Source organism: Chiloscyllium punctatum, chromosome 21, assembly GCF_047496795.1.
Source record: "Chiloscyllium punctatum isolate Juve2018m chromosome 21, sChiPun1.3, whole genome shotgun sequence".
Classification (NCBI taxonomy): Eukaryota; Metazoa; Chordata; class Chondrichthyes; order Orectolobiformes; family Hemiscylliidae; genus Chiloscyllium; species Chiloscyllium punctatum.
The window spans coordinates 62597153-62669241 of NC_092759.1; the positions used below are offsets into that span (position 1 = coordinate 62597153).

Below are 72089 nucleotides of genomic sequence, written 5' to 3' on the forward strand. Positions count from 1 at the left end.
CTCATTTCTGTGTCAGACTGAGCGTCCCCATTGGTGTGAGCGCGGAGTCTCCTGCGGGCTCTGCTGGTCACTAAAATGTGTCTGACGGTGAGAACATTGAGCAGCAGAATCAGGAGAAATGGGACACACGGGATGAGAATGTGGTGGAGGAACTCGATTGTGACCCAGACACTGGAGAATAGAACAGCGGCTGTTACATCACAAAACCAGGGCTCGTTCATCAGCCAATACCGAGCCGTGAGAATAAAATACTAGGAAATGTTCTTTAAACAGCTCAGCACAGTCACAGCTCCCAGAACCACAGCCGCCGTTTTCTCACTGCAATATTTACTTTTCAGCTTCTGACAACAAATGGCCACAAACCGATCAAACGTGAAAGTGACGGTGAAACAGACAGAGCAATTGGTGGCTGCATAAAGCAGGATGGCATAGATATTACACACAGGGACGCAGTACACCAGGAAAGAAAACTGGGACTGTGTCTCAGGATCAGGTCGAGGATATTGACCAGGAGATCCACCGCTGCCATGGCCCCCAGGTAACGTCTGACACATGGAGACAATCCACAATCTTTATAAAGCAGGACGTAGATGGTCACTACGCTAGCTGTGAGGAAGGAAAACAAACCCATTATCCATCAGCCTGGAGGCAAAAGGACTCGTTTGATTGGGTTGCAGTGAGATTTTCAAATGTGTCCCTGTATTCAGGGATTTATTAAAATAATTGGAGCTGGAATAACGAATGGGAAGGTCAGAATTGCTGACAAAAATGTGACATAAACCACAAGAAACCCTCCCTCCCCAAACACACAGAGACACATCCAGAAGGACAGATGGTTTCTAGAACATTTTCACACACTTAATCACTCGAGAGCAGACACAGGCCACTCCTTCCCAGTTCCTAATACGGAGGGTGCAAACGTTGCTGTCCTAAAGGATTCTCTCCCAGTTTCCTGAAGACAAACGGAGTTTGGGAATTCCTGAATTTTGGTCTAAATTGTGGTTAATCCTGTGTTGTGAAGAAATGTAAACGCAGGGAAAACTTATTCACCCCTTTAACTGCCTGAGGGGCCTTCAGAACAGTGTCTCCCTCTCCCTGGAACGGGATCTCTTCCTCTGGATCTTATCGTTTGTTCAATTCACTGACGTCTGACCATTCGCAAACAATGTCAGGGACAGAACGTTCCGGGGAATGTCAGTTATAGAATGCCGGGGACAGAACGTTTCGGGGAATGACAGTTATAGAATGTCGGGGACAGAACGTTCCGGGGAATGGCAGTTATAGAATGTCGGGGACAGAACTTTCCGGGGAATGTCACCTTGGAACACTATGTAGGCCCGGCCAGTGTCCTGCTCAGTACAATGCAGCAATCTGTCCAGGTTCATTCATTGCACTGGTCATTACCATACAGCAATCTGGCCAGATTGGAACACTGCGCAGATAAGATCAGGGCATTGATCTATAAACCCAGATTGTATATCTGTCCAGCACGGGGAGCTGTGGAGACCAAAACAGGGCATTGATCTATCAACCCGGATTAGATATCTGTCCAGCACTGGGTGCTGTGGAGACCACAGCAGGGTACTAATGTGTGAACCTGAAACAGATATCCATCCAGGATGCGGAGCTACACAAACTACATCAGTGTATTATCTCTAAACCTCAACCGTACAGTCTGAGCAGCTCAGCGACCTGTGCAGTGATCACCCGTGAATTAATCGGTAAACCAGGAGCAGTTACCCTCCCAGCATGTCGCACTGTGTACCCCACCACAGTGCTTTGAGCAGTAACCAAGGAGCAGTTACCCTCCCAGCATGTAGGACTGTGTACCCCACCCCAGTGCATTGCTCAGTAACATTGTGTTAGATCACTGCCCAGCGCAGGGAAACTTACAGCCCATGCTGGAAGTGACAGGATGTACAGCCCCCATCCATTTACAGCTCCATATCTCCATTGTGCCATGACCAGGGGTGCTGTGGGTGTGAACATTACTGCCAGAGAGAGATGGTGGTGGAATCAGTTTAAATATCACCACATGGGAGGGGTTTTGGAAATAGACAGGGCGGGGGAGACTGACAGACCGTATCATGGAAGGATGTGTTCCCAGGTTGCAGAATGCTGAAATGTCAGCTCTTCGATAGCATCCTGTAACATGAGCCTGTCTTCCCAGGAAAGATGGGAAAAAGCGATATTGGGACGTGGTCAGATGATGGAGAGTTTTGGATGCGCATTTTTTTCTACAGCTTTGTAAATGAACATCCTTCATGGCTGGAGGTACACACCATCACCCAGATGCCCCTGGATATTCCATGATCCCTGACACTGATGTCATCTTTAAAAGCCCAATGGGCACACGATTGAGCTTTCTCAGCTTGGAGCTCCCCTGCACAATTTACACTGTGCATGGCAGATAAGCGACAAATGCACCACAGTTTGTCGACAGGGGCACGGAGGTCCTGGTGGATGGGCTAGTACAGAGGGGGACCATTCTTTCCCAGAGGGGGCATCACCACCAGACTCACCGAGCATGGTCTGAGCTCCCCACCCAGCTCAGTGCAGTATCTGTGGTTTGAAGAAATGTCCAGCAACACAGGACAAGCATCCATAACCTTCCCCACTCTGTCAGGATAAAGGTCACCGTATTCTCTCTGCTCCCTCACACTCACTGTATATCTGTTATAGCACCGACCCCGAACAAGACTCACGGTCCACCAATCTCACTGCTGCATGCTGCACCTTCTCTCTTTGACTCTCTCTCTCTCCCCCTCTCTCGACCCCTCCCACTCCACTTCACCACCCCCCCATACTAATAAAACTGCATGGATACAACACTGTGGACTAACTCCCTCCGGACACCTCACCATGACCCCCTCCCCACCTACACGAACACAAAAAGCAGGACAACCCACTCCCACCCACTCCCTCCCTCCCCTTCTCCAATTCCAGGGGAAATAGCCTGGAATAGGACAGGAAGGGGCTATCCAGGTGATGGAGTGCCCGATATCCGTTCCCTCAATCCCTCCCCCCGTCATGTACGGAGGACCCTGGTACAAGCCGGAGAGGAGCGGGACACCTCGTGTGGAGATTCTGAAACATCCACGTCCCACCGACCGAGTGAGGAGCAATGTTCAGTGAAGGGCAATTCTCACTTTAAACCCACTGGCAGCTCCGTTTCCCCCGGCACAACTTCGAAGCCATGGCCCTGATGCCATTTCCCTTTTGTGTCGAGCTTGTACAAATGCAATCCCCACGGTCTCTGTGGGCAGGAGGGTGGTCTCACTACACATCGTCACAACCACCTCCTAGGAAGGGAGCACGGAGACTCCCTCCTTCTGTAAACAGCTCAGATACTGAAACTAATCTGTGATAGTAACTGCTCGCCTCACTTGTCCTGACATCTTCAACAATCTGTGCTCATATACAAGCAGCGTTCTCTGCTCCTTCACCCCCTTTATAATAGCACAGCCTGTTTTAAACTGTCTTTCATTGTCTTTCCTACCAAAGTGCATCACCTCACACTGCTCTGCACTGATCCCCATCTGCCATAAACCTGAACATACACCAACGTGCGATTGTCCTGTTAGAGTTCCACACTCTCCTCCATAGACTTCAGAGTTCTTCCAGGTTCGGTGCCATCAACAAACATTGAGATTGTTATAGTGTCACAGTCCCCATGAAACAACTGAAATCCTGCTCCAAATACAGGAGTGCGAGCAAGTGAAATACTGATATATTCCTATGGACAAAGTCGAATAATGACTTGCTGTCAATGGAGCAACAAAAGTCCTGACACACACCAGACGGAGCTAATGAAATATTGACAAAACACAGAGCAAGAGATATCCGGATAGGTCCCATTTATTTATATTCATCAGGGTACAATCTGATGAAGTTGAAAGTGTGTACTGTATCTTTAAGAGAGAGGGAATGCTGTTCTGAACTGAGAGCTTACAAGCACCTGTGGTATGAGAGGATGGCAGACCCAGATACAGTATATTGTTATAGAGCTGGAGTCGGGTAATAAGCAGTTAAGAGAAATAGAGTCCCAGAGTTATGAATAGTTGATGTAAAATGTTCACTTTCAGAGTGAAAAAAAATTGATGTTTTTATTTAAACAGTGGAATTTGAGTGTTCTCTGTCGCTCATACTTTAACAGTTTATGAGGCGAATTGAGCATTTCTTTATGTTCAGTTTAAGTTACCAGATGAGCTTCCCGCCGTGTCCTCACAATCCCCGTATGAGTATCTGTGTGTCTTTGTGTGAGGGAGGTCTGGCAGTCTCTGTGGTGCTTAAAGTGATGCAATGCCACCCTCTGCTGGCCTCGCCACGCCACTGCACAGGCATTGACAGAGGGTGAAAACCAACAGGAATTCATTCAGAGAGAGGGAGGGAGAGGGCAGTTGCTCACAGCACCATCCAAACTGATGTCTTATCCATGGACTGATCTAAATGTCCTTTAAACGTTGTAACTGCAAACACTTTCACCACTTCCTCTGGAAGTTCATTCCACATACAAGCCAGATTTTGTCTAAAATAATTACCTTTCATGACTTTCGTAAATCTTTTTTCCTCTCACCTTAAAATATCCCTCAGTTTTGAATCCCCAACTCTAGGGAAAAGGCATCAGCCCTTCAGCTTCTCTGTAACCCTCATTATTTCATAAACCACTGTAAAGTTGCCCCTTAATCTCATATTCTTCAGTGAAAAAAGTCCCAGCCTATCCAGCCTCTCCTTTTCGCTCACTCCCCTCTTTCCCAGCAACATCCAGGTTAATCTCTTCTGAACCCTCTCCAGTTTAATAATATGAACGTCAGTAAAATCAAAGTGAATAGTCAAGGTATTTTCTAAAGGTACGGGGAGACCAAAACTAGAGAACATAGGCTTAAGGTGAGAGGCGAAACATTGAAAAGTGACCTAAGGGGCAGCATTTTCACCCAGAAGGTGTTGTGCCTATGGAATAAGTGGGCAGGGTGACCAGACTGGACACAGTATTCCAGAAGGGGCCTCACAAATGTCCTGTACAACCACAACATGACATCCCCATTCTGATAATCAAAGGTCTGACCAATGAAGACAAGTGTGTTCAACACCTTCTTAACCACACTATCTTTATGAGATGCAAATTTTGAAGAATTAAACCTGATGGCTTAGGTTTCTGTACTACAGCGCTGCCAACGGCTCTATTTTTAATTGTATAGGTCCTGCTGTTGTTTGATTTACCAAACCCAATACCGAGCATTAATCCGAACTAAACTCCATCAGCCACCCCTCAGCCCAGTGTGTAATTTTACTGTCAGCTCACCCTCCCCCTTAAATTTTAAAATGCCCATCCCTCTCCAGGATGCCTACACACTCTGGCCTTGATTTTCACAAAGACCCTGAGCTTGGGTTGCCTTGTATTGTTAGGGGGAGGAGGCACAGATTGCAGACACAGTCAGTGGGAAGGAGAGGCTGGACAGTAATCAGCGGCCTTGTGTCATTTCATGGTTTTAGGAAAAGGGGAGTCGCACGTGAGAGTTGGGTAAGAGTGATCGGTGTTTTGGGGTCAGAAATTAAGCTCTTCCTTCGTCTCTGGTGTTCAGTAATAAATATCTATTTGAGACCCTTCATTAGGCAGAGTGTGTTTGCAGGATGTCTTTCCTTAATATTGCAGACTACAGATAATAACAAGTAAAGATGTTTATAGTTAGATTCGATGGCAAAGCACGTACACTCAATATCCTACAACTGAGACAGATATCTTGCATTTGTTTAATAATACGAAGTGTTGTTTGTAATTCAGTAATGGTAACCTGATTATAATAAATCCACACCGAGCTGAAAGTCGGCATTAAAATATGACTCAAAATCTGGGTAATGTAGTGTGGTGGGTAGTGTCCCTGTCTCTGAGCCAGAACTCTGGATTTGATTCCAATTCCTGAACATGTGTGGTAGTGTTCCTAGCTCTAGACTAGAAGGCCAGGATTTAAGTCCTGCCTGTTGCAGAGGTATGTCCCAGCATGTCAGGACAGTCTGATGGACAAACACACAGGAGAATACTGTTGCAGATTTATGGGTATTGCTGAGTGATGCTTGTATCCCTACCCCCGGGCACAAAGGTCCAGGCGAAAAGCCCACAGAAGTGTCTCAGGATACATCTGAACAAACTGATTAAAATTGAATAAAATCAGAATGGTCATGGATAGGGTGAGTAGTCAGGGTTTTTCCCCAGGTTAGGGGCGTCCACAACTAAAGGGTATTGGTTGAAATTGAGAGGAAAAAGGTTTTGATGAGGCCGAAGGGCATCATTTCACACAGAGGGTGGTGTGTGTATGGAATGAGCTGCCAGAGGAAGTGGTGGAGGCTGGTACAACTACAGAATCTGGGTACTGAGAGACCTGCCGGGTTTTTTCAGCAATTTCTGTATTTCTTTTAAAAATTATTTCAGTTTAACACAGGTATTCTGAATAAATTAAACATTTTCATTTTTAATGACGCAGGGACATATAAACATATCTTCAAATTAACCGAGACCATTTTCTGCTAAGGGTATGGCTCTGTGCATGACAGCAGCAATGATGCACCTACATGGAACAGGGAATGTGATGGAGACATAGTTTGGACAATGTACAAGGAGATCTCACATGGTCCAGTTTGGGAGAGGATGACATTACTGTGTGATTCAACTCAGAGAGGGAGAAAATGTAATCTGCCTGAGAAGGAATGGCCTATTGCACTCTCTCTCCTTCATTGTTCCTCATCATAGCAATGTGTGAGAGCTAAAAAAAACCTCAACAGTCATCGTTAACTGTCTCATTTTTATGGAATCCCTGCAGTGTTGAAACAGGTCCTTCGACCCAATAAGTCCATACCAACCTTCCCAACCCATTTCCCTCTATCTACCCGTGACTAATGCACATAACCTAGAACTCCCTGAACACTTCAGACAATTTAGCATGACCAGTCCACCGAACCTACAAAGTTTGTGGTAGGAAACTGGATCACCCATTAGAAGCTCATACAGTCAAGAGTCGAATGTGCAAATTCCACACAGACAGTCACCCAAGGCCGGAATCGACCCCAAGTACCTGGTGCTGTGAGGCAGCAGTGCTGACCACCGTGCTACACTTTGGATGATCCCTAACCAGAATTCACTGGAATCTACTCACTGCCGAAAGCAAAGGGAATTCAGCCAGATCCAAACTCTCCCAGGATGAAATACCATTGCCAGCAGCTGTGTGAGTACAATATCTTCAGAAGCAGAATAACGTTTTGGACAATCTCACAATGTTTCCTTTGTCATGAGTTCCAAAAATATTTGGACCAAGTTCTTTCAAACTAAAATTGCAGAGATTTTGTGTGTGTCTGTGTGTGTCAGCATTTTTAAAAAGGGAAATATTAATTATATAATTGCAATACCCAAACAGTTTGCCATTCATCTTTCCATCATAGTTTGAGTAACATTGCTCTGGATCATAAACATGTTGTTTTAGCAGGTTAAAGAAACTAGCCTGACTTGTTCCTAAAACTGACCCTGACCCAATCTGAGACCGGTATGATCAGCCATATCACCGACCTGTTTACATTTAACATTTGTTGTAAGCAGGGGAGGAGTGGGACTAGAAAAGGAAACAGTGACCCAAAAAGCCGGTGAACTATAGACGGGTGAGCCTGATGTCAGTGGTGGGTAAGTTGTTGGAGGGGATTCTGAGGGACACGAATTACATCCATTTGGGAAGGCAAGGGCTGATAGGAGTAGATAATGTAGCTTTCTGCATGAGAAATCATGTCTCATTAATTTGGTTGAGTTTTTTGAAGAGTTGACAAAGAAGATTGATGAAGGCAGTTTGGTAGACATTGTCTATATGGACTTCAGCAAGGTGTTCTTTTAAAGAACAAAGACCAAAGAAAATTTACAACCCAGGAACAGGCCCTTCGCCCTCCAAGACTGAGCCGATCCAAATGTACTGTCTAAATCTGTCGGTCAATTCCTAACCATCTGTCTTCCTCTGCTCCCCACCTACTCATGCATCTGTCCAGACGCATCTTAAATGAATTGACCGTGCCTGCCTCTACCACCTCTGCTAGCAACGTGTTCCAAATGCCCACCACCCTCTGTGTGAAGTACTTACCGCGTGTATCCCCCATAAACTTTCTATCTCTCACTTTGAAAGCATGACCTCTCATTATTGAATCCTTCAACCTGGGAGAAAGCTTGTCTCTATCTAACCTGGCTATACCCTTCATGATTTTGCAAACCTTAATCAGGTTCCCCCCTCAATCTCCTTTTATCTAGTGAAAATTAACCTCAACTACTCAGCCTCTCTTCATAGCTAGTATTTCATTCTGATTGGTAGACAGATTATTAAGTTCCAGTCACATAAGATACAGAAGAAACTAGTCACAAATGGCTTGAACGAAGAGGGATATTTTTCAGCCTGGAGGCTTGTGAGCAGCAGTGTGCTGCAAGAATCAGGACTGAGTTCACTGCATTTCATCATTTATGTAAAGGATTTAGATGTGAATATTGGAGCCATAGTTAGTAAGTATACAGATGACATCAGAAAGGTGGTGTAGTAGATTATCTCAGAGTACAACAAGACCACAATTAGATGAGACAAAGAGCCGAGGAGTAACAGGTGAAGTTTAATTTAGATAAATATGAAGCTTTGCATTTTGGGAAGGCAAATCAGGGCCGACATTATATACTTCATGGTCAGGTCCTGGGGAGTGCTGTGAAACAAAGGGACATAGGGCTGCAGGTGCATTGTTCCTTGAAAGTGGAGTCGCAGGTAGAAAGTGTGGTGCAGAACACATTTGGCACATTTGCCTTAATCAGTCAGAGCATTGAATATAGGACTTGTGTTGGTCTGTTGTATTTGTACAGGACGTTGGTGAGGCCACTTTAAGAATACTGCGTACAACTCGGTTTTCTGGAGAAATGACTTACACGGATGTCCCAGGACTGGAGGTTTGAGCTGTCGGGAGTGGTTGATTAGGTTGAGGTGCTTCCCCCTGGAGTGTCAGATGCTGAAGGGTGACATTATAGAGGTATGGAAAATCATCAGGGGCATGGATATTCTGAACAGCCACGTTCTGCTCTCCAGGATAGGGGAGTTCAGAACAAGAGGGCATAGACTGAAGGCGAGGGGGGTTGATTTAGAAGGGACCTGAAGATAAATGTTTCACAGAGAGTGGTGTGTGCACAGAAAGTGCTGTCAGAGGAAGTGGTGAAGGTGGTTACAATCGCATATTTAAAAAGTATCTGAAAGAGGAGGGATATTGGCCAAATGCTGGCAAATGGGACTGGATCAGATTTGATATCTGATCGGAGTGAACAGATTGGACTAACGGGTCTGCTTTCGTTCTTAATGACTCTCTGGTTCTATAAGAGGAATGATGAAAAATTCTTTAAGGTCCTTTCAAGTCGTACTACTCTTCTCTGGAAGTTTATCGTGCCTGTATGTTCACATTGATTGAAAGCTGCTTTAGTTAAATATTTGACAAAGAAGTGAGTCACGGATAATGAGATACAGACAGGAAAGTGGGGCTGAGACCCCAACCTGATCTGCCACAATCTTACTGCCTGGTGGAGAAGGCTCAAAGAATCTAATGACCCACTCCAGCTCCTCAGTCCCATGTTCCTGTGTTTCATTCAGCCCCTCATACCTGCTAGACAGAAACAGTTGGAGGCTGCTTACTCCTATAACCTGGTGCACAGAATCAGAGGAGACCATTCAGTCCCTCAAGTCTGTCACACACGCTTTGAGGTGATTTGTGAAATATAATTGGAAAATCAAGGCACGGGTATGAAAGAGGACCCTCATCTCTCTTAAGAAAGCTTCCCCTATCTGCAGCTTGTGCTCAATTTGTTGATCATGTTGTAGACCCAGATTCAATGTGAATACAGCCTAGAAACCTTACCCAGAGATGACTCACAAAATCATCTGGTCTCCCTGACTGCAATATGCAATACCAGGACATGCATAAAGATAACACCCACTAACTTTCCAATAACAGAATGTGAGAACATCAGAAACAGGGGCATGTCGTTCACTCCCCAAATCTGCCTTGCCCTTCACTAAGATCATGGCTGATCTGCTTCTGGCATCAAATCCTCTTTCATACCCAATTCGTCATTGTCCTCAACTCTCTGACAGGTCAATATCCATCTATTTCCTCTTCAAATACTTTCAGTTAATAAGCTCCCCGAACACTCTTGAGAGGAGGGATCCTGACCTTCAATACCACCTGTCTGAAGAAAACACTTGCTGTTCCTATATCATGGCTTATTGATGTGAACAAAAGAGGTTGAGACAAGGGTTCAGGTAAAAATGACTGGCCTCGATATCAAGGCAATGGTTGCCTTCTGTTGACATAAAGGAGTTGGACTTAATGGGAATCAGAGTAAACTCTCCAGTGTTTGGAGTCAAACATGGAACAAAGGAAGATGCTCATCATCTCAGTCCTGGGTCACCTCTGTGGGAGATCCTCAGGGTAGCTTCCTCTTCACAAACATCTTCAGCTGCTTCATCAATGTCTCCCCGCCCCCACCCTCCTCACCATAAGATCAGAAGTGGGGATGGTCACTGAAGATTCCACAATGTTCAGAACATTTTGTCCCCCGTCCGCTCCTGAACTGGTCTGTGTCCATGTGCAGCAAGACCCAGACTCCATTGAGGCATCTGCTGTTAAAGTGTCCGTCACATTCATGCAACAGCACTGCCTGGCACTGCACATTGCCGCAGTAAAACAAGAGTGCACGCTGGTTTCACTGGAATACGAGGAAGTCATTCAGCTCATTGACACTATTGGGGAAGAACAGGGACAACCCATTCAGTGCCTCCAGCCTATTAGTCAGGAAGGGAAGGAGTCTAGTGTGATGGGCCACACCAGAGCCCCTTGGAAATATTTGACGGCAATAGCCTAGACTCTAATGTACTCTTATTTTAAAGGAAATGCAAAGTGTCTGTTTCAGATGCAATGTGACTGGTCAAACTACTCGGTGTGAAGCAAAACACCATCTACTTAAACACAAAAGAAGAAATAACATCACAGAAAGGAATTTAGAATAATGTAATCCTATTGGACAGCTTAACAGAATAATAGATCGAGGAACTATTATTAATGAACTGTTCCAATATAAGGAAATCCCATAAACACAGCCCTTGGCAAAAAGAAATATTCAGAGACAGAATGTCACAAATATTTCTCCAATCCAGGAATTAAAAACAGCATCAAGAGAAATTTCAGAGAGAGTAGCAGCTAGGAGACATCCACTGAAGCTTCCAACTCTGGAGACGGCAATAATTTCTGATGTTACTGAGAAACCAAAACACAGTGATCCTACTCTGTGAGAGCTGGCCACACCCATTCAGGTTGCATTGCAATTAACCTAAGGCCGCGCTAACTGTTACTCAAGTGGTCTCAACTAGCCAGCTTGGCAACAATCGTTCAATCTCTCTCATAAAAGAAACACGGACAAAATAACCTCTTAAAGCTGCAGCACTATCACACTTATCAGTACATCGAGCTGTCAAACAGGAACCAGGGGTAACCCTTGGCCCTGTCTAATTGGACGAGGAAGAAGCCAGTCAGTCCCTTGAGTCACTTATTCAGGAACAGCAGGAGGCCATTCCCACCTCAATGCACATACACGGGGGCAGAATGAGGTAATTGATGATGATTCCTGATGAATGTCTTATGCCCAAAACGTCGATTCTCCTGCTTCAAGGATGCTGCCTGACCCGCTGTGCTTTTCCAGCAATCGACTCTCTACTCAGATCTCCAGCATCGGCAGTCTTAAGTGTCTCCTAAATGATGCTCTAACATGATGAACAAGTGGAGCAGAAGCTGCACATACAGCCTGTTCCACGTTGTTCCTCGTAGATCTGTTGCTCATGATACACATATGGGACTTTAACGTGGTTTTCTAGTGGTGAGCAGAAAGCCATATGTCTTGTGTGAAGTCTCAAGAGGCACCTTCTATCTCCGAGAAGACAGCCTGGTGTTCTCTATGTAGGGCGGAGTCTGGTGGGAATGGCTACCTGTTTCAGATGGACCGTTTTGTGGCTGCTGTTGGGGATTGTGAAAAACCTGACGTTCAGTAAAGGGTTCAATCTCCGACTGCACAATTACATGGGGACAGTTAATGTAGACATATGAACTATTAGGAAAGTCACGTTAGACTGATAAATGGGCTCACTAAGTTCAAATAATGGTGATCTTGTTCATGTTGATCTTGTCTAGTGCACGTCCTGTTCAGTGTAACCTGTGTGCCTTACTCTCTCCAAGTCTATTTCCACCCTATGATCTGTCTGGCCATGCTTACTATGATCTTCCTCCACTGCTCATAAATAAAGTGTTTTCCTGTACTGAGGTACACGTGACAATAAATCAAACCAATCAATCCTGGGTAAAGTATGGAATTTCTCTCCCTGTCAATGTCTCTTTTGGAAATAAGAGATCGCTGCCACTCCTCGTGTTTCAGCATCACCATTTCTTCGTCTCTCACAGCTCTACAGATTAAACACTCAGCTTATTCACTCTATCGTCATGTTACTATCACCGGTGTCTGTGGTAAGGGAATCATTCCTTACAAAGGAGATTAAATCTGTACAGAGTGCCCCAAATGCTCTCTCAGCAAAGCTCGACAACAGCAGGAAGATGGCTTTACTTATGTACTCGAATCATCTTTCAATGACGGCCAGCATGAAATTGACTGCACCCATTACGTACACAGGGTTTGATTCGGAGCAGTCAACATAGACGTGTGAGTGGGAGGTCATGCTTCCCAAATTTCTTAGAGTCCTGTGGTGAAGTGGCGAAGAATGTTGATGAGGTAATAGCGGTAAACGTATCTCTATGGATTTCAGTAAGGCCTTTGATAAGGTTCCACATGGCAAGCTGCTCTGGAAGGTTCCATCACGTAGAATACTCGGAGAACTGGCCAATTGGATACACAGTTGGCTTGTTGATAAGAAGCACAGGGTTTAGTGGATGGATGCTTCTTCGACTGGAGGTTGGGTCCATAGCATTTTGTTATCTATGATTTGGTTGAGAATGTACAAGGCATGATTAGTTAATTTGCAGCTGACAGTAAAATAAGTGGGAGCATGATCAGTGAGGAAGTTTAGCAGAAATTGCAGCAGGACCTTAATCAGGTGGGCAAGTGAACTGAGAAATGACAAATGGAATTTAATATAGATGTGTGAGGTCTTGCAGTTTGGAATCTCAAATCAAGTTAGGAGTTTCACGGTGAATGGGCGAGCCTTAAGGGGTGTAGTGGGCAGAGAGACCTTGGAATTCAGGTGCACGGTTCCCTGAGAGTGGAGTCACAGGTAGGCAGGGCAACACATTCCACCGTGACGTTAAATTTACCTAGACCATCTCTGACACCTCCCTCCCCTTCCTGGACCTCTCCATCTCCATAAATGACGATCGACTTGACACTGACATTTTTTACAAACCCACCGACTCCCACAGCTACCTGGATTACTCCGCTTCCCACTCTACCTCTTGCATAAATGTAATCCCGTATTCCCAATTCCTCCGCCTCCGCCGGATCTGCTCCCAGGAGGACCAGTTCCACCACAGAACACACCAGATGGCTTCCTTCTTTTGAGACCGCAATTTCCCTTCCCACGTAGTTAAAGATGCCCTCCAATGCATCTCTTCCACATCCCGCACCTCTGCCCTCAGACCCCTCCAACCGTAACAAGGACAGAACGTCCCTGGTGTTCACCTTCCACCTTAACAACCTTCGCATAAACCAAATCATCCGCTGACATTTCCGCCACCTCCAAACAGACCCACTACCAGGGATATATTTCCCTCCCCACCCCTTTCCGCCTTCCGCAAAGACCGTTCCCTCCGTGACTACCTGGTCGGGTCCACGACCCCATACAACCAACCCTCACATCCTGGCGCTTTCCCCTGCCATCGCAGGAACTGTAAAACCTGTCACCACATCTCCTCCCTCACCTCGATACAAAGGCGCTAAAAGAGACTTCCACATCTATCAAAGTTTTACTTGCACATTTACTAATATCATTTATTGTATCCATTGCTCCCGATGCGGTCTACTCTACATTGGGGAGACTGGGTGCCTGCTAGCAAGGCGCTTTAGGGAACATTTCCGGGACACCCGCACCAACCAACCATACCGCCCCGTGGCCCAACATTTCAACTCCCCCTCCCATTCTGCCAAGGACATGAAGGTCCTGGGCCTCCTTCACCGCCGCTCCCTCACCACTAGACGCCTGGAGTAAGAACGCCTCATCTTCCTCCTCGGAACATTTCAACCCCAGGGCATCAATGTGGACTTCAACAGTTTCCTCATTTCCCCTTCCCCCACATCACCCTAGTTCCAAACGTCCAGCTCAGCACTGTCCCCATGACTTGTCCGGACTTGTCGTACCTGCCTATCTCCTGTTCCACCTATCCTCTCCACCCTCTCCTCCCTGACCTATCACCTTATCCCCTCCCCCACTCACCCATTGTACTGTATGCTACTTTCTCTCCACTCCACCCTCCACTAGCTTATCTCTCCACGCTTCAGGCTCACTGCCTTTATTCCTGATGAAGGGCTTTTGCCCGAAACGTCGATTTCGAAGCTCCTCGGATGCTGCCTGAACTGCTGTGCTCTTCCAGCACCACTAATCCAGAAAAGGGCAGTAAAGAAGGTTTTTGGCACACTGGCCTTCGTCAGGCAGGCAATTGAGTATAGAAATTGGGAATTTATGTTGCGGTTCCACTGGACTTTGGTTAGGCCGCACTTGGAGCATTGTGTTCAGTTTTGTCAACTTGTTATTGGGACGATATAATGAAAGTAGAAAGAGTGCAGAAGAAATTTACAAGGACATTGCCAGGACCCAATTGTCTGAGTTATAGGGAGTGGTTGGACAAACTAGGATCTTTTCGTTAGAGTGTAGGAGACTGAGGGGGGACCTTATAGAGCTGTATAAGATCATGGGGGTTATGGATAGGGTGAATGGTCTCAGTCTTTTCCAAAGTTTAGAGAATCGAGGACGAGAGGGGATCAGTTTAAGGTAAAAGGGAAAGGAATAAAAGGGAACCTGAGGGCCCATTTATTTACATAAATGGCTGGTACGTGGATGAGCTGCCAGAAGATGTGGCTGAGGGGAGTGTATTAAGAACATTTCAAAAGCATTTGGATAAATATGTGGATAGGAAAGGACTAGAAGGATATGGACCAAATGCTGGGAATTTGGGTTAGTGTGAATGGACATTTACAAGGTGGAGTTGAACCCCTCTGTTAATTAAAACCAAACACCAAGAAAACCTCGCCTCACCTCGTAATCTCTTAATATATCAATGACACAGATCTCCGACATTCCACTACTTAAACAAAAAAAAACAAGTTTGCTTCTTAACTTTAATAGTGAACACTAAACAAAAACTATTCGCAAATACAAGCCCTCTTTTCTTAGCTACTTTCTATCTGACTCCAACTCTGTAAAAATATGCTTTTCCAACAACCCACATATTAAACGTTACAATCTCAAGACCACACAGTCTCGATCTTCCCCGCTGTGTTCACTCTTTCAGCTGCTGATCTCCCTGGGTCATGTTTTTTATAATGCAAGTATGTTTTACATGAACATGTGTCTTTGATAGAGAGTGTTTTAGATGGCCAGTTAGCACTCCTGCTCTACAGCAGTTACTCTGCTGTTGGATGGCAGCAGCTCTCCCTCCAGTGTTCAAAATGCTGGGTTTATGTACGCCCCATGATATAATAATTCTCATAATTTTATTGCTTTCAGGTGTACAAACAATGATATTCAAATTCCATTGGCTTCCGGTATCCTGAGCGTTATTTAAAGTCTTTGATTGTATTTGAATTGGACTTTCGATTCTGCAAACCCGTCCTATCTTAAAGTGAACAGACATTGATTAGAGTCCAGGCAGTAACACACCCCAGGCTATCTGTTATTCTGTATACTAACATCCTTGAACCCCTCGATGAGATTCCAGGCCGAAACCCACTCTGGGCTATCTGTTATTCTGTATATGACCCATACTGAACACCTTTATTCGATTCCAGTCTGTAACTCACTCCGGGATATCCATCATTCTGTATATCAACAACCCTGAACCCCTCGATTACATTCAAGGCTGTACCTCAGTCCGGAGTATCTGATATTCTGCATATAAACCACCCTGAATCCCTCAATTAGACTCCAGGCTGTAACACACCGCAGAATATCTGTTATTCTGTACATAAACCACACTGAACCCCACGATTAGATGCCAGGCTGTAACTCACTTCGGGCTATATGTTATTCTGTATATAACCCACCCTGAACCCCGCGATTTGATTCCAGGCTGTAACTCAATCTGGGCTATCTGTTATTCTGTATTTAAACCACCCTGAACCCCACGATTAGATTCCAGGCTGTAACATCCTGTCAGGGTTGAAAGAGAAAGCTGGTCGTAATAGGGAATGCTGGCTGACTAAAGAAATTGAGGGTTTGGTTCAGAAAAAGAGGGAAGCATATATCAGGTATAGACAGGATAGATCGAGTGAATCCTTAGAAGAGTATAAAGGAAGTTGGAGTACACTTAAGAGGGAAATCAGCAAGACAAAACGCGGACATGAGATAGCTTTGGAAAATAGAATTAAGGAGAATCCAAAGTGTTTTTAAAAATATATTAAGGACAAAGTGTAACTAGGGAGAGAATAGGGCCCCTCAAAGATCAGCAAGGCGGCCTTTGCGTGGAGTCACAGAAAATGGGGGAGATTTTAAATGAATACTTTGCATCAGTATTTACTGTGGAAAAGGATATCGAAGATATAGACTGTAGGGAAATCGATGTTGACATCTTGTAAAATGTTGCAAATATAGAGAGGAGGAAGTGCTGGATGTTGTGAAATGGTTAAAGGTGGATAAATCCCCAGGACCTGATCAGGTGTACCTGAGAACTCTGTGGGAAACTAGAGAAGTGATTGCTGAGCCTCTTGCTGAGATATTTGTATCATCGATAGTAACAGGTGAGATGCTGGAAGGTTGGAGGTTGGCAAACGTGGTGACAATGTTTAAGAAGGGTGGTAAAAGCAAGCCAGGGAAATACAGACCGGTACGCCTGACGTCGGCGGTGGGCAAGTTGTTGGAGGGAATCCTGAGGGACAGGATGTACAGGAATTTGGACAGGCAAGGACTGATGCGGGATAGTGAACATGGCTTTGTGCGTGGGAAATCATGTCTCACAAACTTGATTGAGTTTTTGAAAGAATTAACAAAGAAGATTGATGAGGGCAGAGCAGTCGATGTGATCCACATGAACTTCGGTAAGCCATTCGACAAGGTTCCCCATGGGAAACTGGTTAGCAAGGTTAGATCTCATGGAATACAGGGAGAAGTAGCCATTTAGATACAGAACTGGCTCAAAGGTAGAAGACAGAGGGTGGTGGTGGAGGGTTGTTTTTCAGACGGGAGGCCTGTGACCAGTGGAGTGCCACAAGGATCAGTGTTGGGCCATCTACATTTTGTCATTTATATAAATGACAAAGAGGTTTAAGAGGTATAGTTAGTAAGTTTGCAGATGGCACCAAAATTGCAGGTGTAGTGGACAGCAAAGAGGGTTTTCTCAGTTTCCAACAGGATCTGGACCAGATGGGCCAATGGGCTGAGTTTTGACAGATGGAGTTTAATTCAGATAAATGCGAGGTGCTGCATTTTGGGAAAGCAAATATTAGCAGGACTTCTACATTTAATGGTAAGGTCTTAGGGTGTGTTGCTGAACAAAGAGACCTTGGAGCGCAGGTTCATAATTCCTTGAAAGTATAGTCGCGGGTCGATAGGATAGTGAAGAAGGCGTTTGGTATGCTTTCCTTTATTGGTCAGAGTATTGAGTGCAGGAGTTGGGAGGTCATGTTGCGGCTCTACAGGACATTGGTTAGGTCACTCTTGGAATATTGCATGCAATTCTGGTCTCCTTCCTATTGGAAAGATGTGAAACTTTAAAGGGTTCAGAAAAGATTTACAAGAATGTTGCCAGGGTTGGAGGATTTGAGCTTCAGGGAGAGGCTGAACAGTCTGGGGCTCTTTTCCCTGGAGTGTCGGAGGTTGAGGGGTGAACTTATCGAGGTTTACCCTGGGGTAAGGGAGTCCCGAACTAGAGGGCATAGATTTAGTTTGAGAGGGGAAAGATATGAAAGAGACCTAAGTAACAACTTGTTCACACAGAAGGTGGTACGTGTATGGAGTGAGCTGCCAGAGGAAGTTATGGAGGCTGGTACAATTGCAACATTTAAGGGGAACTTGGATGAGTATATGAATAGGAAGGGTTTGGAGGGACATGGGCCAGGTACTGGCAGGTGGAACTATATTGGGTTGGGATAACTGGTCGGCATGGACAGCTTGGACCGAAGGGTCTGTTTCCATGCTGTACATCTCTATGATTCTTTGACTCGATAACTCACTCTGGGCTATCTGTTATTCTGTATATAAACCACCCTGAAACCCTCGATTAGATTCCACTCTGTAACTCAATCTGGAGTATCTGTTATTGTATACATAATCATCCCGAACCCCCTTGATAAAATTCCAATCTATAATTGACTTCCAATTTTAAGGGACTCTGAACATTAGCCACTTCAATCCTTTGATTAGATTCCAGTCTGTATCACACTCCTGGGTATCTGTTCGTCTGTATATTAACCATCCAATCCAAACCCTGTTAAAATTGCCCACAGTGTTCAGGGATGTGTCGGTGAGGTACATTAGTCAGGGGTAAATGTGGGGAAATGGCTCTGGATGGGTTATTCTTCTGAGGGTCAGTGTGGTCTTGTTGGGCTGAAGGGCTTGTTTCCTCACTGCCGGGATTTTATGAATCACCCGGAACCTTCTCGTTTAGATTCCAAACTGTAACTCACTTCCATGTATGTGACTGTTTTCAAAAACACCCCAAAACCTTCAATTCTATTCCACTTCGATAAATACGAGGTGTTACATTTTGGGAAAGCAAATTTGAGCAGGATTTATATACTTATTGGTCAGATCCGCGGGAGTGTTGCTGAACAATGAGACTTTGAAATGCAGGTTCGTAGCTCCGTGAGAGTAGAGTGGCAGGTGGATAAGATAATGAAGGCGGCGTTTGGTATGCTTTCCTTTATTGGTCAGAGTTTTGAGTATAGGCTTTGAGAGGTCATGTTGTGGCTGGACTGGACATCGGTTAGGCCACTGTTGGAATATGGCATGCACTTCTGGTCTCCTTCCTATCGGAAGGATGTTGTGAAACTTGGAAGGGTTCAGAAAAGATTTACAAGGAGGATGCCAGGGTTAGAGGATTTGACCTATAGGGAGAGGCTGAATAGGTACGGGCTGTTTTCCCTGGAGCATCAGAGGCTGAGGGGTGACTTTATTGAGGTTTATAAAATCATGACAGGAATGGATCGGATAAATAGACAAAGTCTTTTCCTTGGGGTGGGAGTCCGGAACTAGAGGGCATAGGTTTAGTGTGAGAGGGAAAAGATACGAAAGAGACCTAAGGGGCAACTTGTTCACTCAGAAGGTGGTACATGAATGGAATGAATTGTCAGGGGAAGTGGTGGAGGCTGGTACAATTGCAACATTTAAAATGCAGGTCGATGGGGAAATGAATGGGAATCTTTGGAGGGAGATGGGCCAGGTGCTTGAAAAAGAGACTAGAGTAGGTTAGGATATCTGGTCGGCATGATCGGATTGGACCAAAGGGTCTGTTTCCATGCTGTACATCTCTATAAATGTATGATTCCACGATATTGTGACTCACTCCTTGTTATCTGTTATTCTGTATGTAAACCACCCTGAACCCCTCAATTAGATTCCAGTCTGGAACTCACTCCTGGGGATCTGTTATTGGATCTGTGAAGTGATCCTTGTTGGATGTTAGAATGAAGACAAGATAAACTAAATGGTCAAATGTTACATTGGGAGCAGGAACACAGAAAGCTGCTGGTTCATTTCTGTCCTGTTACATATCTCCAAGTTTAAGATTGGTGTTGAATTTCTGTCACAATGGGGAAAGTCTCAAAAGCCGTTTACTGTCTTGCATGAATGCATCATCATAACATAAATTCCTTTGCAAGAAAGGAAATGGAGACAGCTTCTGGAAGGTGTCTGTATCCCTTTGTGTGTGATTCTGTGTGTCTGTGTCTGTCTGTTTGTGTGTGATTCTGTGTGCGTGTTCAATGTTTCATATATTTTCGAACTGTATTGATGTTGCCAGTCTCTCTTGCTTTTCCTTATTTATAAACTCAATGTCATCGTTTTATTGATATAAAATGGTGGCTGTGGACAAATCTAAAATGTATGCCTGACTGATTTGTGTCAGGAATACTTTCAGCAAGGGAGAGGGGGCAATGTGTCAAAAGCCATTTCCATTCATTGCTGCTAGCAGAGATAGGAAAGGGAAACAGCTCTTTGAAGGTGCTTAAAATGCAAATCCCAGAACCTGTTTACAGTGAATGCGGAGAGACAATGTGACATTCCAGTAAGGTCTGCCTTACTTTCCAAACTCCTAATATATGAGAAACATAACATACAAAACCTGAATGAACTCAGCCACTGAATTGTAGATTTGCAGCGTTGGATCAGAATCCTGCCTGGCTAGGCCCTGTCCCAAATTGAAGGGTTTCTCAAATCCCAAACTGACCTTCTGTGGGTTCAAATTGTGTGTTGTCTACAAATAAAAGAAAATAATGCACCTGTAATTGAACAAAACTCTTTCTGGAACTTTGTGCATCTGTTTGTTTAAGTATCTTTCAACAGGATTGAAGATAAATGAGACAGTGAGAGATAGGTAGCACTCTAACCAGAATGGCAGTGCAGTATAAAAGGTATATTAATACTTCCAGTGAAAGGGGAAAACAGAGGAGGATAGTCCTCAAACTAGGTAAGTTGGGAGTCAGTAAGGTTGTGTAGTTTGTGACTGCATTATGTTTATGTGAGACAAGATTTGAAACCAGTTGGCCAATAGTACACTTTGTGACTCAGTCGCAGTTAAAAGTTATTTCACATAAAAAAGGTTAACATATCCCTCGATTCGATTTCAGGCTGTAACTCACTCCAGGCTATCTGTTATTCTCTATATAAAAGACCCTGAACTCCTCGATTAGATTCCAGTCTGTAACTCACTCCGGGCTATCTGTTATTCTGTATCTAAAACTCCCTGAACCTCTCGATTAGATTCCAGACTGTAACTAACTACACGGAATCTGTTATTCTGTACATAAACCATCCTAAATCCCTCGATTAGCTTCCAATTTGTAACACACTCCAGTCTATCTGTTATTCTGTACATAAACCACCCTGAAACCCTCAATTAGATTCCGGGCTGTAACTCACTCTGGGCTATCTGTTATTCTGTATATAAACCACCCTGAACCCTGCAATTAGATTCCAGGCTGTAGCACACTCTGGGCTATCTGTTATTCTGTATATAAACCACCCTGAACCCTGCAATTAGATTCCAGGCTGTAACTCACTGCGGGCTATCTGTTATTCTACATATAAATCACCCTGAAACCCTTGATTAGGTTCCAGATTGTAACTCACTCCGGGGTATCTGGTATTCTGTATATTAACCACCCGAACCCCTCGATTAGTTTCCAGTCTGTAAATCACTCCGGGCTATCTGTTATTCTGTACATTAACCACCCTGAACCCATTGATTTGATTTCACTTCCTGTCATGTTAAACTCATGTTCCCAACACAATCTAATCTCAATAATGATCAATGTATCAAGGGTTCTCCTATCTGCTGGCACTACCATCATGTTAACTTTCTGATGTTTATGTACATGATTACCTGTAGCTGTGAGTCGCAGGTAGACAGAGTGGTGCTGAACACATTTGGCACATTTGCCTTAATTAGTCAGAGCATTGAGTATAGGAGTTGTGGTGGCATGTTGCATCTGTACAGGATGTTGGTGAGGCCACTTTAAGAATACTGCGTACAACTCGGTTTTCTGCAGAAATGACTTGCACATATGTTCCAGGACTCGAGGCTTGAGCTATTGGGAGAGGCTGAGTACGTTGAGGTGTTTCCCCCGGAGTGTCAGAGGTTGAGAGGCAACATTATAGAGGTTTATGAAACCATCAGGGGCATGGATATTCTGAACAGCCATGTTCTGCTCCCAAGGATAGGGGAGTCCAGAACAAGACAGCATAGGTTGAAGGGGAGAGGGCGAATGATTTAGAAGGGACATGAAGGTAAATATTTCACACAGAGAGTGGTGGGTGTACAGAAAGTGCAGTCAGAGGAAGTGGTCAAGGCGGGAACAATCACAGGAGGAATATTGGCCAAATGCTGGCAAATGGGACTAAATCAGATTTGATATCTGATCGGAGTGAACAGATTGGACTAATGGGTCTGTTTTCATTCTGCATGACTCTCTGATTCTATAAGAGGGATGACGAATAATTCTGAAAGGACCTTTCAAGTCAGAATTCTCTTCAGTGGAAGGTTATCGTGTCTCTATGTTCACATTGATTGAAACCTGCGTTAGTTAAATATTTGACAAAGAAGTGAGTCATGCACAAAGGGATACAGACAGGAGAGTGGAGCTGAGACCACAACCTGATCAGCTACAATTTTAGTGCCTGGTGGAGAAGGCTCAAAGTATCTAATAACCCACTCCTGCTCCTCAGTCCCATGTTCCTGTGTTCCATTCAGCCCCTCAAACCTGCTAGACAGGAGCAGTTGGAGCTTACTCCTATAACCTGTTCCACAGAAACACAGGAGACCATTCAGCCCCTCAGTACTGTCCCACACAGTTTGAAGTGAATTGGGAAATGTAATTGGCAAACCCAGGCTGGGTATGAAAGAGGCCCCTCATCTCTCTTCACAGCTTCCCCTCTCTGCATCTTGTGCTTCATTTTTTGGTCATATTGTACACCCAGATTCAGTGTGAATACAGACCCCATACATCACTCAAGGATGGCTCACAAAATCCTCTGGTCCCCCTGTCTGCAACATTCAATAACAGAATATTCATGAAAATAACACCCACTAACTTTCCAATAACAGGATGTGAGAACATCAGAAACAGGGACATGTTGTTCACCCCCCAAGTCTGCCTTGCCCTTCTTTAAGATCATGACTGATCTGCTCTTTGTCTGAAATTCTCTTTCATATCCAATTCCTCATAGCCCTCAACTCTCTGACAAGTCAATTTCCATCTACCTCCTCTTCAAATACGTTCAGTCATGTAGCTCCCCAAACACCCTTGAGGAGAGAAATCCTGACATTCAATGCCACCTGTTTGAAGAAAACACTTGCTGCTCCTATGTCATGGCCTATTGATGTGAATAAAAGAGGTTGAGACAAGAGTTCAGATAAAAATGACTGGCCCCGATATCAAGGCAGTGGTTGCCTTCTGTTGACATAAAGGAGCTTAACAAAACTGGACTTAATGTGAATCAGAGTAACCTCTCCAGTGTTTGGGGTCAAACGTGGCACAAAGGAAGATGTTCATTATCTCAGTCCTGGGTCACCTCTGTGGGAGATCCTCAGGGTAACTTCCCCTTAACAAACATCTTCAGCTGCTTCATCAATGTCTCCCCGCCCCAACCCTCCCCACCATAACATCAGAAGTGGGGATGGTCACCGAAGATTCCACTATGTTCAGAACATTTTGTCTCCCGTCAGCTACTGAACTGGTCTTTGTCCATGTGTAGCAGTATCCAGACTCCATTGAGACTTGTGCTGTTAAAGTATCCGTAACATTCATGTAACAACACTACCTGACACTGCACATTGCCACAGTAAAACAAGAGTTCATGCAGAACCTCACGCTGGTTTCACAGGAATATGAGGAAGTCATTCAGCCCATTGACAGTATTGTTGAAGAACAGGGACAACCCATTCAGTGCCTCCAGCCTATTACTCAGCAAAAGATGGAGTCTTTGTGATGGGCCACACTGGAGCCCCTCGAAAATACTTGAAGGCGGTAGCGTAGATTCTAATGTTTTCTTATTTTAAAGGAAATGGAAAGTGTCTGTTCCAGATGCAGTTTGACAGGTCAAACTACTTGGTGTGAAGCAAAACACCATCTACTTAAACACGAAAGAGAAAATGAAACCAAAGAAAGAGGAATTTAGAATAACGTAATTCTATTGGACAAATCAACAGAATGTTAGATCTCGGAAGTATTACTAATGAACTGTTCCAATATAAGGAAATCCTATAAACACAGCCCCGGCAAAAAGAAATGTTCAGATACAGAATGTCACAAATATTTCTCCAATCAAGGAATTAAAAACAGCTGCAAGAGAAAATTCAGAGAGAGTAGCAGCCAGGAGACATCCAGTGAAGCTTCCAACTCCGTGGAGACCCCAACAGTTTCCGATGTTACTGAGAAACCAAAACCCAGACATCCTAATCTGTTAGAACTGGCCACACCCATTCAGGCTGCATTGAAATTAACCTAAGGCCTCGATGTTTCTCAAGTGGTCTCAACTAGCCAGCTTGGTAACAATCGTTCAATCTCTCTCATGAAAGAAACACGGACAAAATAACCTCTTAAAGCTGCAGCACCATCACACTTATCAGTACATCGAGCTGTCAAACAGGAACCAGGGGTAACCCAATCAGCCCTTGGCCCTGTCCAATCGGACGAGGTTGAAGCCAGTCAGTCCCTTGAGTCACTTATACAGGAACAGCAGGAGCCCATTCCCACCTCAATGCGCTTACACGGGGGGCAGAATGAGGTAATTGATGCTGATTCCTGATGAATGTCTTATGCCCAAAACGTCGATTCTCCTGCTTCAAGGATGCTGCCTGACCCGCTGTGCTTTTCCAGCAATCGACTCTCTACTCAGATCTCCAGCATCGACAGTCTTAAGTGTCTCCTAATTGATGCTCTAACATGATGAACAAGTGGAGCAGAGGCTGCACAGACAGACTGTTCCACGTTGTTCCTCGTGGCTCTGTTGCTCATGATACACATGTGGGACTTTAACGTGGTTTTCTAGTGGTGAGCAGAAAGCCATATGTCTTGTGTGAAGTCTCAAGAGGCACCTTCTATCTCCGAGAAGACAGCCTGGTGTTCTCTATGTAGGGCGGAGGCTGGTGGGAATGGCTTTCTCGTGGTGAGCAGATCATTCATATGTCTTGTGTGAAGTCTCAAGAAGGCATCTTCCACCTCCAGGAAGACAGCCTGGTGTTTTCTATGTAGGGCGGAAGCTGGTGGGAATGGCTACCTGTTTCAGATGGAAGGTATTGTGGCTGCTGTTGGGGATTGTGAGCAACCTGACTTTGAGTACAGGGTTCACTCGCTGACTGCACAATAACACTGGGAGAGTGAATTTAGGCATATAAACTATTTGGAAGGTCACCTTATACTGATGAATGGACTCTCTAAGTTCAAATAATGGTGATCTTGTTCATGTTGATCTTGTCGAGTGCATGTCCTGTTCAGTGTAACCTGTGTGCCTTACTCTGTCCAAGTCTATTTCCACCCTGTGATCTGTCTGACCATGCTTAATATGATCTGCCTCCACTGCTCATAAACACAGTGTTTCCCTGTACTGAGGTACACGTGTCAATAAATCAAATCAATCAATCCTTGTTAAAGTTTGGAATTTATCTACCTATCAATGTCTCTTTTGGAAATAAGAGTCCGCTGCCACTCCTCGTGTTTCAGCATCACCATTTCTTCGTCTCTCACAGCTCTAAGATTAAACACTCAGCTTATTCACTCTATCGGCATGTTACCATCACCGGTGTCAGTGGTAAGGAAATCATTCCTTACAAAGGACATCAAATCTGTACAGAGTGCCCCAAATGCTCTCTCAGCAAGGCTCCACAGCAGGAAGATGGCTTTACTTATGTACTCGAATCATCTTACAATGAAGCACAGCATACCATTGACTGCACCCATTACTTACACAGGGTTTGATTCGGAGCAGTCAGCATAGACGTGTGAGTGGGAGATCATGCTTCCCAAATTTCTTAGAGTCCTTTGATGAAGTTACCAGGACGTTTGATGAGTGCAGAGTGATAGACGTAGTCTCTATGGATTTCATTAAGGCCTTTGATAAGTCTCCACATAGCAGGCTGCTCAAGAAGGTTACATCTCGTAGACTGCGGGGGAACTGGCCAATTAGATACACAGTTGGCTTAATTGTAGGAAACAGAGGGTTGAGTGGAAGGACGTTTGTCAGACCGGAGGCTTGGACCATTGCTGTCTGTTATCTATGATTTGGTTGAGAATGTACAAGGTATGATTCGTAAGTTTGCAGATGACACTAAAGTAATTGGGAGCATGATCAATGAGGAGGTTTATCAGAAATTGCAGCAGGACCTTAATCAGGTGGGAAATGGGGCGAGAAATGGCAAATGGAATTTAATATAGAAGTGTGAGGTCTTGCATTTTGGAAACTCAAATCAAGGTAGGAGTTTCCTGGTGAATGGGAGGGTCTTAAGGTGGCATTGTTCTGTCCACCATAAGTCTGTGTTCTTCTTTAGTGAATCCATGAGTGGTGCCCATACACTGCTGAAGTTTGCAACAAACTTCCAATAGAATCCACTCAGTTCCGAAAACCGAAGCACCTCTTTCTTCGAGGATGGTCGTGTAAATTCCTCTAAGCCCTTCCTTTTTGTGTTCCATGGGGTCAACCTTCCATGTCCAATGTAATGTCCCAAGAACGTCACCTCTGCCTTCGCAAATTCTGTTTTCTTTAAGTTTATTACCAAGTTTGCTTCTTGTAATCGTTCAACATGCTCAGCCAACTGTAATATGTCAGCTTTCAATCACTTGCTAAAGATCACTACATCATAAAGATAAGCTGCACAATTTTTCATATGACCACAACTCTGTTTCTGAGTCTTAAATGTGGCTGGTGCATTATTCACCCATATGAAATACTCGATAAAGTTTTTTTTCATCTCTGGCATCTTTACTACATAGCTTAACTGACTCCACATTTTTTTTTAAATTTGAAAGGGGCCACTAAACCTGGCTTTGAAGAGATTTCTTACCACCGGTGGCAATACTAATACGTCATCCCAGGGGAAATCGTCAAAGTTTCAGGGTTTTTATCTGCCACCTGCTTCAATCTATGCTGTGCTCTTCTGATACTGTTTAGCAAACTCACCTACTCCGTCTACTCTCTCCTTCACTTCATTCACATAATCCAGGTGTGAGATTTCCGAATCGGTCCTAACAATTTATATTTAATTAATTTCAAAGGACCTCTCACTTCATCTATGAATATTAACTCAAAGGAAGTAAAGTGAGTAGATTTATTTGGAGCATCTCTAATGGCAAACAATTTAATGGGGCACCTTTATCCCAATCATTTGGCCAACCCTGACAGTACGCTCTTAACATGGTTTTCAGCGCCTGATGCTTACTTTACAAGGCTCCCAGGGATTCAGGATGGCGCGCACTTAATTTGAAGTGCTGTATGCCTAAGCCATCCGTGACTTCCTTAAATAGCTGAGCGGTAAAATGAGACCCTTGGTCTGACTGAATCTCTCTGGGCAGTCCACAGCGAATAAAGAAAGCTACCAACTCCTCCTCCTCCCTTTTTGCCTTGACACTCCAATAATGGAATTGCCTCTGGAAATCTGGTCGACACATCCATTATGGTCAGCAAATATTGGTTTCCACTTTTACTTTAGAAACGGGAGCTACACAATTAATCATAACCCACATGTAAGGTTCTTCGAATGCAGGAATTTGCAAGAAAGGTGCTGGTTTTATGACTGCCTGTTACTGAGCTATCATTTGGTATGTATTCCAGGCCAGTGGAAATGCTCCTGTACCTTATCGTGAGTCTTCTGTACACCTAGGTGACCGCCTGCAGTTAGTTTATGAGCTACCCGTAACACTGTACGTTACTGCTAACACAATCTGATGCACGTCGTCCCAATTCCCTTCTACAGTAACCGATCGGGGTCTCCATTTTATTTTTATGATTCTATCTTTAAGTTAATAACACTTAACAATATATTCTGATTCCTGTTCTTTGTGTGTGCATGTGTATGTGTGTGTGAATGTGTGTATATATATCTGTTGTAAGCCCATTAGCCTTTCTGGACGAAACACCCCTGCCTGATCCTCTGCCTGTTCAGGGTTTTCCTGCACCGTTACATCAAACAGGGGGTCAGTTCACCGAGCATCAACCAGTTTGTCTTTTTCGTTCGTTTTTCCTTCCTGCTGTAACTTATGACAGTGGGATCTTGTTACTACACAGTCTGGAAAAATTCCTGGGTAATTTTCTTTTAAATCACCAATTCCCTAGTCTTCCTTTGGCTTCTCCACCACAAGCGGTGCCTATCCCACCTCGCCTCCGGCTAAATCGTTCCCAAGAGCAAACTGTATTCCTGGAACTGACACTCTGTTCCTCACTGTCACTGTTACTTCCCTAATCTTGATTTGGCATTCCATCCTGATGTTACACAAGGGAATGCTTAATTTCTGTCCCCATTCCACAAATTAACACACTCTTGATTAACATGCCAGAAAGAGTGAAAAAGACTTTCATCTCTTACAATTAGAGGGTGAGAGAAAGTGAGGGCTGCAGATGCTGTAGATGAGAGTTGAAAAGTGTGGGGCTGGAAAAGCACAGCACGTCGGCAGCATCCGTGGGGCAGGAGCGTTGACGTTTCAGGCATAAATGTTTCATCAGGAAAGTGGGAGGTCGCGGAGGGGGAAGGAGGTTGAGAAATAGATGGGAGGGTGGGGGTGGAGCTGGGCGGAAGGGAGCTTGGGGTGCAAGATGCAAGTGGGGTGTGATGGTGGTAGGTCGGAGAGGAGGGTGATAGGTCTCCAATCGGTGGTAGGACAGCTGGAACCCTCAAACTGTACAGCATCAATGTTGAGTTCACCAAATTCCAAATCTCACCTCAACCAATTTCTCCCAGATCCAACCGTTCGATCTAGCACTGCCCTTTTAGACTGCCCTAACTCGCCATCTTTCTTTCCACCTATCGACTCCACCCTCCCCTCCGACATATCACTATCACTCCCACTTACATCTTCTCGTTGAACTTCCCAGTGACACTCCCACCAGCTCAGCTACGGCCCTCGTATTTATCTTTCAGTACCCTTGTCCCTCCACCCCTCCTGACGATGGGTTTCTGCCTGATATTCGATTGTCCTGCTTTTTGGATGCTGCCTGATCTGTTGTGCTTTTCCGGCGCCTCACTTCTCAACTATTAGTGATTGATCAGATCCCGTATCTCACAAAATTATAACTTCTTGTCCTTCTCCCCCTGTTCTTTCTGAGTAAACTTTATCAACAGAGGTGAATTCTATAGAGAAATCAGGCACTGCCTCCATACCCAGCCCTTGCATCGACTGTGCAATTTTCTGCAGCTTCTCGGCTCCACTTGGGGTCTCCTTTACCAGTTTCACTAATGCCACTGGGCTTAGCCTCTTCTACCGCATCTTTCCCAAAGTGTCTTCCTTTAACGCCCAGCACGGTGTGCCCTAACTTACTGCAGCGAAAACAACTTTTTCCCTGAGCACTTCATAAACCACCATCACTGTAATTTTATGTGTTCCACTCCCATATTGTGAGAGCACCTGAGGCCTTTTACCACATTTCAACCCCCTTGGGCTTCTTTCTTCACCTGTGGTAAACTATTGTGAGCTACTGTTCGCTTTGTAATGTGTGATCGTCCCTTCTCCCAATTTCTAACCCTCACAGGATGAAATTCCTGCCAGAAGCTAAATTTCATCACATGCATCAATGCATATTTACCTGCCATGTCTGCCGCGCTCCTCTCTTCTTGAACTTTAGATTCATTCACATTAATTCGTACTGTCTCTGGAAGTGAGTCTTTTAACTTCTCCAGCAGATTAATCTCCCTTCAATCCTCACAGGTCTTATCCATTTTTAAGTCCAGCACCCACCTGTCAACATGACTGTGATTAATTCATTCAAACTCAATGTAAGTCTGACCTGGTTCCGTCTCTATGTTTCTGAACTTCTGTCTATATGCTTCTAGTACCAATTCATAACCAATCAAAATAGCCAATTTGACATCTTGATAATCTCTTGATCCCTCATCTGACAGCGCTGCACATACCTCACCAGTTGTGCCCACCAGCTTAGTCTGAACTAGCATTACCCACAAGTTCACTGGACACGTCATCTGCCTAGCCATTTTTTCAAATAAAATAAAAAAGGTTTTGACATTTTTCTTACCGAAATATGGCAAGTTACTAACCGAATTGTATACTTCCTTACGTTCTCCCTTCATCTCCATCCTATTAATTTAACTTTCTTGTCTCATTCCCAACTTCTGAATTTTAAATCCCACCTCTCTTTCTATTTTGTCTCTTTCTCTTTCATCTCTTTCTGTTTCCGTCCCTTTATTTATCTTCTAACTCCAGTTGCCACATTTGCAATTTAAGTTTTTATAACTCTACTGCAGTTCCCTATTTCTCTGATACATCAAAGTGCTTAACCAACTCCATTACAATTTCAACTTCCCATTTCTCCCTGGTTAAACCCAATTCCAACCTTCTTGCTAATTCTAAAAGATGTCCTCCTTCTGTCTTTCTAAACTTCCTTGGAAAATTTGGGAACCTCTTTAGTAATGTTAATAGCCATTTCCCTCACCTTTCATTTAACTAACCACAATTAACAAAATAAAATGAATTTTCCCACTGGTTTTATTTGAAGATCAAAGTCACTAATTGCAATGAGTTGGAATTTGCAGGGACCTGTTGTATCTCAAATCTGTTCAAGTCGGTCCAAGTGCCACACGGCAAGGCCCCAAACCATTATGACATCAATGTCGAACCCCTCTGTAAATTAAAACCACACACCTAGAAAAGGTCACCTCACATCTTAATCTGTCAAAACGTGTGCGACAGAAAACTCCTAAATTCCACTAACAAACAAAAAATAACAATTTATATGTGTGCAAGTTAGCTCGCTGAGCTTGAAGGTATGTTTTCAGAAGTTTCGTCACCATGACGAGGTGACATCATCAGTGAGATTATCTGCTGAAATGTTGGTTGTATGTCCCGCCTCTCTGTTTATAGGTCTTGGTTTCTTAAAGTGGGTGATGTCATTTCCGGTTATTTTGACAAGAGAATGTAGACACGATGTAAATTGATGCGTTTATTGATGGACTTCTGGTTAGAATACCATTCCTCTAAGAAGGTCCTTGCGTGTCTTAGTATGTGTGTGTGCTTTGTCCTCGTCAAAGTGGTGCCCTTCTTCATCTGTATGTATGGAACATAGTGATAGTGCGTCATGTCTTTTGATCGCGAGTTGGTGTTCATGTATCCTCGTAACATGACAACAGGACAGTTACAATGATGGAAAAATGATTTTATATACACTGTTTAATCAATGTGTGTGTGTAGATAAGTCGCATTTTTCATATGTGCACAACACATTGTAAATGAACAACAGAGACGCAGTTAATCAAAAATTATGCATATGATGCATAAAATTGATAAAACATTAAAGCATAATTTGATCCTCTCAACGAACCCTCCTTTTCTGGGTTTCCCAACTCTAATCTCTCATTCTTACCAGGATGTGTGCTCCAAATTCTTGATTCTGGTGTCCCAACTTATTTCAGTTAATCCCCTTTCTACCTGGACTTCAATATGTTGGCCTGCTGGGTTCTTTCCAAAGCTCGTGGCTGTCATTATTGGAGATAAATATTCTGGCATCAGAGCCAGCATTTGAACATATTACTCTGTTGTACATGCACTGTACAAGGGACCACAGCACACAGGCTTTGCCAAAACATTGGGGGATGTTCATCTACTTCTTTCGATAATGTGGTTGCCTCATTTTCCACATCTCCATATCTATATCCCCTCTCTCGTTCTCCCTTTGTATCTAGTTAAGGACTACACCAATCATTCTTCGTGTACCATCTCTCAAAACTCCTTCGTTCAGTTTATATCTAACGCTCTCTTCAAAATGTAATGCGGTTATAATAAAGCAATGTAACTACAAAGCCATGCAGACGTAGCTGTCCAGAGTTAATTGGAAGGGGAGTTGTGCAGGAAAGACCATGGAGCAGCAATGGGAGGAGGTTCTGGGGATAATTCGGAAGATAACACCAGAAATGCAAATCCAAGAAGATGAAACACATTCAGGGGAGGACAAGACAGCCTTGAGTGATAAGGCATCAAACCAAAAGAGAAAACATACAATGTGGTGAAGATGATTGGGAATTCAGAGAATTCATTGGCTCTGCAACTACATAACGCTGGCATCACTGACATCATGGTCAGGGAAAGAAACAGAAGAAAAACATTCACTTCAAACTCAGAAGATTGTTTTTCTCAAGGAAAAAGATTCAAGTGAATAAAACATTTGAATTAAGATCAGTTAAATGCTTTTGTGGAATGGGTCAGATTGGGAGCAAGACCCGGGGAGAGAGAACCTCAGCAGGATAGAGTATGAAAATGGAAGTATTTCCACATCAGAAACCAGGTTAGGTCACTGAGTGCAGGGCTGATGGGTGAATGGGTCTCAGTGAGAATTAGGGAACAGACAGCAGAATTGCATTGCAGATATTGCAGCTCGAAACTGCGTATTTATGTAGTGCTGTAGATAACAGCAGCAGGAGAAGCAGACCTGCATTCAACCACAACCTGTAACTTTTTGCCAGGGTAACACCTCAGTCTGTCATTACCATCAACACCATCTATGGCTCAGTGAAGAGTGTGGGTGAACATATCGAAGTCAGAATCACATGAACTTTAACCGGATGCTAACTCATTAAAGCTACCGGACTTGACCAACAGATCGGATCGAAGCACTGCAGTCCTGTCACATTCAGTCATAAATAGTGATGGACGATTAAACAAATGACTGGAGGAGTGGGCTCCACAAACATCCCCATCCTAAATAATGGAACAGACCTGCACATCAGTGTAAAAGAGAAGGATGTTTTATCTGCACCATCTTCTGCCAGAAGTGTTGAGTCGATGATACACCTCACCCTCATCATGATACTCACAAAATCACAGATGCCAGTCTTCAACCAATTTGATTCGCTGCCCGTGACATGAAGAAACTGGTGAACAACGTAGATACGACACAGACAATAGGTCCTGACTCCATTCCTACAATAGGACTGAAGACTTGTGCTGCACAACAAGCCGTGTCCCTGGGGAAGCTTTTTCATTCCAACTCCAATTCTGACATCTCCCTGGCAATGTGGAAAAATTACTCAGCTAAGTCCCGTACCCTAAAACGGGAATAATTACAATCTGACCAATTACCACCTCCTCAGTCCCATCATGACAGACAAATTGGTGGGAGTTCTTTTTGACAGAACTGTCAAGCAGGACAGAAATAACCTGCTCAGTAAGGTTTTTGACAGGTCCCCATGTGGAGAAGGTGCTGTTGTGGAACTCTTACTGGATTACTAATCCAGACCAGGCTAATGCTCTGGCAGCGGGTGAAAGTTAAAGACAATTAATAAAATATCGAGATCTAAAATCTGGGATCAGTAACAGTGACCTTGAAGTCAATATGGATTGCAAACAGAATTTCATTCTCCAATGTACTTTTAGGAAGTGAATCTCCCATGATTTCCTGGGCTGGCCTAAAAATGACACCAAAGACGCTGACATGTGATAAACATTTCAATGGTCTCTGAAGTTGCCAAGCAAGGGCACTGATTTGTGTCAATCTACTCCGAGGTCTGAAAGGATGAAACCGGACAGAACGTCCGGCCTCAGCATCAGTGTCGGAAAAGGGAATGGGACCACAGTCCTGTCGACCCTGCAGAAACCTCCTTGCTAACATCTGAGAGCTTGTGACAGCATTTGCAGAGCTTTCCCACAGACTGCAGAGAAACATCGGGAATGGAAACAACATTGAGCCTCCCCATTCTAGTTCATGGAAAAAATCTCCTCAATGCACTTACCCCACACGATACACATATCCGTTAATGTGAGTAACCTTGGGAAGCTATAAAATAGGCGGTGTAGTAGTACGTTTGGTCCATCGAGTTTGCTAACAAATTCAATATAATTTTGGTTGGCCCTTCATTTCCGCACCGTACTCCTGCTCTCCCACCATCCCTTTACTGTCTCTAAATCCTTATTTATAATTAGTGTCTCGGTTTCCAGGTTTTAAGAGAATTCCCCAGGTTCCCCAGTCAGTGAGAGCAGACATTTATGATCATCTCAATGCAGAGTGACTGCCTGTACCTAATACTATGGCCCCTTGTTTTAGAAGTCCCAGCCAGGGAATTATCATCCCTGCTTCCAATCTGTCTCACCCTGTCAGAGTTTTGTATATTTCACTGAGATCTCCACTCATTTTCCTAAACCCCATGGAATACTGGCCCAGTCACCACAAACTCTGCTCCCACAACAAGCCCGTCATCACAGAGATCAGTCTGGTCATCCTTCACTGCTCTCCATCAATGTCAGGATTGTCCTTTATTAGGTAAGGAGACCGAAACTGCACAATGTTCAAGATGATATCTCACCAAGGCTCTGTACAGCTGCAGTAAGACGCCTTTTCTCCTGGACTTACATTCCCCTTAAATGAAGGTCAACACACCATTTATCTTCCTCACTGCTTTCTGTTTCTGCAATATTGCTTTCAGCGACTGGCGTACAAGGAGATGCAGATCCTTCACAGTGGTGGGTCTGTGTACACTGGGCAGCGTGCTAATGCCATGCCCACTATTGACTTCTGGTTGCAGAACTCACTGCGCTGCAGGGAGCTCAGAGGTTAATGCAGAAGGAAACAACAAAAAGGAGCATACGTCCCTTTGTAGATCAACATGCAACATGTTTCAACCAATCCCTTTCAAATGGTAGGCTGCCAATTTATCGTTTTTACCAAAGGGCACACCGTCACCTCTATCCACATTGTTCTCCATCTGTCACGTATTTACCCATTCACTCCACTTGTCTTCGTCTTCTCGATGCTTTTTTACATCCTCCTCACGTGAAAAGAAACATCGATTCTTATAACGAAAGGATGATCAGGTTGACCCAGTAGCCATTGTAGTTTACAAAATTTGAAGATGATCTTATTTGAACATAGCTGAGAGAAGGAGCTAACAAGTGAAGTGAATTACACAGATAATGGAGGAATCCATTCCGTTCTCCAGCCTGTTACACAGGAACAACAGGAGGATATTCAGGCCATCGAACTGTTATACCAAAAAAGAACGAGCTATTCAACCCCTATACATTTACAGAAGGAGGCCAGTCAGCCACTCAAGCCTATAACAGTAGGCCATGATGCACCAGTATCCTGTTAAACAGCAACAGGATCAGTCCATTCAGCCTCCTCAAGTCTGTAACATAGGAACTGGAAGAGGTCACACAGTGACTGGAGATTGTTAGACTGGGATGGCAGGACGCCATTCAGACCCATCGAGCCTATTGCAAGGGAATTGGATAAGGATAAAAACTATCTGAGACTTCTTTCATGAGAAAGGAAGAGGTAATTTATACACGTGTCTGTTGTATGGGAACAAGAGAAGACCAATCAATCCCTCGGTCCCATCTCCGGGATGCATGAGGAGACCGTTCAGTATCTCCACCTGTTATGGAGAAGTATGAGAAGTCCCATCAACCCCTCAAAATGTTACACAGCAACAAAAGATTCTATAATCTCCCAATCCTCTAAAGCATCAACAGGAGGAGGTCATTCTGGCCTTGGAGATTGCAACATGGGAACACCAGAAAGAGATCAGCCCATCGATATTGTACACCGGCAGGATGATGAGTCCATTCAGCCACACATGACTCTTACACCGCAACTGGAGCAGATCTCTTAAAAACGTGTGCCCATTAAATAGGAATTCAAAGAAATGTAAAGGCTTTCGAAAGGAAAGAGCTTGTAATAATCGTATACATTAGGGAGTAAAGTGTAACAATAAACTATTGTAATTTAAGGCAAATTGTTCGAGTCCATTGTTCAGGACATTTGCAAACTCAAATCAGAACATGTCAGAGTCAAAATAGTTGTACGAAGGCAAAATCGTGTTTGAATTGTTTGCTTGAGTTATTTGTAGATGTCACAAACAAGGTGGAACGTGGGAATCCTGGAGATTGAACATATCCTGAACGCATCGGATATGTCGCTTCTCCAAAGAGTAAATGGTACGATCAGACAACATGGGTTTAGGAATAATTTATTAACTTGGATGGAGGATTGGTTAACCACCAAAATGGAGTCAAATGGAATAAATGTGTCATTTTCCTTTGGCAAATGCAGTTTGTGCCATTGATTTCAGTACTCATGCTTCAAGCATTTGCAATCGATGGTATTACTGTACTCGGTTGACGGGAGAGAAAATACAATGCCACATTTTCAGATGACACTAACATCGATGGGAAATTACTTCGGAATGATGATGCAAGAGATTTTAAAACTATATCGATGGGTTGGGAGAATGAGCCAATATTTAGCAAGGAAAATTAAAGTGAATAAAAATAGGGCTATTGAAGTTGGCCAGTATAATAGAAAGACAAATTATTATCTAAATGGAGAGAAAGTTCAAAGTGCTTAGGTGCAGAGGGATCTTGGTGTCTGCTTGCATATCACAGAAAACCTGCCTGCGGGTACTGCAAGTAATGAAAAATGCAAGCATAATTTCAGTGTTTATTTATGAAAGGATAGAGTAGAAAGGTAGGGAGTGTTGGTGTAGCTATGCAAGGCATTAGTGAGGCTCCAACTGGAGTACAGTTTGGGTGTCCGGCAGAATGAGATATTTCCATTGGAGGCAATTCAGAAGAGCTTCATTAGATTCCATATTTGATTCCATATTTGAAGTGTTTGTCTTATGAAGAGTAATTGAGCAGTTTAGGCCGAGACTCTCGAGATTATAAGAGTGAAAGGCAATCTCATTGAGGTCTGTAAACTGCTAAAAGTAATTGAATGTATAGATGTGGGTTGATTTTTTCCTAGCGTCCACCCTTGCCAAACCTTTCAAGTTTTTAATTAGATCTCTGCTTAACCTTCTAAACTCGAATGAATACAATCCAAGTATCCTCAGCCATTCCTCATATGTCAGACCTACTATTCCAGGGATCATCCGTGTGAATCTCCGCTGGACACGCTCCAGTGCCAGTATGTCCTTCCTGAGGTGTGGGGCCCAAAACTGGACACAGTACTCCAAATGGGGCTAACCAGAGCTTTATAAAGTCTCAGTAACACATCGCTGCTTTTATATTCCAACCCTCTTGAGATAAGAGACAACATTGCATTCGTTTTCTTAATCACAGACTCAACCTGCATGTTTACCTTTAGAGAATCCTCGACTAGCATTCCCAGATTCCGTTGTACTTTGACTTTATGAATTTTCTCACCGTTTTGAAAGTAGTCCATGCTTGTAGTCTTTTTTCCAAAGTGCAAGACCTCGCATTTGCTCACATTGAATTCCATCAGCCATTTCCTGGAACACTCTCCCAAACTGTCTAGATCCTTCTGCAGCCTTCCCACTTCCTTAGTACTACCTGCCTGTCCACCTAACTTTATATCATTGGAACACTTCGCTGGAATGCCCCCAGTCCCTTCATACAGATCATTAATATATAACGTGAACAGCTGTGGCCCCCAACACTGAACCCTGCGGGACACCGCTTGTCACCGGCTGCCATTCTGAAAAAGAACCTTTTATCCCAACTCTCTGCCTTCTGTCAGACAGCCAATCCTCAATCCATGCCAGTAGCTCACCTCGAACACCATGGGCCCTCAACTCACTCAGCAGCCTCCCGTGTGGCACGTTATCAAAGGCCTTTTGGAAGTCTCAATATACCACATCCACTGGGTTTCCCTGGTCTAACCTACTTGTCACCTCTTCAAATAATTGTCATGTCGCTGTGATAAGCAAGATATTAAATTATCAAGAGAGGGTGGAGAGTCTGCAAATAGATTCAGACAGCTAAAAACAATAGATAATAGTTTGGCAGGTAGAATTTAACATGATACAACCTGTCATTCCATATACAGGAATAATGGAAGGTAGTGTGTTACTGAAATGGAGAGGACGTAGAGGACCTTATGCTACTGTATACTGGGGGGTTCACTCAGATCCGTTCAGACATGGTAAATTTTGCTCCATCCCTGATCATCAGCTCCCAGACACTCCAAGTGACCCAATTGCTCTCTTTGAATACTTTGATGCGGTTGATTGATGGTGGGGATGGTGTTTTCAGACGTGCATCAAGGGGACGGCCTTTATCTAAGATATATTCATTTCTTTCCACGTGGAGACCCGTTGACGATGGTATTGGCTGACTGCTTCTGAATGAAGAGGCCGTGACTGCTGCCAGGACAGTGGGTATTCACCAACATGATGTACTGTGCTCCTACAGTTCCTCTGCCTCTCCCCATTGGCATGAGTACTCTGCAGATGCCATGTACACCATCGGGGATCCACCCGGCAGCTCCCTGATGAGGGAGAAACAATCTATTTACCTCATCCACCAAATATATCCTCCATCACCGAATGTTGACGTTGATGCTGAGATACTGGGAGATGATGGATATGTCACCTAGTCCTGTCTGGAAAGATCTGGATTATAGAAGCTGAATGAAACAATGACCCTAACAGTCACTGGCAGCACCATCCTCCGCCTGATATGAAGCTGCAGGTCGTGTTGAAGGAGGTGACACCGCTCTGTGACCAGCTCCTTTTTCAGTCACGATCCCCTCACACTCTGCTCCTGGGTTAAGTGAAGCTTGGGAAGCTGTTCCTGGAAAAACCGATGTGGATACAGCAGATTCCTTTCCCCCAACACTCTCACTGTGTTGTTTCAGAGCTTCCCGTCTCTGCAGCCTCTGCTCCATTTGTTGTTCATGTTGCAGGCTCAGATGCTGTAAATACAGTCCACATGCTCCATACAGAGTTGGGTCAACAAATCCTCAGGTCTCCCTGAATGTATGAGGCAGTTCACGGCACAATCTCCAGCAAACCATCCCTAGCCCCTCCACTGAATTTTCAATTACAGGAGCCAGTCTTAAAACTTATCGGCTACAAGTGTCGTGGACCTGACCAGATCCCCCCCAGTATGTTTTAAGAAGGCCGCTTAGACCCAAACCTTTCCTTTTTTTGAATATAGATGTGAAGTGCGCGTTCCAGATATGTTGTGACTTGTCAAACCACTCGACATTAAGCAATATATCATCTATTAAAATGCTTTGGTTAAAATAAAATCAAAGGAAAGAACATTTTGGGATGGCTTATATGTTGGAACACTTACACAAACAATAGATACCGTACCTTCTTGGTTTACACCGCTTGGCACAAAGATATATTCAAATACAGATGCTTACAGCCGTTTTCCAATCCAGGGGGATACAACATCAACAGAGATCTCAGAGAAAAGCAGCTAGGTGTCCTGTAATAAAACTTCCAATCCTTTTGGATTCCCCAGCAGCTTCTGAATGCTTCAGCTAAAAGCAAAACAAGAAACCCTTGTCTGGGAGAGCTGGCCACTGCCATCCCCTTGTTATCACCGTTTTAATGAAACCTAAAGGCTTTCTCAGTTATTTACTTGGAGTGTTTTCAGACAGCAGTTCTGCACCTCTGCCTTTAAAACCTCTCTTAAAAAAACCCAAGAGAAAATACAGTGGTAATATTCTCACAATTCCATCTTTAATAAAATAATCCATCAATATACAAAGGTTGATTCATTTTAGACCTCCTAATCTTCCTCTATTAGTAGACTGAAATGCATATAATTTACATTGACTGTGAGCATACAGATTTGAGTGCGAGCAGCAGCTAAGACAAGAGAGTTTGTTTTAAAATTACTTACCGGTAGCGGGCAGCGGTTTTTTTTTTCTCTTCATGGAAAGAGGGGGAGCAGAAGGGGGAAGTGACGAAGACGAGAGGGGGGGGGGTGCCAGAAGCAGGTATAGCGTAAGCTTACCTGGGTAGGTTCATGTTTCCTATGAAAGCACGCAGGAGAGGAACCCGAGGCACTACAGAGGAAGTGCCTCCTACCCGCCCTCCTCCTCTAACCTAATAATAAGACCCGTTGTGGTAAGTAGGTGAGTGCTGCATTTTGCTTGTTTTATTGTTTAGAACCAGTTTTTTTAAAAGGTTACTTTTAGAGGGATGGCAGTGAAGGCAGTGCAATGTTCGTCTTGCAACATGTTTGAGGTAAGGGATGCCATGGACGTCCCTGCTGATTACACTTGCAGGAAGTGCACCCATCTGCAGCTCCTCCAAGACCGTGTTAGGGAACTGGAGCTGGAGTTGGATGAACTTAGGATCATTTGGGAGTGAGAGGGGGTCATAGATCGGAGCTTTCGGGAAGTAGTAACTCCAAATATTGCAGACAGATGGGTGACAGTGAAGGGGACTGGAAGGAAGCAGCCAGTGCAGGGACCCCCTGCGGCCGTTTCCCTCAAGAACAAGTAAACCGTTTTGGATACTTGTGGAGCGACGACTTTCCAGGGGTAAGTAATGGGGCCCAGGCCTCTGGCACGGAGCCTATCCTCGCTACTCAGAAGGGAAGGGTGGAGAAGAGCAGCACAATAGTAATTGGGGACACGATAGTTCGGGGCACAGACAGGCGGTTTTGTGGGGCGAGAGAGACTCACGTTTGGTATGTTGCCTCCCAGGTGCATTGGTACGTGATGTCTCTGATCGTGTTTTCTGGGTCCTTAAGGGGGAGGGGGAGCAGCCCGAAGTCGTGGTCCACATTGACACCAACGATATAGGTTTGAGGAGGGCTGAGGATGTTAGGCAGGCTTTCAGGGAGCTAGGTTGGAAGCTCAGAATTAGAACAAACAGAGTTGTTGTCTCTGGTTTGTTACCCATGCCACGTGATAGAGAGTCGAGGAATAGGGAGAGAGAACAGTTCAATGCGTGGAGACAGGAATGGTGCATGAGGGAGGGATTCTGGTATCTGGATAACTGGGGTTCTTTCTGGGGAAGGTGGCACCTCTATAAACAGGATGGTCTACACCTGAACCTGAGGGGAACCAGTATACTTGGCGGGAGGTATGCTCGTGCTCTTGGGGGGAGGGGGTTAAACTAACTCTGCAGGGGAATGGGAACCTAGACTGTAGCTTTAGGGTGCAGGACCTGGAGTGTAGGGAGGTTAGGAACATGGCATCAATCTCAAAGTAGGGTGCCTGTAAACAGGAAAGTGGCTTGAAGTGTGTATACTTCAATGCAAGAAGGATACGAAATAAGGTAGGTGAACTTGCAGCGTGGGTTGGTACCTGGGATTTCGATGTTGTGACTATTACGGAGACATGGGTAGAACAGGGACAGGATTGGCTGTTGCAGGTTCCAAGGTTTAAATGTTTAAGTAGGGTCAGAGGTGGGGGTAAAAGAGGGGGAGGTGTGGCATTGCTCTCAAAGATAGTATTACAGCGGTGGAAAGGACGATGGATCAAGACTCGCCATCTGAGGTAGTTTGGGCTGAGGTTAGGAATAGGAAAGGTGAAGTCACCGTGTTAGGAGTTTTTTACAGGCCTCCTAATGGTCCTAGAAAAGTATAAGAAAGGATTGCGAGGATGATTCAGGAGAAGAGTGAAAGTAATAGGGTAGTGTCATGGGGGACTTTAACTTTCCTGTTATTGATTGGGAAAGCTATAGCTCGAGTTCGTTAGATAGGTCGGTGTTTGTCCAATGTGTACAGGAGGGTTTCCTGACACAATATATAGACAGGCCAACATGAGGTGAGGCCATACTGGATTTGGTTCAGGGAAACGAACCAGGCCAGGTGTTAGAATTAGAGGTAGGTGAGCACTTTGGGGACAGTGACCATAATTCGGTGACTTTTATTCTAGTGATGGAGAGGGATAAGTGTGCACTGCAGGGCAAGAGTTATAGCTGGGGACAGGGAAATTATGATGCGGTGAGGAATGACTTAGGATGCGTGGCTTGGAAAAGTAGGCTTCAAGGTAAGGGCGTAATTGATATGTGGAGCTTGTTCAAGGAGCAACTATTGAGTGTCCTTGATAAGTATGTACCTGTCAGGCAGGGAGGAAAGGGTCGTGTGAGGGAGCCGTGGTTTAATAAGGAATTGGAATCCCTTGTTAAATGGAAGAGGGCGGCCTATGTAAAGATGAGGCGTGAAGGTTCAATTGGGGCGATTGTGTGTGAAACGGTAGCCAGGAAGGTACTGAAGAGAGAGCTAAGAGCAGCAAGGACGGAACATGAAAAGTCCTCAGTTGGTAGGATTAGGGAAAAGGGATATTAAGGCTTTCTATAGGTATGTCAGGAATAAAAGAATGACTAGGGTAGGAATAGGTCCAGTCAAGGATAGTAGTGGGAAGTTATGTGTGGAGTCTGAAGAGATTGAGGAGATATGGAATGAATACTTTTCGTCAGTATTCACTCAGGAACAGGACATTGTTGCCGATGTGAATACTGAGTCACCATTAATTAGAATGGACGGCTTTGAGGTATGTAGGGAAGAGGTGTTGGAAATTCTGGAAAGGTTGAAAATAGATAAATCCCCTGGGCCTGATGGCATTTATTCCAGGATTCTCTGGGAAGCAAGGGAAGAGATTGCAGAGCCATTGGCCTTGATTTTTATGTCCTCGCTGTCTACAGAAAAAGTGCCAGAAGACTGGAGGATAGCAAATGTGCTTCCCTTGCTCAAGAAGGGGAGTAGGTATAACTCTAGTAACTATAGGCCGGTGAGTCTCACTTCTGTTGTGGGCAAAGTATTAGAGAGAATTGTAAGGGATAGGATTTATGAACATCTGGATAGGAATAATGTGATCAGGGATAGTCAGCATGGTTTTGTGAAGGGCAGGTCGTGCCTCACAAACCTTATTGAATTCTTCGAGAAGGTGACTAAGGATGTGGACGAGGGGAAAGCGGTAGATGTGGTGTATATGGATTTTAGTAAGGCGTTTGATAAGGTGCCCCATGGTAGGCTACTGTTAAAGATACAGAGGTATGGCATTGAGGGTGAGTTGGAGGTTTGGATTAGTAATTGGCTGGCTGGAAGAAGACAGCGGGTAGTAGTTGATGGTAAAAGTTCATCTTGGAGTACAGTTACCAGCGGTATTCCGCAAGCATTTGTCTTGGGATCATTGCTGTTTGTCATTTTTATAAATGAGCTGGAGGAGGGGCTAGAAGGTTGGGTGAGCAAGTTTGTGGATGATATGAAAGTCGGTGGAGCTGTTGACACTGAGGAAGGATGTGTCAGGTTACAGCGGGATATAGATAAGCTGCAGAGCTGGGCAGAAAGGTGGCAAATGGAGTTCAATGTAGCTACGTGTGAGGTGATTCACTTTGGTAAGAGTAACAAAAAGATGGGGTACTGGGCTAATGGTCGGATACTTGGTAGTGCGGATGAGCAGAGGGCTCTTGGTGTCCATGTACACAGATCTTTGAAAGTTGCCACCCAGGTAAATAGTGCAGTGAAGAAGGCATATGGCGTACTGGCTTTTATTGGTAGAGGAATTGAGTTCCGGAGTCCTGAGGTCATGTTGCAGTTGTATAAGACTCTGGTGCGGCCGCATCTGGAGTATTGTGTGCAGTTTTGGTCGCCATATTATAGGAAGGATGTGGAGGCACTGGAACGGATGCAGAGGAGTTTTACCAGGATGTTGCCTGGTATGGTAGGAAGATCGTATGAGGAAAGGCTGAGGGACTTGGGGCTGTTTTCATTGGAGAAAAGAAGTTTTAGGGGTGACTTGATAGAGGTGTTCAAGATGATTAGGGGTTTAGATAGTGTTGACCATGTGAACCTTTTTCCACGTATGGAGTCAGCTATTACGAGGGGGCATAGTTTTAAATTAAGGGTTGGAAGGTATAGGACAGATGTTAGGGGTAGATTCTTTACTCAGCGAGTCGTAAGTTCATGGAATGCCCTGTCAGTAGCAGTGGTGGACTCTCCCTCTTTATGGGCATTTAAACAGGCATTGGATAGGCATATGGAGGATAGTGGACTAGTGTGGGTTCGGTGGGCTTGGATCGGCGCAACATCGAGGGCCAAAGGGCCTGTAATGCGCTGTATTCTTCTATCGATCTAAATGTTCAGTCGTTTAGATTTCAGACATTTTGTTCCTGCCACAAGAAGGGGGGAGGAGAGGGTATCATACAGGAAGCAGGCACTCAGTATAAATCAGTCTCAATCAGTTAGACAGAACATAACAAGTACGCTCACAGAGTAACCAGTACTTGGTTCTAAACTATTTAGAATCTATATTAATGATCAGGGGGTTGGAACAGATATACAGATACTGAGTTTGTTGATGTCGCTGTGATAAGCAAGATACTAAATTATCAAGAGAGGGTCGACAGTCTGCAAATAGATTCCGAAAGGTATAGGCAATAGATAATAGTTTAGCAGGTGGAATTTAACATGATATAACTTGTCATTTCATTTACAGGAATAACAGAAAGCAATATGTTACTGAAATCGAGAGGGATTTTAGTACTTATTGATACTGTGTACTAGGGGGTTCACTCAGGTCCGTACACTGTAACATGAATAGAGAGAGAGAGATCCTTCAGTTCGTCTACCTCTCCCCATTGACATGGGTTTCTGCATCGGGAATACCACTATACTGGATACACCCGGCAGCTCCTTGCTGTGGGGGAAACAATTTATTTACCTCATCACCAAATATATCGTCCATCACTGAATGTTGACATTGATGTTGAGATACTGGGAAATAATGGATATTTCGCCTAGTTCTGCCTGGAAAGTTATGGATCATAGAAGCTGAATGAAAGAGTGACCCTCACAGCCACTGGCACACTCCCCCTGGTGTGATGCTGCAGGACGTGTTGAAGGAGTTGACACCGCTTGTGACCAGCTCCTTGTTCAGTCAGGGACCCCCACACTCTGCTCCTGGGTCAAGTTGAGTTTGGGAAGCTGTTACTGGAAAACCCGGGGTGGATACAGCAGATCCCTTTCCCTACACACACTCACTGTGTTGTTTCAGAGCTTCCCCTCTTTGCAGCCACTGCTCCATTTGTTGTTCATGTTGCAGGCTCAGATGCTGTAACTACAGTCCCCATGCTCAATCCCGAGTTGGGTCACCAAATCCTCAGGTCTCCCTAAATGTCTGAGGCAGCTTACAGCACAATCTCCAGAAAACCATCCCCACCACTCCACTAAATTTTTAATAACAGGAGACAATCAGAAACCCTTCGGCTACAAGTGTTGTGGACCAGACCAGATCCCCGCAAAATATTTTAAGAAGGCCGCTCAGGCCCAAACCTTTCCTTATTTTGAATATCGATGTGAAGTTTGCTTTCTAGATATATTGTGACCGGTCAAACTACTCGACATCAAGCAAAATATAATCTATTCAAATACTTTAGTTAAAATACAATCAAAGGAATGAAAAAATTGGGATGGCTTAATGTTGAAACACTTACACAAACAATCGATACCGTACCTCCTTGGTTAACACCGCTTGGCACAAAGATATATTCAAATCTATTCAGATGCTAACAGCAGTTTTCCAATCCGGGAGGAAACAACATCAACAGAGATCTCAGAGAGAAAAAAAGCTAGGGATTATGTATTGAAACTTCCAACCATTCTGCGATGCCCAGCAGCTTCTGAATGGAGTGGAGGGCCGAAGGGGAGGGCAGGAGAGGGGATGGCAGGAGAGGGGATGGCGAGAGAGAGAGAGAAGAAGGTGAAAGAGGGGAGGGAGAGAGGGGAGGGTGAGAGAGATGGGAAGTTGAGAGATGGGAGGGAGAGAGAGGAGAGGAGAGGGAGAGATAGGGGAGGGAGAGAGAGAGGAGGGAGATAGTCGGGAGGGAGAGAGAGGAGAGGAGAGGGAGAGAGAGGGGAGGGAGAGACGGGGAGGGAGAAAGAGGCGAGGAAGTGAGAGAGGAGGTTGTGACAGAGAGGGCAGGGCGAGAGAGATGGGAGGGAAAGAGAGGGGAGGGGGAGAGAGAGGGGTGAGCAAGAGACAGGAGCGGGTGAGAGACGGGAGGTTTAGAGAGCAGTGAGGGAGAGAGGGGAGGGCGAGCGATGGAAGGGCGAGAGAGTGGCGACCGAATGAGTGGTGTGTGAGAGAGGGGAGGGAGAGAGAGGGGAGGGCGGGAGTGAGGAGGGCGAGAAAGATGGGAGGGTGAGAGACAGGTGGGCGAATGAGGGGCAGGAGAGAGAGGGGAGAGAGAGAGATGGGGAGGGCGGGAGTGAGGGGGAGGGCGCAAGAGGCGAGGGCGAGAGAGGGGTAGGGTGAGAGAAGGGAGGGCGAGAGAGAGGTTGGAGAGAGAGGGGTGGGCTGAGGGGGAGGGGAGAGAGGGGCAGGGCGGGAGAGGGGAGGGAGAGGAGGAGGGCGACAGAGGGGAGGGAGAGACAGGGGAGGGCGAGAGACGTGTGAGGGCGAGAGATGGGGAGGGGAGAGCGGGAGGGGAGATAGGGGAAGGGAGAGATGGGAGGGAGCGAGAGGGGGAAGGAGAGTGCTAGGGAAACAGGGGATGTCGAGAGAGGGGAGCGTGAGAGAGGGGAGGGCGAGAGAAGGGGAGAGGGAGGGCGGAGTGAGGGCGGGAGAGGGGTAAGGCAAGAGAGAGGGGCGGGAGAGAGAGTAGAGGAAGAGAGAGGGGAGGGGACTGGGGGGAGAGAGGGGGTGGTTGAGAGAGGGGACGGCGAGAGAGCAGTGAGGGAGAGATGCGAGGTCGAGCGATGGAAGGGCTGGGGGTGTGAGGGCGAGAGAGGGACGTGCGAATGAGGGGTGGATGAGAGAGGGGAGGGAGAGAGAGGGGGAGGGCGAGAGAGAGGGGAGGGCGAGAGAGAGGGGACGGTGAGAGAGGGCAGGGTGAGGGAGGGCGAGAGAGAGTGGAGGGAGAGAGAGAGGTTGAAGAGAGAGGGGTGGGGATAGAGGGAGGTGGAGGGAGGGGCATGGCGTGAGAGGGGAGGGAGAGAGGGGCGGGCAACAGAGAGGGGTGGATGAGAGAGCGTGGATGGGGAGAAAGGGGAGGGCAAGAGAGGGGAGGGCGAGAGAGAGAGGTGTGGGCAGAAGAGGGAAGGGTGAGAGAGAGAAGTGCGAGAGAATGGATTGAGAGAGAGGGGGAGGGCGGGAGAGAGGGGAAGAGGGAGAGAGAGGAGGAAGTGAGAGAAAGGGCAGGATGAGAGAGAGGGGAGGGCGAGAGAGGAGGGCGCGAGACGGGAGGGAGAGAAAGCAGGGAGGAAGAGAGAGGGGAGGGAAGAGAGGGGAGGGGGAGAGAGGATGAAGGCGAGAGAGGGGAGGGCGAGAGATGGGTCGTCAAGAGAGGAGTGAGAGCGAGAGACGGGGAGGAGAGAGTTGGGAGGGGAGACGGGGAGGGAGAGAGAGGGAGAGAGAGGGGGAGGAAGAGAGAGGAGAGGGGAGAGACGGGATGGCGAGAGAGGGGAGGGCGACAGAGGTGAGGGAGAGAGGGGGAGGACAGGAGCAGGAAAGGTGAGACAGGGAAGGGCGAGAGAGGGAAGGGAGAGAGAAGGAAGGGTGAGAGAGGGGATGACGAGAGGGAGAGGGGAAGGTGAGAGAGGGGAGGGTGACAGAGGGAAGGGAGTGAGACGGGAGGGCGAGAGAGGGGATGGAAAGAGAGAGGGCAAGGGGAGAGATGGCAGGGTGAGAGAGGATATGAAGAGAGAGGAGGGGGTGAGAGAGAGGGTAGGGTGAGAGACAGGGTTGGGCGAGAGAGAGGGGAGGGCAAGAGTGAGGGAGGGAGAGAGATGGGGTGAGGGCAGGGTGGCAGAGGGGAGGGAGAGAGTGAAGGACGAGCAAGAGGGGAGGTTGAGAGAGACAGGAGGGTGAGAGAAGGGAGGGCGAGATATGGAGGAAGGCGAGAGAGGGGATAGCTAGAGAGAGGATGCCAGAGTGTGGAGGGCTGGCGAGGGGAGGGTGAGAGAGGGGAGGGCGAGAGAGGGGGCGAGCGAGACAGATGTTAGGCGAGAGAGGGCGAGGGCGAGAGAGGGGGAGAAAGAGAGATTGGAGTAGGAGAGAGCAGACTGGAGAGAGGGGAGTGGGAGAGAAGGGAACGGCGAGAGAGGGGTGGGTGAGAGAGAGGGGAAGGCGAGAAAGAGGGGAGGGCGAGAATAGGGAGGTATTGAGAGGGAAGGGCGAGAGACTGGAGAGCGAGAGAGGGGTCGGCGAGAGAGGGGAGTGTGTGAAAGGGGGAGTGCGAGAGAGGGGTAGGGCGAGAGAGAGGGGAGGGAGAGAGAGTGGAGGAAGAGAGAGGGGAAGGGAGAGAGGGAGGGGGAGAGAGCGGGGGAGGGGAGAGAGGTGCGGGCAAGAGAGTGGAGTGCGAGAGAGGGGAGGGCGACAGAGGTGAGGGAGAGAGAGGGGAGGACAGGAGCAGGCAAGGTGAGACAGGGAAGGCCGAGAGAGGGAAGGGAGAGAGAAGGAAGGGCGAGAGAGGGGATGGCGAGAGGGAGAGGGGAAGGTGAGAGAGGGGAGGGTGAGAGAGTAGGGATGAAGAGAGGAGGGAGTGAGAGAAAGAGCAGGGCGAAAGGTGAGGGGAGGGCGAGAGGGAGGATGGAGAGAGAGGTGTGAGGGTGAGAGAAAGGGAGGGGAGAGCGGGGAGGGGAAATGTGGGAGGGAGAGAGGGGAGGAAGAGAGAGGGGAGGGGAGAGAGAGGGGATAGCGAGAGAGGGGAGGGCGAGAGAGGGGGAAGGTGAGAGTGGGAGAGAGGTGTGAGGGCGGCAGAGGGGTCGGGCGAGAGAGAGGGGAGGGAGAGAGAGGGCAGGGCGAGAGGGGGAGGGCGAGAGAAGGGATGACGAGAGAGAGGGAAGGGTGAGAGAGAGGAGATGAAGAGAGAGAGGAGGGGGTGAATGGGTGGGCAGGGTGAGAGCGTGGGCAGGGCGAGAGAGGGGGAGGATGGAGAGAGAGGAGAGGGAGAGAGGGAGAGAGGGAGAGAAAGAGAGAGGGGGAGAGAGAGTTGGGGAGAGGGAGAGGGGAGAGGAAGTGGGGTAGAGTGGGAGAGAGAGGGGAGAGAGAGAGGGGGAGAGAGTGGGAGAGAGATGGAGGAGAGAGAGGAGGAGGGGGGAGAGAGAGGGGGAGAGAGAGGGGGAGAGAGAGAGGGAGGAGAGAGAGGGGGAGAGAGAGAGAGGGGAGAGAGAGAGAGGAGGGAGAGAGAGGGGGAGAGAGAGGGGGAGAGAGGGGGAAGAGAGGGGGAGAGAGAGAGGAGGGAGAGAAAGGGGGGAGAGAGAGGTGGAGAGAGAGAGAGGGGGGAGACAGAGAGGGGAGAGAGAGTGGGAGAGCGAGAGAGAGGGGGATAGAGAGAGGGGGAGAGAGAGAGTGGGGAGAGAGGGAGAGAGAGTGGGGAGAGAGGGAGAGAAAGAGAGTGGGGAGAGAGAGAGGAGAGAGGGATAGGGGAGAGAGGGATGGGGAGAGGGAGAGGGGAGAGGAAGGGGGAGCGGGGTAGAGAGAGAGGGGAGAGAGAAAGGGGGAGAGAGAGGGGGAGAGAGAGGGGAGAGAGAGGGAGAGGGGGGGAGAGAGAGTGGGAAAGAGAGAGAGGAAGAGGGGAGAGAGAGGGAGAGGGGCAGAGAGAGAGAGGAGGGAGAGAGAGGAGGAGAGAGGGGGGAGAGAGGGGGGAAGAGACGGGAGAGAGAGAGAGGAGGGAGAGAAAGAGGGGAGAGAGAGGTGGAGAGAGAGAGGGGGGGAGACAGAGAGGGGAGAGAGAGGGGAGAGCGAGAGAGAGGGGGAGTGAGAGAGAGGAGGGAGAGAGAGGAGGGAGAGATAGAGGGGGATAGAGAGAGGGGGGAGAAAGAGAGGGGAGAGAGAGAGAGGGGAGAGAGGGGAGAGAGAGAGAGGGGAGAGAGGGAGAGAGAGTGGGGGAGAGAGGGAGAGAAAGAGAGTGGAGAGGCAGAGGAGAGAGGGATAGGGGAGAGAGGGATGGGGAGAGGGAGACGGGAGAGGAAGAGGGGTAGAGGGGTAGAGAGAGGGGGAGAGAGAAAGGGGGGAGAGATGGGGAGAGAGAGGGGGAGAGAGAGGGAGAGAGGGAGAGGGAGAGGGGAGAGAGAGGGGGAGGGGGAGAGGGGGAGAGAGAGAGAGGGGGAGAGAGAGGGAGAGCAGGGGAAGAGAGAGGGGGGAGAGAGAGAGGGTGGGAGAGCGAGAGAGGGTAGGAGAGCGAGAGAGAGTGGGAGAGAGAGAGTGGGGAGAGAGAGAGATAGAGAGAGGGGGGAGAGGGAGAGAGGGGGAGAGAGAGAGAAAGAGAGGGGGTGAGAGAGGGGAGAGGGAGGGTGGAGAGAGAGAGGGAGAGAGAGGTGAGAAGTCGAAAGTGAGGGAGAGGAGGAGAGGGAGAGGGGGAGAGAGAGGGAGAGAGGTGGAGAGGGAGAAGGAGAGGGGGAGAGAGATAGGTGGAGATAGAGGGGGGAGAGAGAAAGGGGGAGAGAGAGATAGGGGGAGAGAGAGGGGGAGAGAGAGGGGGAGAGAGAGAGAGAGGGAGAGAGAGAGGGGGGAGAGAGAGGGGAGAGAGAAAGAGAGGGGGAGAGCGAGAGAGAGGGGGAGAGAGGGAGAGAGGGGGAGAGAGGGAGAGAAAGAGAGAGGGGGAGAGAGAGGGGGAGAGGGAGAGGGGGAGGGGGAGGGTGGAGGGGAGAGGAAGAGGGGGTGAGAGAGAGGGGGAGAGAGAGAGGGTGAGATAGAGGGGGATAGAGACAGGGATAGAGAGGGGGAGAGAGGGGGTGAGAGAGAGGGGGAGAGCGTGAGGGGGAGAGGTGGGAGAGAGAGGGAGAGGGGGGTAGAGGGAGAGGGGGAGAGGGAGAGCGGAAGAGGGGTAGAGAGAGAGAGGGGGGAGAGAGACGGGGGAGAGAGAGGGGGGAGAGAGAGGGTGGATAGTGAGGGCGAGAGGGAGAGGGGGAGAGGGAGAGGGGGTGAGGGAGATGGGGAGAGGCAGAGGGGGAGAGAGAGGGGGAGAGAGAGAATTACAGAAGAACATCTTCTTCTCTTTCTGTTCCCAGTGTATCCTTTTCCCTGGGATTGGGCCCTGTCCATTGACGGATTATTCAAGCATTTTCTTCCACTTGGTGCATGAAGAATTTTGAAAGCTTCACAAAGCTGGAGACTGGTGTCTCTTCTGTTTCACTGATTTTCACTCTCCATCATCTGCCTAAGACTGATGTCGGAGAAGCCCTGATCTATGTTCATAGAAACTGCTTTGGGTGAGACTTGATCTGACAACTGTGGCATTTTCCCATGCCTCCTTGAAAACACCAAGGGCGCAGGGGATAGTACAGAAAAGTAGTCATAATGCAGGAGCAGCCCATGATCTCGCTGAACAGTGAGGCGGGGCTCGATGGGCTGAGTGGCTGCATGTGTTATTTGTATTTGTTAAATTTAAAATGAAAATATTCCTTCTTGTGTTCACTTGGTGAATAGACCGTAAGACCATTAGACAGAGGAGCAGAAATCAGGCCATTCAGCCCATCGAGTACTCTCCTCCATTCAATCATGGCTGATAAGTTTCTCAATTCCATTCTCCCGCTTGCTCTCTATAAGCCTGGATCCCCTTGATACTCAAGAACCAATCTATCTCAATCTTAAATATACTCAATCACCCGCTGGCCTCTCCAGCTTTTTGAATTCCACCACTCTCTGTCTGAAGAGGTTTCTCCTGATCTCCAATCTAAAAGGTCTTTCTTTTACTCCACAGCCAGGGTATGTTTCTATTTGTGATGCCAAAACTCAGAGTTGATCAACTTCTGGAACTTGATGCCCAAGATACGGTGGTGATCAGTAATTGAGTCGACCCACGAATGAGGTTCTAATGTTTCTACTGACTAAAGGCCACAATTGGTCAGAGAACAATCGAGGAAAATATTGAAAATACATTTTTCAATATCAATCCAGTTTAGCAATGTGTAATTAAGCATATTCCTCAAATAAGTGAGGAACCACATGTGAATACAATAGGAAAATCTTACATCATGGCCAATTTGTATACCCACTGAGGTATAACTCGTGATATTGGGATCCCTACAGACATGCTGCTCCAGTGGCGCAATCGGTCAGCGCATAGTATTTATATGGCAGTATGTCGGTGAGCGCAATGCTGAGGTTGTGAGTTCCAGCCTCACCTGGGGCAGTTTTATCTATTCATGACCAAAGTGTCTGTTTTTTTTTTCCTTTTTTTCTTTTTTTTTATTTTTTCCCCAGCACCCATGGTGTGTGTGCGCAGGTGTAAAACACAGTGAAGGACACAAAGTGCACGAATCTTTATTCAATGTCCACCACCAGGAAGATAGGAAAAACACACAAGTGGCCAGTGACAAGCACTGCCCTTCACATCAAAGGGCAATGCTCCAAAGTGTCTGTTAGAAAATACAAGTTTGTCTGGATTGACTAATGATCTTTCCTGCGAATTGCCTCGGCCATCAACCAACTCATTCTTGAAACATCCTTGTAACGTGAAGAAATATCTGGGGAGAAACATGAGCAGGTGATCTTGTTCAGCTTGAAAATGCTGCGAAACAGCGGACTGCTTCCATTTAAATTGCGAGCAAGTAATGTTTAGTTGGTATTTCTTTATTTAACTGGCTACAAACTCACAGGTCGATGTAATAATCAAAAAGGAATTAGATTTATCTCATTGAACCGTGTGATTGTTATATTCGGCTTTGCTTGGAATATTTGTCTGATTAAAATAAAGAACTGCTGAGAGGAAGAGGATCAAAATGCAAATAGACAGAACCTTGTTTCTGGTTTTCTTGGGTGGAGATCAGAGTGTACCAAATGGACCTATCATCATCTGAATGTGATCAAACCTTTATGGCACCAGGGTAAAGTAGGAATTGCGTCTCAGTGATATGGTTCACTTCAGACTCACAGGGATCTAACTTTTCAAAACTCTCAGCTGTTTTCATACTCAATCTTAAGTGTTCAATAATCTTCTTCACACGTGAAGTCAAAAAAATTCAAAATTGTTCCGCAACCACCGCAAATGGCTTTCTCTCACTGTTAAATTCCCTCCTGAGGAATCGAGGGTTGCAGGCACATAATTCTTTGAAGTTTGAGGCACACATAGACATGTTGTTTGAAGGTCACCACTCAGCCTCCGATGATCCAGGGAAAACAGGGAAAAGACTGTTCACCATTGACCTTTAGCGCAAGTCCTTTAAACCTGGCAACATCCTTGTACATCTTTTCTGAACACATTCACTTGGGAAGGTTTGAGAGGGATATAGGCCAAATACTGGCATACAGACTAGGTTAGATTAGGATATCTGGTCGGCATGGACGGATTGGACCGAAGGATATGTTTCTATTTGTCTGTGATTCCAAAACTCAGAGCAAGATCAACTTCTTGAACTTAGTGCCCAAGGTACGGTGGTGATCAGTAATTGAGTCTATCCCTGAATGAGATTGTAAGGTTTCTACTGATTCAAGACCTCAATGGCTCAGAGAACAATCAAGGGAAATATTGAAAATGCATTTTTCAATATCAATCCAGTTTAGCACTGTGTAATGAAGCAAATTCCTCAAATAAGTGAGGAACCACATGTGAATACAACCGGAAAATATTACATCACGGCCAATTTATCAACCGCTGAGGTATAACCCGACATATTAAGCAATCGAAAAGCATCTAGCTCCTGTGGAGTCATCGGTCAGCGCGCCGTACTTATATGATGGAGTGAGCAATGCCGAGGTGCTGAGTTTAAGCATCACCTGGAGCAGTTTCATCTTCTCATTGCCGATGCTGAGTTGTCTAAAAAGTACCAGTTTCTGTAGATTGAGAAATGGCTCACCAATCAACCAACACGTCCTGGAAATAATCAAAACGTGGAGAAATATATTGGGAGAAGCAAGAGAAGGTGATCTTGTTCAATTAGAAGTTGATTCTCAGAGAGCTGACTGCACTGAGTTAAATTGCGGGAAAAAGCTGTTTAGCTGGTATCTCTTTACTTCAATTTGCAGCAAACTCGCACAGGTCGTTTTAATAATCAAAACCGAATTAGATTTATCTCATTGAACAGTGTGAATGTTGTTTTCAACTTTGTTTGGAACATTGATCAGCTTAAAATACAGAACTGCTGAGAAGAACAGGATTCAAATTGCAAAAAGACAGAGCCGTATTTATGGATTTCTTGGGTGGAGATCAGAGTGTACCAAATGGACCGAGCATCATCTGAATGTAATCAAATCTTTAAGGCACCAGGGTAAAACAGGGATTGCATCTCCGAGAGGCGGTTCACTTCAGACTCACGAGGGTCAAACTTATCAAAACCATCAGTTTTTTTCATATTCAATCCTACACAGCTACAAGTGTTCAATAAACGTCTCCACACGTGATGTCAAAGAATTTCAGAGTTGTTCCCCATCCACTAATAGACTTTCTCCCACTGTTAAATTCCCTCCTTGGGAACGGAGTGCGCAGCCACATAATTCTTTGAAGTTTGAGGCACAGTAGACAAGATGTTTAACAGTCTTTTGGTAAGCTTACCTTCGTTGGCTCAGTGTTTGAGAAATGGAATTCGGAAGCCATGTTGAGATTGTACAGGACACTGGTGAGGGTTTTTCTGGAATGCTGTATCCTGTTCTGGTTGCTCAGTTATAGGAAGGGTATTATCAAGCTGCCGAGGGTTCAGAAGAGATGTACCAAGATTTTTCCTGGTATAGAAGATTTGAGTTATAAAGGAAGGTTAGTCAGGCTGAGACTTTTCGTGTTCGAGGATCGGAGATGGAGAGGGGAGCTTGAGAAAAGTTTATAAAATAATGAGATGTATAGCTGATGTTAACGATAGCTGTATTTTCCCTAGGTCGGGAGGATTCAAGATGCAGAGGCACATTTTTATGTTGAGAGATATTTTTGAAAAAAAACATGAGAGGCTTTTTTTGTTTCACACAGGGTGCTTTGCGTGTGGAATGAATCCCTTGAGGAGGTGTGGATGCAGGTACCATGACAACGTTTTAGAGTAATTTGAACAGGTACATGAATAGGAAAGGTTTGAAGGGACAGAGAGCAGGATCTGGCAGGTAGGACGAGTTTCGTTTGGGATTGTGTTCGGCATAGAGTGTTTAGGCCGAAGCGTTTGTTTTAGTGCTGTATGGTTCTGTGATTCTATGCTCGTGTGAATTTTGAAACATGCTGGAATCAGCTTCTGTATCCAGCTTCTGCGAACAGAAAAACAAAACATTCAAAGAGATAAACAATTCTCTGAGTGAAAGAAACTCTGCTCTCGTCCTACATTTATAATACACCGTTTGAAATCTCTGACTTATTGATTCACCTGAAGGAGGGAATTCACTTCCTACTCAGTTAGTTCGAACATCACATCATCTGGGAAATCTATTAGTTTAATTGTCAATTTTTCCTGTTTCTGCAACAGCATTTCCAATATCTCGTGACTAAAATCCTTCATCCTTCCCACCATCCCGATAAACCCCGTCTGTGTCATTTAGATGTCTTCATATCCCAGGAAACGCTTCTGTCCTTTCCAAAACTTTGACATTTGTGGTGAAGATTGAAGATCAGGATTACACACCATGCTCTAAGTGAGGCGCAATCAAGGATATTACACGTGTACAATGATCTATACGCTTCTTTAGTATGATTTATTCATTTATAAACTCAAGTAATCCAATTCATTATCTAACCACATCATGAACATTGTCACTATGGCGACCAAGCTCTCTCCACTCACTTCTCTTTGTACGTTCATAGAATTCGGGAATGGCTTGGAAGGTCAATCCCCGTGATCTGAGTGACTCTCAACTGTTTCAAAACGTCAGTGAGATTCAACCACCTCACTGTGGGATATAATCACTTCTACTGCAGGTTGAATAAGGACAAGAAATACCTTTAAACTGTCATTATGATTCGGAAATCGACACTTCCTATATATCGTGTGCTGTTTTTCTATGTCAGTGTCCCGTTTGTGTGCATCACTTCATTTTTCCCTTTGCTGAATTCTACACGATGATTAAGTTTTGTGGATGAAGATATTGTCCTCCACTCTCATTGTTCTAAACTCCACGGCTCATGGACTGATTTTATTGGTTTGCTCCCAGAGGACAATCTTCTCATTCCTCTGAATCCACTGAATATTTCTGATATGATCTCGAAGGCGAGTATTTCCTTCTCCAGGTTTGGTAATCATCACCGCACTGGCCTACATCGGTGTGCTCGTTAAAACCAAGGCAATTGCAGGAAGAGTCATATCCAAATTTCACAATCTGATTCCAAGAAAGGCTGTCCCAACAGTTACATTCTTCATTGTCGTTTGTTTGTGGATGGTAAACTTTCCTGAATTGTGTAGTTTCCTGACTCACTGTGTACAGTGATTTACCAAATTCTGAGAATACTATCACTCACTGTTATCCCTTTTGAATCCCGTTCTATATATTGCTATCACATAATTTATCAAACTACCTTACTTTTCCAACTATTCCAACCAATCTCATTCATGATGACGATGTGGAGATGCCAGTGTTGGACTGACATGGACAAAGTCAGAAGTCTCACGATATCAGGTTTATTTAAAATCACAAGCTTTAGGAGCGCTGCTCGTTGATCAAGATAAATTATTAATTTATTAGAACAGTACTTTCCAGATGCAACCACGAAAATGAAACAGAGGTAATTAATGACCTCAGAGTGCAGGACCCCCTCTGTAACTGAGTTTCCCGTTTACTTTGAGGGAGAGAAGGTTGTCCCTAAGCCAATCGTTTAAATCCTAAGCAAGGGCAATGGTATCACGATGATGTTGTTAATATTTTGACACAGACAGCAGCACACAGAGGTGCTAATACCTCTGTGGCTGACGCCAATTGTTAAAGTTCACTTGAGAATGTAACTTTTTAAAAAAGTATTTTACGATTTACATATGAAAGAAGTGAAACTATCACGGTCATTCTAACAGATGAGAGACTTAACAAACAATCAAGGTATTTTTCAATCTATAATTTCAGTTCCATCACACTGTAAACTTTTGCTATAAATTTTGTGCCTTCCAATCGTTGACTCCACAACCACCTGCTGACGGAACAGCACACGGAAAGCTCGTGCTTCCAAATAAACCTGTTGGACTATAAACTGGTGTTGTGTGATTTTTAACTTTGTACACCCCAGTTCAACACAAGCTCCTCACCGACGATCGTGCCCCGAGGCAAAGGAGCCGGTGAAAGTGTGGAATTTCTACCACCAAACCAGCTGAGAGTCGCTCAGAGCAAAGTACATCCCACGTTGCACCAGGAATTCCAAGCAGAAAAGAATGTCAAGAATATCTGCTTCTCGTTCTGTCTCCTTGCTCTCGGGACGGTGCTGTTTGTCCCTTCCCCTTGGAACAAGCTGTCTCCATTAGCGGAGAATTCAGCCATTTTCTCCCACTGACAGGCAGCGCTAGGGCAGGGAAGAGCAAACGCTGCCCTTTTGCCTCCTCCAACTTTGATTGCGAACTTCCTCATTTACCTGAGACAGAAAGAAAGGTGCTGAGCTGGTGGGAAAGAGAGAATTGGACATCAGAGACCCGTGGGTATCTTAATATGGGAACTTTCTATGCAGCCTATTTGCTGTTGAGGATCCGTCTTCACACTGTCTTCCTGCAGAAAGATCTTCGCAATGCGGGGGTCGCTTTCTCTGCTGTGACCGGGCAGCAGCTAGTATCTGACCCCCAGCAGTCCCAGATTAGGAGAATCCGATGGAGACCCTCACTCGCGGAGAGTCACCCCCACGGTCGGGATGTGGGGGGGCTGCAGACAGTCGAACGCGGAAGGTAGGGTTAAAAATGGGCCATTGTTTCTCCCTCAGCCGCTCTGTCCCAGACACAGGGAGAGGAACATCACAAACACGTGGTTTCCTTCCCGCACAGACAGAAGCCGTTCAGCCCATCGAATCCAAGGTGATTGTCTGTCGCTTCTGTCTCTCTGAGGTCATTCACAATTGGTGTTTTCTGTCGGAATAATGGGGAACTGTGTCTGTGAAAACCCAACAGTGCTGCAGATGCTGTAAATCAGAAGAAGCCAAAAGGTCTCAGCAGGTTTGGAACAACCACCGTCACACATTCCGCACACAACGGGAGCAAGAGACAGGGCTCGTCCGGGATCTGAACGTGGGACCTCACGCATGTGCGAGCATTTTTAACCGATGAGAGAATCCTACCGCTAGGTCGACGAGCCTGCAATGACTGGATTAGTGGTGCTGGAAGATCACAGCAGTTCAGGTAGCATCCAACGAGCAGCGAAATCGACGTTTCGGGCAAAAGCCCTTCATCAGCCATCTTTGAATATAAATCCAGTGACACCCAGGCGGTAACAATGTCCCCATTTCGGATGCAGGGGCCCCAGATTCAAGCTCCATCTGCTTCAGAGCTGCGCAATAGCATTTCTGAACAGGGTGTTTCCACAAAAATACTATTGTCGTTTCTTCCAAAAGTGGGACAGTGCAGGAGGTGGTGTGATCAGTCAGCGTGCAGTACTTATATATCAGTATGGCAGTGAGTGCGGTGCTGAGGTTATGAGTTTGAGCCTCACCTGCAGCATCTATATGGACTCATGGTCACAGGGTCTATTGGAAAATACCAGTTTCTCTGGATTGACAAATGACCTTTCCTGAGCAATGCCTTATCCTGGAAATATTTGAAAGATGAAAAATTATCTGGGGAGAAACATGAGCAGGTCGCCTTGCTCAGTTCGAAAATCTTCCAAACATTGGACTGCTTTCATTTAAATTGCAGGCAAGCCATCCTTGTACATCTTTTCTAAACACATTCACATCAGAAGGTTTGAGAGGGATATAGACCAACTGCTGGCATATACACTAGATCAACCTCGGGAACTTGGTGCCCAAGATACGGTGGTGATCAGTAATTGAGTCTATCCCTGAATGAGATTGTATGTTTCTCCTGACTAAAGACCTCAATGGCTCAGAGAACAATTGAGGAAAATGTTGAAAGAACATTTTTCAATATCAATCCAGTTTAGCAATGTGTAATGAAGCAAATTCCTCAAATAAGTGAGGAACCACATGTGATTACAACCGTAAAATCTTACATCACGGTCAATTTGTCAACCATTGAGGTATAACTTGTGATATTGGAGCTGCTGGCAGTGTGCAGCTCCAGTAGCGCAACTGGTCAGCGCATGGTACTTATATGGCCGTATGGCGGCGTGTGCAATGCCGAGGTTGTGAGTTAGAGTCTCACCTGGAGCGCTTTTATCTACTCATGACCAACGAGTCTGTTGGAAAATACAAGTTTCTCGGGATTGCCAAATGACCTTTCCTGAGAAATGTCTCGTCTATCACCCAACTTATCCTGGAAATATTTGAACTGGGGAGAAACATGAGCAGGTGATCTTGTTCAGCTCGAAAATGCTACTGAACAGCGACCGCTTCGATTTAAATTGCGGGCAAGCCAAGGGTACAGTGACTTTTCAAAACTATCAGCTTTTTTCATACTCAATCTTAAGTGTTCAATAACCTTCTTCACATGTGACGCCACAGAAATTCGAAATTCCCCTGTGTGCCATGTCTCAAGGCATCCTTTCCTGCAACGTATAAGATAGACAGCGTTGGCTGAGTCACACAAGTACCTGCCACTTGCACGGTGGGAGGTGTCCACACGTGTTCCGACTTGACTCAGCAAGGATCCATAATAATCTCCTCAGGGGATCGACACGTTCTTCAACAGACAAAGGAAACCTGATCAGGGACTCGAAGGTTAATTAAGCTATTAGTGACAGTTCATTGCACACAACAATTAGTCTTTATAATCATGCAGCCTCTCTCAATCAAATAATCCCAGGCAACTTCCAAACATTCTAAAACTATTAATACTAATGTATACATATTTATTTACTTTCATAATTTGTTATCAGCCATTTAACACTAATTATTACCAAAATCTAACCGGTAATCATTGTTGAAATCCAACATCTCCAGCTGTAGATGTGGAACTATGTCTCAGTACATCAGCTGATACAAACAATGTTGCACTCTACAATCTCCTAATATTAGCAAAAATAATTTTAAGTGTGGAATCTTAGCTGGATTGAATTAGTTGTGAGAAAAAGTGCAGTCTGAAGAAAGGTCACTGGGCCCAATTATTAACACTGATTTCTCTCCACAGATGCTGCCAGACCTGCAGAGTTATTTTCCAGCAATTACTGATTTAATTTGTGATTTCCAACATCCACAGTTTTGTTTACATTCTTGTACTGATTGTATTTCACTTCAATTCTAACATTTCTACATTTCTGATTATTATAAGAGCCAAGAATTTTTCATGTTAAGCATTATTTAAATTTCACGTGTTCGTTGTGTAAATAAACCAGAATTAACAAATGTTTGTTCTATGCTTTTACAACAGATCTTGAATTCTTAGAAATCACATTTTTTTGAAAATGAGGAAAGTTGTCTTTCGGTGAGTAGTCACATTGAATGACTAATGCTTTATTTCCAATTCATGTGCATTACAAAACAGGTTAAATTTAATTTATTCAGATGAATAACTGCTTCAAACAAATTGACTTACTTGATTATCATGAGATTTATGTTTATTTAAGACCTTTGTTGCTTCGTTCCATCATTATTAGAAATTACTAATTCTTTTTATCGTTCCATTACGCACTGGAACTGTCTAATACAATCCTAGTCCAATTATAACAATAAATATCTGAGCAGTTATCCCTGTGAATAAACAAGTAAGTATGTGATTATAGTCCTGCCATTCCTGCATGGGAATATTATGGAGGGCTCTGGTAATGTGTGTACTAGTAGATCAGGAGCTATGGGTTCAATTCCCATCTTCAACAGAGATGTGTCAAAACACCTCAGAATTGATTAAAAAATATCTGAGTGTCTATTGAATTGCTTTTCAACCAACATTGTCTTAACTTGTAATTGTTGTTCATTATAATGATCACAACATCTTGAATTTATTTGCTTCACATCACTGATTAAAGTATAAATGCTATTACGCTGCTTCTAAATGCCTCTCAACTTTTAATAACTTTGCAGTCTTAAAGATTCTACTGTGTAAATAATATTTACAGTGAGGGGGAATGATTTAAAAGGGGTCTGAGGGGCAACTTTTCCACACAGTGTGTTTCACATATTGGGATGAGCTGTGAGAGGAAGGGCATTGGCTGGTACAATTACAACATCTAAAAGATTTTTGGACAGTTTATTGGCTAGAAAACGTCCAAAGGGGTATGGTACAAACACAGGGAAATGGGACTAGTTTAGTTTAGGAAACCTGGCTGGAATGCCAAGTTAGGCTGAATGGCCTGTTTCCGTGCTGTATCAGTCTAGCATTCTACAATTCAAACTTCATTGTGATTGGTAAAGAAAGAACAAACGGGTGTTAATTCTATTTTTTGTCCATAAAAAAGTGACATGAATTTTAAAGAATTTTTTCGCATGAAATACTTAGCTCTTATTGTGCTTAGAAATACAATGAATGTGAGCATTGAAGTGAAATATAATTAAATCAATTCAACTATGTTTCCATGGTTAAAATAAAAATTGATATTCACAATCATTGTGAGTTTGTACATTGCAATATTTTCACATTATTTCGTGAACTGAGCCATTATTACACATTTATACCCCCTACTGAACTGAACAATAATTAGATATTAGCAACACTTAGATTTTCGAAAATCTATCAGTACACTTAGAAGAAGGAGAAATTTAATTTTGCTACATGACTGTGCAATGTGCAGACATGAACAGGAATTATTGCAGTGAAAAGTAGTTATAGTTCTCTGAATTCATAAGGCTGAGATTACTGTGATTATTCAAATGGCAAAAGTTAGTTTACAAAGCATGTTGAATGCAAAATGATTGGTTCCATTGTAGGATAGTTGACCTGAAAACAATAGCATTGTTGCAATTGATTAAATTATAATATGGATTAAAATAATATATGGATCTGACGATACACGTTAGAAAGACAAACAAATTATTCTGCAATTATTATAAGGATAATGAATTCCGAATAAATGTTGGATTCCGAAAAAATAAATTGACTCAATATTTTAAAAACACTTTGCTCAGAAGTTGATTAGACGTACATTAAGATCGATAAACTGAAGACTGAAATATAATACTTAGATTGATGGATTGAGGACAATAAATGAGCCATTCAGTAGGTATTGAAATTTTTATTTTTCAAAATGCAGACAATACAGGAGTTATGTATTTCATTCAATTCGTTTACTTGTAGAAACATGTGTTTTTCATTTATGTAATTTTATTTTGATCGATGTTCAAACATTTGTGTCTGAATTAAGAAGAAAATAAAAAGATAATGAAAGTGAATATGAGAGTGACCACACGATACAGTCCATGACATTTGATAGAAAAAAGGAATTTCCATAATCTCATGACTCTTTAATGTTAATAAATAATTAACTCCTCAGGTACTGAAGCAGTCCAAGTCCAAGTACAACAGGATCTGGACAATATCCAGGCTTGGGCTTACAGGAGGCAAGTAACATACATGCCACACAAATGCAGGCTATCACGTATAAGACATAACCTAACGACCATCCCTTGACATTCGATGGTGTTACCATGATTAAACACCAACTATCAATATTATCCTGTGGATAATCATTGATCAGGAACTGAATTGGTCTCCCCACATAAACACAGTGGCTACAAGAGTAATTCAACTCCTGGCTCCTGAAATCCTGTCCAAACGCTACCAAGCACAAATCAGGAGTGTGATGGAATACTCCCCACTTGCCTGGATGAGTGCAGCCCTAACAACACTCAAGAAACTTGATACCATCCGGAATAAAGAAGCCCGCTTGATTGGCACTGCTGCTACTGAGCATCAGTGATGGTGAGGGTGGATGCTTGTGGATGTCCTAGCTGCAATCTCTGCCTCTTCTTATTAACAAAGATAAAAGAATCTTACATTGCTCAATTTTCTCATCAAAACCAAGTACAGTATTCACCTCAGCCCTCTTTTATACCAACCAGCAGCATTTCCACCACCAATAGCAGCTCCTCATAAATATATTATCAGTATCTTGTAATTAACTGGTTACTAAAATTACAACTGAAAATGTGTTGCTGGAAAAGCACAGCAGGTCAGGCAGCATCAAAGGATCAGGAGAATCGACGTTTCGGGCATGAGTCCTTCTTCAGGAAGGTCCTGAAGAAGCAGTGAACCAAATTTTGAAATGATCTTTCTGAACATAAAATAGATCAGGTTAAAACTGAAGGAGGTGTCTTACACAACTTGCTGCAAGGACACAGACAGTAGAATCTGAGGTGATCATGAGTATGTGGAGGTAGAATGTGGGAGACAAGCTGGGACTGTATTGGAGTAGTCACGGTGAGAGGGAACAAATGCTGGATGCAGGGTTTCAGCAGCTGATGGACTTACGCTCAGGTGAGCCATCAGAAACTGAGCAAGTGACCACCATCTAATCGGAAAGAGAAACTGATCCATCAGCCTGAAACTGACTGACCACGTGGCTGTCAGTGAATCCAACACAAGTGAATGGAAACATTGCTCAGAGTCTGTTTTGTAACATTCAACACAACCAGGAAATGGAAAGTGAATAATTAGCTGAAAACAATGCAACTGCTCTGGTAGAGTCAAAATCATTCAATGTTCAGTTATTGAACATTATTGACGCTCAGAATATTCTAACCTGCAGAATCACAGTAAAAGTGGAAAGTAAACAACATTCTTGGCAAAGACATAATGAACCAACTGCTTGTATAAAAACAGCTCAGCACAAAGAGGCTGAATCCTCCACAAACTGACAAACACAGATACCATCAGATTTATAGATAGAGATTGGCATCCTTTAGAAAAACACTTCCCTGCTTATGGTGTGTGATAGAAACCATTCTCAGTGTGAACTGCCACTTATTTCCTTTGAAAAGAATCTCTGTTTCCCCTCAGAAAAGCAGATGTGTCGCGCACTTACAAACTGACTTACAGACAAAGGAAACCTGATCAGGGACTCGCAGATTGATTAAGCTATTAGTGACAGTCCATTGCACACAACAAGAGCTTTGACCACAACAGATTCTAGTCAAACCAACAATGCAATGTAAAAGGTGAATTAGTCTTTATAATCATGCAGCCTCTCTCAATCAAATAATCCCAGTCAACTTCCAAACACTTTAAAACTATTAATACCAATATATACATATTTATTTCCTTTCCTAATTTACTCCAAAAAATATATCTGATTATTCTCTTCAAAATATATTTTAAATGGTCAATTCATAATCACAATTCATTTCCAATTATTCTTATTACAAAATAACTTGCAAACTAAAATAGTTTTGATGTTAATAATGACACTAGAAACATTGTTATGTAGTTTAACCATATGTTCAAATATTGTTTTGGTTCATTATAGCAGTGAAGCTAAAATTAAAGTCTATTTATTTTCTCTGATACCCTTCCATTACTTTATTCCCTAATAAGAATGCCCATTGTGTAATGGGTGACAAACATTGAATAAAATTGAATTTTCATTGCAAGAACTTGTACAAATCATCACATATTATTCAGTTCATTCATTGTCGTTGATTATCAGTTATGTTCACCGTATGATCACATTAAATTCACTTTAATAATCACAGTAGAATTTTCACCTCTATAGATATGTAAAGTAAGTGTCAAATTATTAATGTTTAATGTCAAACCAAATTCACATTCCAGGAATGACAGGATGTGTTACATTATTATGGGAAACAGGAACAAGTGAAGGTGGTGGCTCTCAGACGTGAGGGCTTAAAGCCAAAGTGCCAGGTGGTATTTACAGTGGGGGGAGGTACCTAGTGCCCCGCTCTCCTCAGAAGGCAGTGAGGATGGTGACACTGACTGGAACAGGTGAGATGAGAAAGCACCCACGTATGGACAGAGGGACGGCAATGGGTGGGATGACCCACCACCCTGTAAGGCCCAGAAGGCCGTGTTTATGGCACCGCAGTGCATCGAAATTCAAACTTTGACAGACAGGAGGGGGGCAAGAAAGGGAACTGACAGAAACCAAATTGAACCGTTTACCCGGCTGAATGACAGGTGTTGGTGATGAACACCCAGCAAAAAATATATCTGATTATTCTCTTCAAAATATATTTTAAATGGTCAATTCATAATCACAATTCATTTCCAATTATTCTTATTACAGAATAACTTGCAAACTAAAATAGTTTTGATGTTAATAATGACACTAGAAACTTTGTTATGTAGTTTAACCATATGTTCAAATATTGTTTTGGTTCATTACAGCAGTGAAGCTAAAATTAAAGTCTATTTATTTTCTCTGATACCCTTCCATTACTTTATTCCCTAATAAGAATGCCCACGGTGTAATGGTAATAATTACCATTACCCAGAGAAATGGTAATAATGGGCCTTATTGGGAGAATACAGATGAATTAGTTGAGGTACAGTCTCACCGATGATGGTGTCAGCCAATATCTCTCAGGCCAAGATGCCCCGACGTGTACAGCAGAATCTGTCCCGGCAATGAGAGGGTGAATGTGTGAGCTGGTTCCCCCCAGTGCACAGCCGATCAGTGTCTAAAGGCATTTACAGATATTACAGGGACACACTGGGGAGGGGACAGGCTGAATGGGCTAAAATAACCTTGGTGACTCAGGGGCCAAAGGGTAATATCGAGGATCATACAGAGAGGAAGCCTGAAGTGTGCAACGACCACAGGGGATTACCAAACCCCAACCTGTGATGATGAAATAGGTTTGATGTATGTAAAAGATGACATGGGACCCTATTTAACTGTAATTATGAACGTGGGACTGCCAGTGGGAGATAATTCTAACTACATTCTGAATTGGGCCACAAGAGCTGAGGCAAACTCAGAAACACAGGGAGTAGTACAGGGAGGGTAACCAGACCCACAATGTTACAAGTGAAGCACGAAACGGCACATAGACAAGGAACGTAGGCAGAGAGAGGGAGATAGATGTTCACATTGTGTGTGTGCATGAGTTCACGTAGGCAAATGCATAGCCCATGAATATTCATTGATGCTGTGTTTGGGAACCAGCAGAACATAATATTAATACAGGAGAATCTATATCAGTTACCGATATGGATTTGCCCCTCACCCCTCAATTACTAAAATGAGAGCAGTTGGAGAGGAAATCGAGGAAGCTGGATGAAATAAACCTGTCCCAGTGCAGATCACGGATATGGCAAAATATATTCAGATATGGGAGTGTGAAACTGAGGAAGAGACCATTCTGGGAGTTGCCAGTTTAGAACAGTTCGGAACAACTATTGATGCAGAGACACTAACTCTAATATGGGAACAACCTGGCCAGGCCCTGAACTGGAAGCAACGGAGAGGCGACATCTCCAGGGTAGTTGCCTTGAAGGGAGACTGGAACAGTCAGAGAATCTGGGGAGTTATAGCTAGGACCCAAACAGCAGGGCGGGTAACTCAAACCGGAATGTGGGTTATTATCTGTAGATCCTGTAAAGATCAAGGGCCCTCTCACTCCCCACACAAACCGGATCCCATTAAAGCTGGGACTGAGGAGGCAATAATTGTGACAGTAACAGATTGAGAGAAGCAGGGAATAGTCAGACCAGCAGTATCCCAGACTAACTCACAGAAGCCTGATTGGCTCATCCCACCTCACTATTGAGTATACCGCCCTCCAGTAAATCCGCCACTGAAGAGTATCCTACAGTAGCGAACCACACCACTTTATTTAATGGATTAAAATTGCAACAGAATACAGTCTCAGCCCTTGATATTGTGAATGGGTTCCTCTGGACCTAGAATGGCAGAATAAGCTAGTATCTACTGTCTGAGGAAAGCAGTTACCTCAGGGATCCCATAATATTCCAGTATATCCCACCGATACATGGCTGATGGAGTTCGTCGATTTAATCTTACCAACACCTCATTACGTCAGTTGGAGAGAAAGAACATATCCAGATATTACACAGAGTATTGGGTCAGGTCAGGCAGGCCCAGCTTAAAATTAACCCAGAGAGCGTGGGAAGGTCGGGAGAGATGTACCTGGGACATCACATCAGGGGGATCAAATCATGTAGGGAGGGGGACAATCCCAGTGAAACAAAAGACCTTGATTTCAAAACTATCCACCCACACACCGTGAAGGGGGTAAGGCAATCATTAGGATTGTTTAATTATTGGACGACTTTTGTGGAGAATTACCCAGAAATGGCAGAACCATCACGAGCCCTGACAGCAGCACGGACATTAGCCAGGGGTCAGGGAGTCAGCATATACACAGACAGACAGCATGCCTTTGGTATAGTTCATGACCAAGTGATAGCCTGGGCTCGGTGACGATACATCACCCTGTCTGGGGCACATAGACCATGAAGGACAGGTCAGAGAGTTAGTGGAAGCAGCTAACTTTCCCAGTGAAGCAGCAATAATGAAGATTATAGCTCATAGGAAAGTAGAAACCTCACGCCAACAAGGCAGTGAGTATGTGAGTACGGCAGGTGAATACACAATAGACAATAGGTGCAGAAGTAGTCCCTTCTGCCCTTCGAGACAGCACCACCATTCATTATGTTGATGGCTGATCATCCTCAATTAGTATCCTGCTCCTGCCTTATCCCCATAACCCTTGATTCCACTTTCCTTAATAAAGCTATCCAACTCTTTCTTGAAAGCGTCCTGAGACCTGACCTCGACAGCCTCCCGGGCAGAGCATTCCATACACCCACCACTCTCTGGGTGAAGATGTTTCTCCACAACTCTGTTCTAAGTGGCCTACCCCTTATTTTTAAACTGTGTCCTCTGGTTCGGGACTCACCCATCAGCGGAAACATGCTTCCTGCCTCCAGAGTGTCAAATCCTTTAATAATCTAATATGTGAAATACTGACTGAAACAGTGCAGACATTTGAGGAGATAGCAATGGCCATAGCTACAGAAGTGAGAGAGGAAGGTTTAAAAATATTCCCAGAAACAATCCCACAACAGGAGAAACAGGAATGGGAAAAGAGTGGGGCAGTAACAGGACACGTCAGAGTCTGGATGACCCAGCAGTGCCACTACACTGTATAAGACAAACATTATAAAAAACATATCATGGGCTGGCCCATATTGGGAAGGATAAAATGCGATATCAGATGATCCACTACAATCCTTGCCTGGAATAGGGAAAAATACAGCAAGGTTTTGTCGAAGGTGTGTAGTCTGTTCACAGTGTGAGCCAGGGAAAGCAATAAAATGGAGGCAGCAGAAGGGACCCAGGGGCCCATGGGAACAATTACAGATGTATTTTACACACACCCCCATCCCAATCCGAGGGAAGTCCTGCTGGGTTTTAATAAATAGGTTTACTCAGTGGCTGGAAGCATTCCCCTGCAGATTCTGACCAAGGGACAAATGTTACAGGGAACATAGCTAAAGACATATGTGCCCTGTTTGGTACTGAACAGAAATCCCATCCCCCATACCACACCCAGAGCTCTGGGACAGTAGAAGGAATGATGCAGATACCGAAAGCTAGTCTGACTAAGGCTCTCTCAGAGACAGGACAGCGATGGGTTAGAGTACAACCCAGCAGCCTAATGAAACTAAGGACAATCCCAGTAAAGTGGACGGGGCTGTCCCCCTTCGAATTAGTGACTGGATGGACAATGCAGATGCCACAGATTATGGTAGTGGGAGGGCCGGAGATGTGTGGTAGTGGGAGGGCTGGAGATGTGCAAGGACAAGGATAGGGTTAAACTATTTCTGAAAGAACTGGCAAAGCAGCTGCATGAGCTGAGAGAATCAGTGACTGGTAAAGGGAACGTGGAAATATCCGAGCTGACATTCCAAACCCTGGAGTTCAGGTCAGGGGGAAAATATTACTGGGGGAACGTACGAAGTAAACACATCAAAATGCTGGACTTACCTGGGGGAGCCAGAGAGGGACCTCTTCCATCCTGCATTAGTAAGGAGCTCTGAATAATCATTGGTCATGCTGCTCAACACAGAACTCAAGGCTTCTCTTTGTCATTTCTCACAGCAACAGTTGTGCAGGGGCATGTTTCTGGCTGGAGGTCTATGGCTGGTGCTGTTCCACAAGGATAAGAACTGGGACATCTGTTGCTTGTAATATACATAAATGAAAAGTTTGAAAATGTAAACGATTTAATTAGCAAGTTTGTAGATGGCACAAACGGTTGAAGTTGTGAATCGTGAAGAATGATGTCAAAGGATACAGCAAGAAAGAGATGAGTCAGAAAGTTTTGTGGAGAAATTGCAGATATATTTTAATTCAGACAAGTGTGAAGTGATGCGTTTTGGAAGACACACAGCAAGAGGAATGTTTTCAATAAACGGAAGGGTCCTGAGCAGCCCTGATATACAGAGGGATCTTCAGTTGCAAACTGAAAGATCCCTCAAAGTGGTGAAGGAGGTGAATGGCAGGCTTGCCTTCTTTTGTCAGGGAGTGAATATAAAACTATAATCAGGCCACCTTTGGGGTATTGTGTGCCGTTTTGATCACAACATTATAGGTAGAATGTGAAGGATTTTGGGAAGGTGGAAACAGGTTTGACAGGATGTTGCCTGGATTGGGAGAGGTTAGAAAACCTTGGATTGTTCTCTTTGGAAAGTCAATGGCTGTGGGGTGACCCAACTGGCACAGACAGACTTTGTAAACCATGGTTTATTACTGAAATTGCATCTCTTGTTAAGAAGAAGAAAGAGGCTTTTGTGTTGATGAGGCAAAATGGTACAGGTGAAGCAATAAAGAGTTACAGATCAGCTAGGAAGGATTTAAGGAGAGAATTAAGTAAAGCAAAGGGAGAACATGGGCAGTCTTTAGCAAACTGAATAAAGGATAACCCTGAAATTTTCTCTCGGTATGTGAAGAATAAAAGGATGATTAGGGTAGGAATAGGGCAAATCAAAGACAGAAGTGGGAAGTTGAGTGTGTGAGTGTGGATCCTGCAGAGATCGTAGTAGTTCTAAATGAACATTTCTCATTGGTGTTTACACAGGAAAAGGAGAATATTGTAGAGGACAAAAATGTGGTACGAGATATTAGACTAGAAAGGATTGAGGTTAGTTACGCACAGGTGTTATCAATTCTAGAAGGAGTGAAAGTAGACTAGTCCCCAGGCCGGATGGGGTTTATCCGTGGATTCTCTGGGAAGCTAGGGAGAAGATAGCAGAGCCTTTGGCTTTGATATTTGATTCATTATTGTCTATGGGTTTAGTACCCGGGGACTGGAGGATTGGAAATGTTGTACCCTTGTTCAAGAAGGGCAGCAGAGATGACCCAGGTAATTATAGACCAGTGAGCCTTATTTCCATTGTAGGAAAGGTTTTGAAAAGGATTATAAGAGGTAACAGCTATAATCATCTCACAAGCAGCAATTTGATTTCAGATAGTCAACATGGTTTTGTCAAGGCCAGGTCGTGTCTCACAAACCTCATTGAGTTTTTTGAGAAGGTGACCAAGCATTTAGATGAGACTAGGGCAGTTGACGTGGTATACATGGACTTCAGGCAAGCCTTTGATAAGGTTCCACATGGTAGGCTATTAGAGAAAATGCAGAGGCATGGAGTTGAGGGTGATTTAGCAGTTTGGATTAGAAATTAGCTTTCTGAAAGAAGGCAGCGAGTGGTGGTTGATGGAAAATATTCAGTCTGGAGCCCAGTTACAAGTGGTGTTCCACAAGATCTATTTTGGGACCACTGCTGTTTGTCATTTTTATAAATGACTTAGACGCAGGCATAGGTGGATGGATTAGTAAATTTGCAGACGACACTAAAGTCTGTGGAGTAGTAGACATTTGGAAGAATGTTACAGGTTGCAGGGGGATTTAGATAAACTGCAGAATTGGGCTGAGAGGTGCAAGTGGAGTTCAATGTAGCTAAATGTGAGGTGATGCACTTTGAGAAGAATAACAGGAAGGCAGAGTACTGGGTCAATGGAAAGATTCTTGGTGGTGTGGGTGTGCAGAGGAATGTTGGAGTCCATGTACATAGATCCCTGAAGGTTGCCACCAAGGTGGATCATGCTGTTAAGGCGGCATACGGCGTCTTAGGTTTCATTGGTAGATGGATTGAGTTCTGGAACCGCAATATCATGCTGCAACTATACAAAATGCTGGTGTGGCCACAGTTTTAATATTGTGTACAGTTCTGGTCGCCCCATTACAAAAAGCATGTGGAAACATTGGAAAAGGTGCAGAGGAGATATATCAGGATCGTGCTTGGTGTGGAGGGAAGGCTGAGAGACTTGGATCTGCTTTCATTGGAAAGAAAGCAGCTGGGGGTGGGGGGGGGTGGATTTGATAGAGACATACAAGATGATCAGAGGATTAGATATGGTAGACAGTGAAAGTGTTTTTCTTAGGATGATGATGACAGCTTGCACGAGAGGGCACAACTACAAATTGAGGGGTGATAGGGTTAAGACAGATGTCAGAGGCAAATTCTTTACACAGAGAGAGTGGTAAGGGTGTGGAATGCCCTACCAGCTAAGGTAGTCAACTCAGCCACATTAGGGAGTTTTAAACAATCCTTAGATAAGCTCATGGATGATTTTGGGATAGTGTAGTGGGACGAGTTGAGAAAATTCCACAGTTCGGCACAATATTGAGGGCCAAAGGGCCTGTTCTGCACTGTATTGTTCTATGTTCTATAATCTGAATCATTTTCCAAGATCGAAATGACAAATTCTGGAGGCCATAGATTTCAGGGGACAGGGGGAAATTTAAAGAAAATATAAACCGAGAGGACAGCAGATGGTGTAAATCAGAAACAAAAACAGAAGTTTCTGGAAAAGCTCAACAAGTCTGGAAGCATCTGTGAAGAGAAATCAGAGTTCACGTTTCTGAGGAAGGACCCGAAACATTAACGGATTTTTATTTTCACAGATGCTGCAAGACCTGCTGAGCATTTCCAACAACATGTGAAAGTTTAAAGGGAGTTATGTCAGGCAAGTTTCTTATGTAAAAGCTGGTAGATGACTAGAATGTACTCTCCTGGGAGGTGGTAAAAGCAGAAACAATAATGCTTAAGAGGTATTTGTGCAGGCACATAAGCAGGCAAATGGCAGTGATATTGATCATGTCCAGGCAGGTGGAATTAGTTTGGAATGGCATCATGGTCAGCACTGACATGGGTGGGCCAATTATTCCAGTGCTGTACTGTTCTATTTTCCAGGGGGTAGAATGTGTGGAGTGAGAGATAATATTTTGAGTATAATATGTCTCTTCTTTAGAACACACAGTAAGTTGATGCATTTTGTGAGAAGCAATGTAGAAAGGGAATGTATATTTGAGTGGCACGGACACAGACAGCAGGACAGCAGGAATGGGGG

The 72089-nt window shown here is 44.8% G+C and overlaps 2 non-coding genes across 2 annotated transcripts; both read left to right on the forward strand.

Moving 5' to 3' along the window:
* Positions 1-51813: 51813 nt before the first annotated feature.
* Positions 51814-51909, forward strand: trnai-uau (transfer RNA isoleucine (anticodon UAU)). Its single transcript has 2 exons — positions 51814-51851; positions 51874-51909. It is a non-coding gene; the product is annotated as a tRNA-Ile (tRNA).
* A 6969-nt stretch (positions 51910-58878) lies between these two features.
* Positions 58879-58974, forward strand: trnai-uau (transfer RNA isoleucine (anticodon UAU)). The gene is made up of 2 exons: positions 58879-58916; positions 58939-58974. It is a non-coding gene; the product is annotated as a tRNA-Ile (tRNA).
* Positions 58975-72089: the final 13115 nt, after the last annotated feature.